The sequence below is a fragment of the Rhinichthys klamathensis genome, unplaced genomic scaffold (genome assembly GCF_029890125.1).
Source record: "Rhinichthys klamathensis goyatoka isolate OS25496 unplaced genomic scaffold, OSU_Roscu_1.1 h1tg000419l_1, whole genome shotgun sequence".
In the NCBI taxonomy this organism is placed as follows: domain Eukaryota; kingdom Metazoa; phylum Chordata; class Actinopteri; order Cypriniformes; family Leuciscidae; genus Rhinichthys; species Rhinichthys klamathensis.
The window spans coordinates 584350-644503 of NW_026606917.1; the positions used below are offsets into that span (position 1 = coordinate 584350).

A 60154-nucleotide genomic window follows, 5' to 3' on the forward strand; every position below is an offset into this window, starting at 1 on the left:
CATCATTTATGGTCACTCAAATATAATGATTAAAATATACCAAAACAAAGGGATTTAAAGTTCACTCAAAAAACTATTCTGTCAAAGAAAATTGTGTCATAATTTACTCACTTTCATGCCGTTCCAAACCTGTAAGACTTTTGTTCATCTTTGGAGCTCAAATGAAGATCTTTTGATAAAATCTGAGAGATTTCTGTTCCTCCATTGACAGCTACGCAACTACCACTTTGACAAAGTTTCATAAAGAGATCGTAAAACTAATCCATATGAATTGAGCAGTTTAGTCCAAAGAGAAACGATCACTTTATACACTAAACAGATATAATTTGGGCTTTTATTCATATATAAACATTCAACTCACACATCAGCTCAAGCATTTTCACTTGACGTGCGAGAACCAATAAGGTTCATTCTCATGTTACGCAGCACGTTTAAGCTTCAGCAAGAACCAATGAGGTTCATTCTCATGTTACGCAGCACGTTTGAGCTTCAGCAAGAACCAATGAGGTTCATTCTCGTGTTACGCAGCACGTTTGAGCTTCAGCAAGAACCAATGAGGTTCATTCTCGTGTTACGCAGCACGTTAAAGCTTCAGCAAGAACCAATGAGGTTCATTCTCGTGTTACGCAGCACGTTTGAGCTTCAGCAAGAACCAATGAGGTTCATTCTGGTGTTACGCAGCTCGTTTGAGCTTCAGCAAGAACAAATGAGGTTCATTCTCGTGTTACGCAGCACATTTGAGCTTCAGCAAGAACCAATGAGGTTCATTCTCATGTTACGCAGCACGTTTGAGCTTCAGCAAGAACCAATGAGGTTCATTCTCGTGTTACGCAGCACGTTAAAGCTTCAGCAAGAACCAATGAGGTTCATTCTCATGTTACGCAGCACGTTTGAGCTTCAGCAAGAACCAATGAGGTTCATTCTCGTGTTACGCAGCACATTTGAGCTTCAGCAAGAACCAATGAGGTTCATTCTCATGTTACGCAGCACGTTTGAGCTTCAGCAAGAACCAATGAGGTTCATTCTCGTGTTACGCAGCACGTTTGAGCTTCAGCAAGAACCAATGAGGTTCATTCTCATGTTACGCAGCACGTTTGAGCTTCAGCAAGAACCAATGAGGTTCATTCTCGTGTTACGCAGCACATTTGAGCTTCAGCAAGAACCAATGAGGTTCATTCTCATGTTACGCAGCACGTTTGAGCTTCAGCAAGAACCAATGAGGTTCATTCTCGTGTTACGCAGCACGTTTGAGCTTCAGCAAGAACCAATGAGGTTCATTCTCATGTTACGCAGCACGTTTGAGCTTCAGCAAGAACCAATGAGGTTCATTCTCGTGTTACGCAGCACGTTTGAGCTTCAGCAAGAACCAATGAGGTTCATTCTCGTGTTACGCAGCACGTTTGAGCTTCAGCAAGAACCAATGAGGTTCATTCTCATGTTACGCAGCACGTTTGAGCTTCAGCAAGAACCAATGAGGTTCATTCTCATGTTACGCAGCACGTTTGAGCTTCAGCAAGAACCAATGAGGTTCATTCTCGTGTTACGCAGCACGTTTGAGCTTCAGCAAGAACCAATTAGGTTCATTCTCGTGTTACGCAGCACATTTGAGCTTCAGCAAGAACCAATGAGGTTCATTCTCGTGTTACGCAGCACATTTGAGCTTCAGCAAGAACCAATGAGGTTCATTCTCGTGTTACGCAGCACGTTTGAGATTCAGCAAGAACCAATGAGGTTCATTCTCGTGTTACGCAGCACATTTGAGCTTCAGCAAGAACCAATGAGGTTCATTCTCGTATTACGCAGCACGTTTGAGCTTCAGCAAGAACCAATGAGGTTCATTCTCGTGTTACGCAGCACGTTTGAGCTTCAGCAAGAACCAATGAGGTTCATTCTCGTGTTACGCAGCACGTTTGAGATTCAGCAAGAACCAATGAGGTTCATTCTCGTGTTACGCAGCACGTTTGAGCTTCAGCAAGAACCAATGAGGTTCATTCTCGTGTTACGCAGCACGTTAAAGCTTCAGCAAGAACCAATGAGGTTCATTCTCATGTTACGCAGCACGTTTGAGCTTCAGCAAGAACCAATGAGGTTCATTCTCGTGTTACGCAGCACGTTTGAGCTTCAGCAAGAACCAATGAGGTTCAATCTCGTGTTACGCAACACGTTTGAGCTTCAGCAAGAACCAATGAGGTTCATTCTCATGTTACGCAGCACGTTTAAGCTTCAGCAAGAACCAATGAGGTTCAATCTCATGTTACGCAGCACGTTTAAGCTTCAGCAAGAACCAATGAGGTTCATTCTCATGTTACGCAGCACGTTTAAGCTTCAGCAAGAACCAATGAGGTTCAATCTCATGTTACGCAGCACGTTTAAGCTTCAGCAAGAACCAATGAGGTTCAATCTCATGTTACGCAGCACGTTTAAGCTTCAGCAAGAACCAATGAGGATCAATCTCGTGTTACGCAGCACGTTTGAGCTTCAGCAAGAACCAATGAGGTTCAATCTCGTTACGCAGCACGTTTGAGCTTCAGCAAGAACCAATGAGGTTCATTCTCGTGTTACGCAGCACGTTTGAGCTTCAGCAAGAACCAATGAGGTTCAATCTCATGTTACGCAGCACGTTTGAGCTTCAGCAAGAACCAATGAGGTTCATTCTGGTGTTACGCAGCACGTTTGAGCTTCAGCAAGAACCAATGAGGTTCATTCTCATGTTACGCAGCACGTTTGAGCTTCAGCAAGAACCAATGAGGTTCATTCTCGTGTTACGCAGCACGTTTGAGCTTCAGCAAGAACCAATGAGGTTCATTCTCGTGTTACGCAGCACGTTTGAGCTTCAGCAAGAACCAATGAGGTTCATTCTCGTGTTACGCAGCACGTTTGAGCTTCAGCAAGAACCAATGAGGTTCATTCTCGTGTTACGCAGCACGTTTGAGCTTCAGCAAGAACCAATGAGGTTCATTCTCGTGTTACGCAGCACGTTTGAGCTTCAGCAAGAACCAATGAGGTTCATTCTCGTGTTACGCAGCACGTTTGAGATTCAGCAAGAACCAATGAGGTTCATTCTCGTGTTACGCAGCACGTTTGAGCTTCAGCAAGAACCAATGAGGTTCATTCTCGTGTTACGCAGCACATTTGAGCTTCAGCAAGAACCAATGAGGTTCATTCTCGTGTTACGCAGCACATTTGAGCTTCAGCAAGAACCAATGAGGTTCATTCTTGTGTTACGCAGCACGTTTGAGCTTCAGCAAGAACCAATGAGGTTCATTCTCGTGTTACGCAGCACGTTTGAGCTTCAGCAAGAACCAATGAGGTTCATTCTCGTGTTACGCAGCACATTTGAGCTTCAGCAAGAACCAATGAGGTTCATTCTCGTGTTACGCAGCACGTTTGAGCTTCAGCAAGAACCAATGAGGTTCATTCTCGTGTTACGCAGCACATTTGAGCTTCAGCAAGAACCAATGAGGTTCATTCTCGTGTTACGCAGCACGTTTGAGCTTCAGCAAGAACCAATGAGGTTCATTCTCGTGTTACGAAGCACGTTTGAGCTTCAGCAAGAACCAATGAGGTTCATTCTCGTGTTACGCAGCAAGTTTGAGCTTCAGCAAGAACCAATGAGGTTCATTCTCGTGTTACGCAGCACATTTGAGCTTCAGCAAGAACCAATGAGGTTCATTCTCGTGTTACGCAGCACGTTTGAGCTTCAGCAAGAACCAATGAGGTTCATTCTCGTGTTACGCAGCACATTTGAGCTTCAGCAAGAACCAATGAGGTTCATTCTCGTGTTACGCAGCACGTTAAAGCTTCAGCAAGAACCAATGAGGTTCATTCTCGTGTTACGCAGCACGTTTGAGCTTCAGCAAGAACCAATGAGGTTCATTCTCGTTACGCAGCACGTTTGAGCTTCAGCAAGAACCAATGAGGTTCAATCTCGTTACGCAGCACGTTTGAGCTTCAGCAAGAACCAATGAGGTTCATTCTCGTGTTACGCAGCACGTTTGAGCTTCAGCTAGAGACCAATGAGGTTCAATCTCGTGTTACGCAGCACGTTTGAGCTTCTGCAAGAACCAATGAGGTTCATTCTGGTGTTACGCAGCACGTTTGAGCTTCAGCAAGAACCAATGAGGTTCATTCTCATGTTACGCAGCACGTTTGAGCTTCAGCAAGAACCAATGAGGTTCATTCTCGTGTTACGCAGCTCGTTTGAGCTTCAGCAAGAACCAATGAGGTTCAATCTCGTGTTACGCAGCACGTTTGAGCTTCAGCAAGAACCAATGAGGTTCATTCTCGTGTTACGCAGCACGTTTAAGCTTCAGCAAGAACCAATGAGGTTCAATCTCGTGTTACGCAGCACGTTTGAGCTTCAGCAAGAACCAATGAGGTTCAATCTCGTTACGCAGCACGTTTGAGCTTCAGCAAGAACCAATGAGGTTCAATCTCGTGTTACGCAGCACGTTTGAGCTTCTGAAAGAACCAATGAGGTTCATTCTGGTGTTACGCAGCACGTTTGAGCTTCAGCAAGAACCAATGAGGTTCATTCTGGTGTTACGCAGCACGTTTGAGCTTCAGCAAGAACCAATGAGGTTCATTCTCATGTTACGCAGCACGTTTGAGCTTCAGCAAGAACCAATGAGGTTCATTCTCGTGTTACGCAGCACGTTTGAGCTTCAGCAAGAACCAATGAGGTTCATTCTCATGTTACGCAGCACGTTTGAGCTTCAGCAAGAACCAATGAGGTTCATTCTCGTGTTACGCAGCACGTTTGAGCTTCAGCAAGAACCAATGAGGTTCATTCTCGTGTTACGCAGCACGTTTGAGCTTCAGCAAGAACCAATGAGGTTCATTCTCGTGTTATGCAGCACGTTTGAGCTTCAGCAAGAACCAATGAGGTTCATTCTCGTGTTACGCAGCACGTTTGAGCTTCAGCAAGAACCAATGAGGTTCATTCTCGTGTTATGCAGCACGTTTGAGCTTCAGCAAGAACCAATGAGGTTCATTCTCGTGTTACACAGCACGTTTGAGCTTCAGCAAGAACCAATGAGGTTCATTCTCGTGTTACGCAGCACGTTTGAGCTTCAGCAAGAACCAATGAGGTTCATTCTGGTGTTACGCAGCACGTTTGAGCTTCAGCAAGAACCAATGAAGTTCATTCTCGTGTTACGCAGCACGTTTGAGCTTGTGTTTATGTTCACTGATCAATGTTTATAGATAAATAAAAACCTAAATTCAATCTGTTCATCATACAAAAGCAACCATGTCTTCAGAAATCCAAACTAAACCGCTCAATTCATATGGATTCGTTTTACAATCTCTTTTTGAAGCGTCAAAGCGGTAGTTGCGTAAACTGTCAAAGGAGGAACAGAAATCTCTCAGATTTCATTACAAAGATCTTTATCTGTGTTCCGAAGATGAACGAAAGTCTTCACGGGTTTGGAACAACATGAAAGTGAATAAATGACAGAATATTCATTTTTGGGTGAACTATCCATTTAAACAAAAAACACAATACAAAGCAATCACAAAAAAACAAATAAAACAGATATTTTTTTTATTTTGAGGGGAAAAGTTTGTCTATATTCAAGAGTCTTTTCTCAACTTTCCTTTGCAGAGTTGAAAAGCTTGTCCCTTTTCTAATCCTTCGACTAAAGTAAAAAATGAAACAAACGAACGAACAAAAAGGTAAATGAAAATAAAGAGACGATCAGGAGTCGTTCAGCCCTGATCTAGACAGAGGCCCCAGTGTGAGAGTCAGTAGTACTAAAATACACTCCTGCTTGCTCACAGTACATCAGATAGTATGTTTCCTTCCCTCGCGCTGAATCTCCATTCGTGCACGCTTTTATTGCACATACTGGACGGAACAACGGGGCGTCCTGCGTTTGGTACGAACGTGACCAACTGACATGCAATGACCAAGCTACTATCACAGCAAGTTTTCAATAGGTGAAGAACACACAGCAGGAGAAAGACAGTGCTTTGGCCATCATGCAAGTCAATTCGCTGAAAGAGGTGACCGAGTTAACAAACGTTGCTGTAATGGGTTGCATCAAACAGGTGAATTGCGCGGTTCGCGTAGTAGAGCGCGTGATTTAAAGAGGCACTGTTATCATATACTGAAGTTTGTTCAATTAAGGCAAATGCACTGCAATTCGCACTGCAGGCATGCAGTGTACGGTGGTACGTCTCTATTGGTTCTATGTTAGCAATTAGCTGGCAAGCAACTGTTTAGTATAGTACATCTAAATGAATTTGAAGTGTATGTTTTAATTATGTATTTCCCCATGTGGCTTTTTCCTTAAAGAGATGGAGTGGAGGGAATATTGTTCATACGTCACTGACTGCAGTTGATCAGTTAGTACCAACTTGCTAGAACGTCTCAATTCAGGTCTTTGTTCCCTCTCCTCAGCTGGAATGGAATCATAATCAAACAGATAAGAACAACCAGAATAGGAATAAAAACGGATACAGAGGTGATACAAAATACCCAAACATTAAAACTTAAGGGAATCAAACAAACAAAAATCGTAGAGAAGATACCACAATCAGACATGCTTTTGAGCTGTTTAGTTTGGCAAGAAAGCAGCTAGTCGTATCATAGAAACCTCACAGTGAAAAGAGTTATGCCCCTTCGAGATTACAAAGCACAGTATTCAGTCATAATTTATAGATATATTTCTTTCATTTTTAAAAAAAAGTCCTTCTAGAATGAATTGGATCTCGATAAACTGTCTTGTACCGTGGTATCCAATGCCGTGGCTTTTCCCCAGATGCCTCCGAAAAACTCTTTTTTTTCCTTTTATTTCATTTTGTACCAAAAATACTTCTTTGAAAAAAGAAGAAATGGTTGACGGAACACACAAAACTAAACTGAAGTCTTCCTTGAGGACGTTAAAGGCCCAGACCTGGTCGTACTTCCCCCCCCAAAAAAACTACTGTTCCACAGCTTTCCACACACTTTTCCCATCTAGAATTTGTCATTCTTAAGGAAAAGCAAGACTTTAAATGAAATCATTCAATCCTTCATAAGATCCAGAGCACAACGCTCTGCCAGTGACAGAGGTTGCTGGTCAATCAGTGTGATTTACTTTAAATGATAAAACGCCATTAAAAACAGGGAAATCGAGGGATGAGGGCGTCAGAGCATTACATAAGATTCGAAACTTCCGCAAACTTCTTTTCTATCAAATACTTTGGTCTTTGGTCAATAGTTCTCTTTATAATTTATACAGATACTGTATTCGTGCACACACAAATATACGAGCGTACACGTTTATGTACGGTATAAATGTGCATGTGTTTTCCAACTTTTTTTCCATAAAGGACTTTTTGCACAAAACATCAAGATCAAAATAAATAAGGAATTCCGAACGAAAACATGAGTACCTGTATTTATATTCTCCTGAAATAAAAATAACAGGGGAAAAACAAAAATAAAACTGGAGAAAATGCCTTATGTACAGCGTTTTTCTTCGGCAAATAAAGGCCTTTATTAAATAAACAGACTTTGCATCTTTCAAGCAGCCTGAGGGAGAGGCTTAAAAACAATCGTCCTTCAAGGTGCACAGGCATATCCACGACTCTCCAGTGTGGAGTCTGGTTTGTTTTTTCAATGATCTTCCTTTTTTTGTTCGTCTTCTTTCTTCAAGTGATGGCGATGGCTACTTGTTTGTTATCAGCTTGCCTGGAGAAATCCTCCTCTCTGGGGAATTGTGGGAATCCAAAGAAATTCTAGTGCACTGCTAACTGTTGGGAGGTCCGTTGTTCAGGAAGTAAGTGGTCATCTCACCCTTGCCTTTCACCTTTACGACCCCTCGACACTCCAGCTGGTAACCTTTACTGGCCAACACCTGGTGCAGGTCTGTGGTCACCTGTAAAATACCAAAAAATCACTTCTACGTGACCCGCTCAGGATGACGACGACGACACTGTGAGCCTCTACAGGCTTGAAGGTTTACCTGAATCTGGTCCGGGACGCCTGTACTGTCCATTCGACTGGCCACGTTTACTGTGTTTCCCCAGATGTCATACTGGGGCTTCCTGGCTCCAATGACTCCTGCAACCACTGGCCCAATGTTCAGCCCTGCACACACACATGCATATGCCAACTTCTTAGACATGTTCTCTAAGAGGGCTTTCACACTGGGCACGTTTGCCGAGGTCCGAGTCGGAGAGAGATTGCCCCCCCTTTTCCTGCAAACCGTTCCACGTTTTAAACTAAACTGCCAGTGTGAAAGTGCCCTCAGTATTCATGCTGGTTTCAAATGGTTTTGTAAAACTTTCATTTTAAATGAATGTCACGTGACATCATGTTATTTTACTATTATTTATATAATATAGTATTTATTAATATTTTGAATTAACTTTTACTTTTATTGACATTTTTTACCATTATAATTTCAGTTTAAGGTTTAGTAACTTTATGTGCTTTGTCATTTGTATTAATTTTTATTTTAAATATTTAATTTAATTTATTATTTCAGGTTTAGTTTTAGTCCTTTTATTTGATTTCAGTTAGTTGCCAAAGCAACATTTGTAATTTCTAACGTTTTTTTTTTAAAAGTTTATATTCTTCCATCAAACATTTCTCCTTTATTTCAATTATCAAAAAAATGTTTAATAGTTTTAGTTAACAATAACAATAACATTTTTTTTTTAAAACCTTAAAAACATGCGCACAGATCTTAATCAAGAGATTTTTTTGTTTTGTAACAAATCTCATGAATCATTCATTTAAAAAAATACCATTTTATTTGTGGGGAGTCGCATTACATTTTACATCAACAATATCAAGTTATTTTTCTATTTTAAGAGACTTGGTTGCACCACATGACCTTGATTTGGCAAACCAAACATTTTCAAATGTTTCTAATAAATAATCTCCTACATGGTTTTGGCACTTACCGATCTTCATCTGGAAGTTGTTGAAGGAATGCTCATTGATGTATTTCATCTGTTCGCGGAGGTGCATGGCGTAGTCGGCCAGAGCGGTTATGTGCGAGCGGCCTTCCTTGTCATAGGTGGAGTCGTTGAGGCCAGATGCCGCCATGTAGGTGCTGCCAATGGTCTTTATTTTCTCCAGCTGCCTGTATTTCTCCTCACTGATGATCTGTAATAGGGAGAAAGGGTTTCATCGATGTACACTGCCTTCGTTTTAAAAGGAAAGAACACTTTTATTCAGCAAGGATGAATTAACCTAATCAAAAGTGACAGTAAAGGCACTTATAATGTAACAAACGATTTTTAGTTTGAATATATGCTGTTCTTTTTAACTTGATCCTGAAAATATCTATCCACAAAAATATGAAGCAGCACAACTGTTTTCAACATTGATAATAATCAGAAATGTTTCTTGAGCATCAAATCATCATATCAGAATGATTTCTGAAGGATCATGTGACACTGAAGACTGGAGTAATGATGCTGAAAATTCAGCTTTGCCAACACAGGAAAAAATTACATTTTAAAATATATTGCAATAAAATACGTAATTTTAAATTGTAATATTATTTCACAGTATTACTGTTTTTACTGTATTTCCGGCCTTGGTGAGCGTAAGAGACTTCTTTCAAAAGCATTAAAAATATATAACCAACCTCAAACTAAATGGTAGTGTATTCAAATAAAAAAAGCCAAGATGTTTTCATATTCATCACACAGATTAGTTTAATAATTTAAGATTCCCTCATTCTCTTCAAACATTAATCTCCAGCCTTCTAACCTCATCAAAATCAGCGATGATCTCGTTGAGGAGCCTCAGACACTCCACTCCCTCGTTGTTGGCCTCCAGCTCCACGTAGAACTCGGAAAAGTTGCTGATGGAGGCGAACATGACAGCCACGCACTCACACGACTGGTAGTACAGCTCGTCGTTCCTCCTCTCTCTAGCTAGAAAGTGGGCGGCCACATCTTTGGGCAAGATGTTGTGGAGAAGCCGACGGTTGTAGGCTTGAAGTTCCTCCATCTCCTCCTTCTCTTCTGTGGCCTGTGGAGGAACAGGCCAATCACAGTACATATATCAAATTCTGAAGGTATTTTATGAACAAATTATTTTTGGTCACACACGCTATTGTACATCTTAGTCAATCAAGCATGCCGCAACAAAGTGGTTCAACTAATAACGTAGATTCAAATCCTGACCTGAAGTTTCCAAAGGAAGTCTAGGCGAGCTGTTGACTCCACTTGCTGGGCATGTAGGTACAGTGCTAGTACAAATACAGTGAGGATCACTGGGGTCATGACCTTTAGGGACACTTTAGTCACCCTGAAAGTACTGGAGCAAGAGAGATCAGGTCAACCACAGGATCAATTATTTACATCACAGCATGGATGTAACAGAATCCAGCACACACAACCACACGAAAGATGTAGTGTCTACAGGTGAACATTGAAAGCAGTTCAAATCATTCAAAACTCAAAAAGTCTATTAAGACATACCACTGTTCAGTAGTTGTGTTGAGATTGGACCTGTGGGAAAACCATAAAGATTAATCATTTCTGAGCTTAAAAAAAAAAAATTATCATATATGATTAATAGGAAGGAGATGTATATAGGTCTCACCATTGCAGAGTTTCATTGAAAACTCTACAAAAAAAAAAGAACTCGTTTTAACGAACAAACATATGCAAAAGTACACATTGTATTCGCAAGAATTCTTAAACCTCACAGCATTTATTTTTAATACAAATACACAAACTGAATATTCAAATCCGAGATGGAGCCACATTTTCAGTATTGGGGGAACAAAAAGTATTTATTGTTAACTTGAAGTATTCAAATCATTAACTGAAATAAAATAAAATAAAGCTAAATATTAAGCAAAAAAAGCAGAAATTACAGTAACACTTTACAATAAGGTTCATTAGTTAACTACCTTAGTTAACATAAACTAAGAATGAACAATACTTCTACAGCATTTCTTAATCGTAGTTAATATTAATTTCAACATTTACTAATACATTATTAAAATCAAAGGTTGTGTGTTAACATTAGTTAATGCACTGTGAACAAACAATGAACAGCTTTATTTTTATTAACTAATATTAACCAAGATTAACCAATACAGTAACAAATGTATTGCTCATTGTTAGTTCATTTTAGTTAGTACATTAACTAATGTTAACTAACGAACTACACCACGGTTGCTCGACTGTATTTCCTGTATTACCATTTAGCAAGTTGTTAGCAACCGCCTTTTTCAAGACACTGGCTTTAAAAAAAATCATGAGTGGGGTATTACTGGTGTGTTTTATGTCGTAGAAACCATTTATATATCATTTATAAAACCATTTATATAACATTTATAAAACCATTTAACCAAAAAAAAAAAAAAAAACATTGACTTCTCGTTTCTGGGTTTTGGCCTACAAAAATACAACATCCCTGCAGCCCTCTATCATCATCAGAACATAAAGCCACTTCAAAGCTACTTCTCTCTGTTGAAGTAGAGCAGGACGGACGCCCTCTAGTGGCCGGCAGTGGTACTTACAGGGCATTGGCCGTAACGAAGAGGTCTGCGTTGTCAAACAGCGCCACCTCTGGCCACTCCACAAGCAGCAGGAAAGTGAGCTGGATGAGCAGCATTAAAGCCAGCTTCCCTATACTACTGATCTGCAGGAACACGGAGCAGGCCAGCAGGGTCAGCAGCACACTGTAGCTGAAATACTGAAGGTAAACACGAGGATGAGTCAGCATGAAACCTGTAACGTGTCAGTTTTCCGATCTTGGTGTGACTATACACTCTTTTTACCTCGGGGAAGGGGCAGGAGGGAGTGTCGCTGAGACAGATATCCAGGCCGTCGGCCGCGGAGCGAGACAAGTTGTGAATGACACAGGGAGTCACCATCTCTGACGACGACCAGTTAAACCGCTCTGCTACACAGTCCACCAGCTTCCGTGTGTCACAGGAAAACTGCAGGAAACACACAACACACACACTCGAGCTCCAAAATATACAATCATTATAAAGCAGTTGATGGATGAGCACGCTGCACTAATTCTAATGCTTTGCCATTTTTGGAGCTTGTCAACCCTGGTCATCATTTATTTGTATTGTCGTAGGCCAAAGAAAGTTCTACGTGTTTGGGAACAACATGAGGGTGAGTAAATGAGGACAGGATTGTTCTTTTAAAGCAGCATTTGTGATCATACGGTCTCTTTGGAAGAAATAAGATTGTTAGCTGAAGTGTTAGAAACACTATTGTTGTGTGTGAAGTGATTTGGCAGCTCTGCGTACCATGTTGACAAAGGCAGAGATGAAGACGAGGATGAGGGTGAACACTCCCACCAGTGTGCTGTTGGTGCGAGACTGAACAATCTTCTTGGACACGGTCTGCATGGCGGCGGGGAAGAGCTGCGAGACAGAGAGATACAGGCCAGTTGTACACATTTGTAAAACGCCAGAGAATGAAAAGCGCCGTAAGTAAGTACAACTGCTCACCTTCACGCAGGAGTAAATGGCACAGATGAAGAGGATGTTGGCAAGAATGATGAAGATACTGATGTAAATTCCCAGCATGACCAGAGTACTGCAGAACACAGACGAAGTTTCAGACTCATGTTTCAGACTAGTTAACCAGAATTTGGGGACAAATGTGTTGCCAGAAGTAAGCTAAACCTGTCAGTTTGGGGACGTGCTCATTTGTGAAAACAGTATAAAGTAAATAAAGTTTTTTAATTGTAAAAATCTTAGGTTAATGTGCGGTCACATTAGCGACATTTCAGTGAATCGTGAAGTAAGGAATACCATTTGTGGATCCTCCACTTGTTTCAAGTGAGACATCCATTTATGAGCACTATTTATTCATATTACTCACGGACTGGTGTGTTTACTACAGTCTCTGGGCTCACAGCGTCCCGGACACCAATGTTTTAAAGATTCATAAGAGATGAATCACTGTATGGCCACCTGGGATTTTGATATAAAGGTTAGATTATGATTTTTCAGTAGTTTTAAAGCACACTGTGAGACTGTTTTTTGTTTGTGATTTGGACCCTGAAACGGTGACGTGTGACGTCAGACTTAATGAGCAGACTGTCAATAGCGTAGTGATGTCTGAAGCACTGCTCACACAGAAGTCCCTTTCAAACCAAGCAGCTGTTGGTCAACATGACAAAACAGCGTGGCTGCTCCTGTAAGGGTGTGTGGGTTAGGGTTAGGTTATAGTCATTAACTTGACATTAACGCTTTTGCTCACCAGCCACTGTGGCATTTTCACTGGCCACAATTTCGACATTGATACCATGGGGAAAACTGCCATATAGATATTTTTATATATTTTCTAAATTTGGCTGCAGGTATATTAGGCTGCTGTCACTTTAAGACACACGGAGCCATTACACATGCGTTTTCTTTCTGTTTACATTCACTTAAAATATAACTGACTGTGTTTACGTGAATACTCACCAAGACGGCATTTTGATATTATTTTGTGTATTTGACTGTTTAAGTTAGCCTGGGTTTCCCCATAATGCCTTTGCGCAGCGCGATTTTATTCACGCTGCTAGGCAGTCTGGATACCATGGACCAAATTTTCGCCTCAGCGAGGGGACCAATCACAGAACGGGGAGGGAGCAGCAAGACGATGACGACGTCTATGCGACACACCGAAGCAGTTTGTTTATACCTATGGATCAAACATGGCAGCAGACGCGAAGTTACCTTTCGATGCAGCCTTAGATATTGTTCTAAGTAGTTTAGAACGCAAATAAATCTCTGGCCCATCGTCGTCTTCCTCGTCTAATTTCTTTCGCTCTACATACATCATCTGGTATAACTGAAACGATTGGCAATGAGCTACGTGCAGGCGCATTTGATAGACATTCGTAGCACCCAACAAACGGCTCTGGGCATTCGTAAACCACGCCTCAAATACGAGAAAATGAACATGCGGTTCCCAGACCACGTCTCAATGTCAATGAGACGTGGTCTGACGTTAGCCAGGCTATGTTTAAGTGCAATAAGCAGTGAAAAAAATAACTCAATTTAGTTCTGAGAGGCACTTTGGGTGTGAGCACAAAACCTGCGGCAATGAGTAAAATTATGCGCAATATGCGCAATCCCAAGTTGAAATGAAAGCAACAGCAACAATATTGATCCAGAGGAAAAGAAACGAGTGAGTGAGGGGAGGCGGGTTTGTGTGTCACTCGCTGTCAGAGAGACTAGAGAGAGAGAGAGAGAGAGAGAGAGTGAGAGAGCTGGTATTGTCTATCTATTCTGTGAAAAATGAGTATTGGAAGCGTTTCAGATATTTCAGTGTCGACATGTATCATAAAAACTATATTTTTGACAACACTAAATTGCACTTAGATTATTATTTCAGATGCCTTTTTAAAAGACAATTGAAAAATGTCTATATTGTATATAAAATTCAACCCGTGGAAGTGGTTAGTAGGAGTGACTGCGTTACTCGCCACTGCTGAAATACACCCGAATTTGGCAGGTGTTTATGTCAAGCCTTGGTTATGGTATTTAGAACTACTAGCTATAAAATAAAAACAATAGAAGTGTATGGAATGTCCTCATTTAGATAGCTAAGTAAACGTGTGTGTGTGTGTGTGTGTTGATCACTCACTGAGGGAATATGACGATCTGGATAAAGGAAATGAAACAGAAGACCAGCAGCGTACAGGCCACATAACCGCCGAAACGATCATCTACCTTCTTAGAATACTACAAACAAGACAAGGAAATAAAACATCATCAACACATGTTGACTTACTAATCTGTGCCAAATATGAAGGCTGTGTGTGTACACCACAAACTACAACTGTATAGAATACCACAATGATAGCTATATTAGCATCCACACCAGCGTATGATATCGTTCTGTTTATTATAAGAGCGCTACAGTTCTGTCGTCTGCCGCTTTAAATGCTCGAGCTCTTTAAAGCAGAAAGGATTCTGATTGGCTGTCAATGTTTTTATCATTCATCAGCTGGAAAAGTGATTCCAACGATATCGTTCCTCTGTGTCATGATCGTTATAGCAGGACTTTGCTATTCTCTTATAAAGATCTAAAAAACATTCTGAATATATCTTCATCATTATTGTTACAGTTATCGTCTTTGTTGTGAACGGGCCTTAAAGGAATAGTTCACTTAAAAATCTATCATTTACTCTTCCTCAAAATTTCTTTCTTCTGCTGAACACAAAGGAAGATATTTTGAAGAATGTCAGTAACCGAACAGTTGTTGGACCCCATTGACTTCCATAGTATTTTTTTCTTCCTACTATGGAAGTCAATGGGGTCCATCAACTGTCTTGGTTACTGACATTCTTCAAAATATCTTCCCTATAATATCGTGTTCAAAAGAAGAAATAAACTCATACAGGTTTGAAACAACTTGAGGGTGAGTAACCACCCAGAAGACCCTGTTAACCTCATGACATGCTAAAAACAACTATGAACCAATCCAAAGAATTCAGTCTCCTAGTTTCCCCCTTCTTAAATACCAAACAGGAAATTGGAGGACATTTGATCTCACATGATCTCATCCATCCTGTTAGTCTGCTAGACGATCTGGCACTGCTAAATTAAACTTCTGGACGGGAAGCTGGAGCTCAGCCAGTGTCTTTGAGTCTGACCTTTTTCTCCAGGCTGGAGGTTTGGAAGGTGAGCAGGAACTTCTTCACGTGGTCTTTGCGGAGCTGGTCAATACTGCGAGCATCGATGGCACGGCCCAAAAACTCATCCACCTCGTCCTCCGGGTTCAGCGCCTCCTGAGCACCACGGCTGCGTTCGTGAGCAGAAGAACAGTTAGAAAAACACATTTCCAATCGCGCCTTTTGCGCTCTTTTCCCCCCGACTGCATTTATTCTCAAAAAGACAAGAAAAAACACCTACTTGTCTTTGCTGGATGTTTCATCAATGCCCTGAGTGAAGAGAAGGAACAAATGTAAGTCAAAGAAGCTCAGAAAGATCTGTGAGTAATATAGAAGGTAGAAGACGGCTGAGAGAGCGATCAGGCGAGTGGGCGACAGGTCATGTGGGGTCTCACCATCTGTCTGAAGACTTTGGAGTCTTTAGTCCTGGAGAAGGATCTGTCAGGCACCCATCGCGGTACCAGACCCTCGTTGGAGTTCGTCCGCGTGCGCTGCATCTTAGCCATCATGGCCTTCTCATCTTTCTGAAACAGTCAAGGGCAAAGGAAAAGTACTGTGGTCAAGATTCTTGAATATAATGGTGAACGAAAATTAGGGATGCACTAAATATTAAAATGATTTTGACAGATAACCAAAACGGCAGATAACCGATAAATCTTAACCGATATTAAAATCCTGTAATTAGTTTGACCAAATTTTCGTTTTGGCTGTTCATTCACATGGCAGTGGCGTTTTGGGGTCCTGAAAATGCAAACTTGGGCAAAGAAAATGGGTTATAAAGTGCACGTTTTTAAATATGATACCGTTATCTCTGTGTGAACTACAAAAACAAGAATTTGTGAAAACGGTGACGTCACGCACATGCGCCATCTACTGGCCTGCAGCGTAATACTGCGTTTTAGTCATTCTTGCGGATCCGTGTGAACAGGGATCGTTTTCCGAAAAGGGATCGAAAAAATAATTTCATTGATCTTTTTTTAAATATATATATATATAGATATATAAAAATATATAGATTTTAGATTAAAATTAAGAAAACTAAATTTTTGCAGTGTAGAAATTTCCATTGTACACACACACATATACTGTATATATATATATATATATATATATATATATATATATATATATAGTCACATAAAAGTTAAGTATCTTTAACCCTTTCCCCGCCATTTATAGAATTTTCCAGCTTTCTACAGAATCTCCATTCTGTGGATGTTCAGATATTCATTCAACAAAATATTCTGGAAGCCATGAACCACGCTGGCGGTGACTGTCAACTTTTCTTTTTTTTAAACGCTGGCGGGGAAGGAGTTGAATTGTTGTAATATGACGTGTCTAACCCGCTTCTGACTGCAGCCCAACACTAGGAAGGTCTCAATGCTGTTCTCTTTTAAATAGGCGTTTCTCTCCCCTCCAAAACCTGGTTCCACCTCATAGTCTCCATTCAGGTACTGCAGAGTAGCTTTAGTGATGTGGATCCTCCTGAGGAACATTCATTTGGAGTTACTAAACAGTCTGTCCGGTGTTATATATAGCTGTGTACATGTTTGATGTGTGTATCTGTGTTCTGTCTTTAACTCTCACCCGGCTTTGCCTCCAGCCTCCATGTGGTTGGCCAGCGTGACGTCGTTGGACCACACGTCGAATTGCCACTTTCTCAATCCAAGAACTCCACAGTGCACGCGCCCACTGTGGATACCGACCCGCATGTTTACGTTGACCCCCGTGACCTCCCGCACCAATCTGTGACGCAAACATAAACACGTTTTCAATAAACTACACGCTGAAATTAGTGTTTAGTATTATTTATATACTGTTATAGTATATATTCATATTTTTAATTAGCATTTATTTTTATAATTTTCTAAGTTTCAGTTTTAGTAATTTTGTTTTTATTTATTTTATTTTAAATATTTCTATTTAGCGTTCATTTATTTATTATTTCAGTTTTAGTTCTAGTAAATTTAGCACTTCAACTTAATTATTTCAGTTAGTTGCTAAAACAAAGTTTTTCATCTAATATTAATATTTTATTTTATTTAAGCTTTGTTTAAATAAGCAAAAATGATCATTTAAATACTTTTAATTAACAACAATAACAGTGGCTGCAATATATAATTCCATAAATTTACATCTAATCATTTTTAATCATTAAACAATAAATATTATCAAATAATATATATTGAATAAAACGCTGGCCATTTGCCCCAACCATCAGGGCGGCATCTTACCCCGGGGGTCTCACTTTAAATTTAAGCTTTAAAGAGGTTTATATGTATGAATTTTCATCAAAAAGATGGACGGGCTCCCGAGAGCCTCTCTTCTGTTCAATGACACATGAAACTAATGCTTATACAATGTTCAGGATAATACCAAAAGAGCTATTCTGTACTGTAATGTCAATGTGTCATGCAAAGAAAAGGGATTCATTTAAACTATAGTCTCACAAAGCCAGATGTATACAGTCTATAGTCTCAAATATACTTTATAATCAATCACAACAGTGTGATTTGAATGACCTCATCTGTCGACATGATGCTGGTGAATTGGTTCAAACATATCCACATCGCTATGATCTTTCTAAACTGCTGTTTTCTCATTGCCATCATTTTTGTTGTGTCTATTTTGTTACTGAGAGAAAAGCACGTAGCGCATATATACGTATTCATATAAACAGCAACATAGTCGGTGTCAGGATGTTCATTAACAGTAAATCGCAGCAAAGGTATTTCCAACTTCTTTATACTTCACAGTGAGTATATCGGGCCATTTACTAACATTCAGTCTCTTGTACGCTACGTGTGCACGAGCAATAAGTTTCTGGCTGCAGTTCACTTAACGGCCACCGGTGTCGCTAGTTAAAAGGGTTGAATTCTACATATAGCCCCTTTAATTTATATTAATTTATAAAAATAATATAATTGTGTTATTTTGTTCACAAATCCCTCATAAAACATTTCATATTCAACATTAAATAAATGTAAAAAAATATATAAAAATTATACCTCACAACTGAAATAAATTTGAAAAAAGGTCAGATGAACGTTATTTTCTGACAGCTTAGTGAGACTTACGAAATGGCTTCGATCATGTCCACCCCCATTTCCACACAGCAGTGAGCGTGGTCCGCTCTGGGCTCGGGTAAGCCTGACACGCAGTAGTAACAATCCCCCAGGATCTTAATCCGTAAGCAATGGTTCTCCTGCACACACACACACACACACAAGACGGAACAGAAGTTAATTAGAAAGTTCAAGCTGGGAAGATGGCAGCTTCACGCTGAGGTGTAAAAAGTGGGTAGTCATTCTGCTTAGTGTGTGATACAGAGAGTGTGATTTTCGTGTGTGCTTGTGACATATTAGCTGCGTCCCAATTCATACACTGCATCCTTCAAAGGCTGCATTCGAAGGCCAAATGCGTCACGGTGGCGCGACGAAGGCTGTTCCAAAACTTTGACTATGCACATGTGTTACACAGCGAGAAACAGGTAATAAATAAGTGAAGTTCAAGCAGAGCAACACAGTAGTGTTTTTTTGCTCCGGAATGAATACGAGTTTTTGAACAAATCATTTGAGTGAACAATTCAATGACTCCCTCATAAGTAAAAAGGAGCAAGGCCAGGCCGCTCAAGGGACTCGGGTTGGAGGAACACTACATTAGAAATGCTGCTGTCATTCTAACTTTTTGTCTAGCACCCACCAGGGCTCCAACCTCAGCTCTATTGAAGGACACGGAGTCTGTTTTTATGCGCCACGCTGGGCTTTCAGAGCCCCTTGTGCGCTGTGGTGGAGCCCGTGCGGAGAATGCCCACTGGGAAGCCTCATTCCCACAGCCTTTACCAGTGGTTCACAGGGGTTCAGCCACATGTGTTCACCCCTGGCAGATCCACACAAAAAAAAACACCACTGACTGGAACAAGTTTTTCATGCATAGACATTTTTCATCTTCTTACTGACCCTTATTATTAAACAGCGTTTTAATTATTTTTGCTTTAGTCATACTATGTAGTTTTTGTCTTTCTTTTGCCTTTATAGTTAGACAAATACACACTACCGTTTAAAAATTTGGGTTGGTAATATTTTTTGTAAGAAGTCTCTTAAGCTCACCAAGGCTCCATTCATTTGATCATAAATGCAGTAAAAGCAGTAATATAGTAATATTGTGAAATATTGTTAAAATTCAAATAAATATTGTAATACATTTTAAACTATATTACAATATTTATTTGAATTTTAACAATATTTTCTGTAATGTGATCATTTTCAGCATCATTACTCCAGTCTTCAGTGTCACATGATCCTTCAGAAATCATTCTAATATGATGATTTGCTGCTCAAGAAACATTTCTGATTATTATCAATGTTGAAAACAGTTTTGCTGATTAATATTTTTGAGGAAACTGTGACACATTATCATTTCAGGATTCTTTGATGAATAGTTAGTTCCAAAAACAGAAATCTTTGAAACAGAAATGTTTTATATAAACGTCTAAAAGAAATCTTACTGACCCCACACTTTTGAACGGTAGTGTATTTTATGTTTTTTATAATTTAAACAGATTAACATTCAAATTGAAAACTGTAAATGTAATGTAGAACTAATATCGTGCAGTCTCAACATTTTATTAAATATACTGTAGACTTCATCTTGTCACCATAATAAAAATATCATTCTGCAACAATGAATGCTCCAGTTAAAAACATCTTTAGATCATGTGTTAGTAGTCGTGCTCACCGAGGCCAGCTTGTCAAAGCGGGCAAACAGCTCGTTTAAAGTCATGACCAGCTCCTGAGCCGTGCACTGCGACGCCAGACTAGTGAAACCCTCAATGTCTGCAAACAGAATACTGACAGAGAGAGAGAGAGAGAGAGAGAGAGAGAGAGAGAGAGAGAGAGAGAGAGAGAGAGAGAGAGAGAGAGAGAGAGACAGAGACAGAGAGAGAGAGAGAGAGAGAGAGAGAGAGAAAGAGAGAGAGAGAGAGAGAGAGAGAGAGAGAGAGAGAGAGAGAGAGAGAGAGAGAGAGAGATTTAAACTATGAATAGTTGCTTTTTTCATAACATAACATTAGATTAAATGCTTTGGTAATATTGATCGGCAAACAGTCATGCCAATCAAACAATGAATTAAGATAGAGATTAAAAAAGCTTTCATTTTAATGTTTAATGTTTTAAACAACTAGGTGGAAAAGTACATGTGTGTGTGAATCCCTTGAGCTGAGGGGAAATTCACTCTGTGGAGTGGCAGACGCTGTGGAGAACTTTAATTGAATTGCGGCTTCATTTCAGTATCTTCTGGGGTTAGCGCTAGCTTAGTGACTGATAATTAACTATTCTCTCTTTCACCGTAATTAGCTGACCAACTTTCAAAATAAAAGCCCCATTGCTCCATATTTCCAGCCAGGGGCGTCATGCAAGCCAAAATTCTGGGGGGGCACAATCTGAGACGTTGCAATTGTTTTCTGACAGGTGATATGGATCATGTTAGGAGGGGTCAGGGGGTTTCTCCCCCTGAAAATGTTTAAATTCTGGCTGCTAAACATACCATTTCAATGCAGTTTGGGAGGGACAGAAATACCTTAACGGAGCTAGCAGCAACACTCCTCTATCTGATTCTGAGGACTAAGTTAAAGTATCTATTTTGTAAGTTTATGTAAAAGACAGGTTGATGAAAGAACTGTAAGCTCAAATTCAAAAGCTTTTCAAGTCTACTTCATTAAAGCATGTTTACACACACACTTACTGTACACTTAGGCCTACTACACATGAGTTTAAAAACACATTGCAGTTTTTATGTTATATGATTTTAAATTGGTATGTGACCTAAGAACGATCTTACATTAAAGGTAGCCTACATAAAGGTGCTGAGGTCTGACTTTGTGGTGCTCTGAAATTAAGTTATTTTAATATTAATATGTGATGAAGGACTTTGAAAGAAGTTTGACAGATTTCAGTGCTGAATAAGGTTAACACTACCCCGTTTATTTGAAAATGGTTAATATTTGACAGAAATGTAAAAAAGTAATCAAATCAAATGCAATATGTATAGCGATCTGTATAACAACTATGCTGTAGGGATTTGGGGGGTAGTCCTACTATGATATTAGACTACATTAAAAGATAATGAATTTCAAACCTGAACCAAACATATTTTTTAATTCAAAGATCAAAGTCTGTCATTAGTCTTTAGTCTGCCAAAAAAAAAAAACCCATTAAAATCATGAACTCATATGTCATTGTGGAAAAAAAATGTGTTACTGTTGTAACAGTGTGTAGGCTAAATCAGACCTTTCAGGCTATAGCCTAACGGTAATAAGCCTTATGGCAAAATTATTATTACAACTAAATTGTCGGTCATTAAATAGGAAAACTAAATAATTTTGTAGATGATTTGCTTTGTGTAGGCCTAACCCGACATCAGACATTATAAGGCCCGGACGAAGTTTTTTTTTGCACACAGTGACGCGACCAATCAATCACTCCTTTAATGCGGCGTTCACACCAGACGCGAATAGCGCGTCAAATTCGCGCCTACCGCGTCTAGTTATAGCCTACGCGTGAACACTTTGAATCCATTTGCGCCTCAAGAGCAAATGACGCGCGTAAAAAAACTAAAGTTTAGACTGGCTGCCTGCACATTCACTGTCCTCGCGGCTGCGGCTGCTGCAATTGGAAGGGGCTGGCTGCAGGACGACTCAACTTCCACGGACAGTTTTTAATATTTTATATCAAGATTTTGCTTTAGTATAATTTTCGGGACAATTAAGGCCGGTTTCGGGACAACAGCTTAGATTTGGGGACTGTCCCGAATTTTTCGGGACTTCTGGTCACCCTAGGGAGGAAAAATCTGAGGGGGCACGTGCCCCCTCACTTTGAATGGGCATGACGCCACTGTTTCCAGCTCCCAGAGCTGAAGGAAAGGAGAAAAGAGTAAAAGAGATAGGAGAGATAAATGGACTTGAGTGACGATAAACACAGAAAGGGACAAATGGCCACAGGAGATGATAAAAAGCAGATGAACTACCTTAGCTAAAGGCTAATGCTAATAGTCAAAGGAGGTTTACAGAAAACAAAACTGACCCTATTTCTTTCTACAAAAAATAACTGTCTTTGTGGTCGTCATTCACTTAAGAGCTGAATGAATGTAAGCCTTTTCATAAATCCAAATGAAACTGTTTCTCCACCTCTGAAATAGCTTTTCTTTTGTGCTGATGTAATTAAGGTCATGAGGGCGGGAAAAATAATTTGGACAGGTTTACTAGCATGCTTTGCTTTTCTCATTCAAATCCATTGATAGTTAATGTGGCACGGTTTGACACGACAGAAATGCTCACCTGACATTGTCGTGTTTCTGGATGTAGATCTTGTGAAACATCATGTCTTCTTTTTTTGCATTGATGTCAGCCTTCATTTCCATGGCGACATGCCTTGGCAAAACAGACAGCAACAGGCGTTCCTGAAAATTGTTGAGAGGAGAGAAGAGAGGGAATGTGTGTGTGTGTGTGTGTGTGTGAAAGGGAATGAAACATTACTGTGCAGTTCAACCATCCTTTCTTTATGTAGTTGCTCTTTACATGTCAAACATCTGCATCCCAGTGTATATATACTGGTGGCTTGTCCACTGACTACAGTGTTTACACTTTTATTATTCTCCCTCTGTTAAAATTAGAATATAATGGCAAATAACAGTAATAAATGAGTATGAGTATTTCCTTTGCATTTTCCGCATCTTGACGACAACATAGTCAAAATAATAAACCCTGTTCACATGGATCCGCGAAAACGAGTACAAACGCAGTATTAATGACAGGCCAGTAGTTGGCGATGTCACTTTGTAAAGAAACACTACGCATCTAAAGACTGAACACATAATACATTCGCATGACCTCACCGTTTTCACAAATTTGCCTTTTTGCAGTTTACACAGAGACGATAACAGTAACAGCCTTCTATTATAAATGTTTCTTGATTATAAAATCATCATATTAGAATGATTTCTGAAGGATCAATGATGCTGAAACTTCAGCTTTGATCACAGGAATAAATTACATTTGAAACTACTGTATATAACAATAGAAAACAGTTCATTTAAAATATAATAATAATTCTATTACTGTTTTTACTGTATTTTTGATTAAAGGTTATATTTTTTATATATAAAGAGAGACTTACATAAAAATATCCATATTAAGACAGAATGTTGCTGTGCTTCTTAAGGTTTTATCCATGCACATTATTATTTTTGTAATAAAAATAAAACATCATCACGCAATGATGTCAGTACGCATTTCTTTTCTAACAACTCAGTGTCATTTCATAACAATGAAGCATTCAAATAAAGTCATTTGTGTCCATGCATATTGCAACATTCAAATAAAAAGTTATTTGTGTGAACGCAAATGGTTGATTATTGCCTTTAATGCACTTAAGTTAATGGTGATTGTGCGTCACAGTTTCATTCACGGATCCTTTATGTCGGATTTGACTGACACATATTGAGTAGCCTTGGATAAGAGGCCTAAATGTTTTCTACAGCACACATTACAGACATTGATGCACAAATGCAGATATGTTCTACATCTCTAAAGTATATAGAAATAATTAAACTTCTTGAAACTCAATCATTTCATTTAACAACTTAAAATGTAATCTGCCTGCACAATAAACTATAGTAAAATTTGCTCTCGACAGAAAGGTTCTTGCAGGTTTTAATAAAATGTTATTTAATAAAAGTACTCATAATAAGCATATTTCCAGTGCATGCCTCAGGCTTGCATAGTATCGTCAACTCACTCATCAGAGTCCCCTGTAATCCTCTGCAAACTTATATATTAAAAGTTGCCGCAACTTTTAAATGGTAGTGAATGCTTTTGAACTGTGCCAGCCAATGGTCATGACCTCAACACTGAAGTTGAATTGACTGTTAGGCACTAAGAGCCTGTTGTGAGAACTGACCTGCTGCTGGTTTTCTCTCTGCAGGTGCAGTCGGGCCTGGATGTAGCCTCGCGTCTCCTGGAAGGCTTGTCTCTGAGAGACCTCTGCTGGGTAGTGGGTGCAGATCCCAATGATGTTGGTGCACAGGAAGATCAGCACGTTTGCATTTAGCTGAGGGGAGAAAAAGAAGAAGAAAAAAAGAGACTCATTCAATGTCTCTCTAGTGATCAGTTGAACCTTTCAGCTTTAGCTCAGCACTCTGGAATCCTGGGACATCTGTCGTACTCGGGGGGGCTTTACTCAACTGTAGTATGGGAAAAAAGGCCAACCTCTGACCCAGAGAGGCTTCTTCCTGTAGAGAAGTTTACACTAAGGGAGCCAGAACGGAGCTAAAAATGGAGCCTGATGCAGAGCCAACACTGTTACTTCCTTTGGGTAAATGAAGGGAGGGGGTAATGGGAGAATTATGGGGGTTACTCCAGGTCACATGGTTCACACCATCACATTCTGCTGATAGCACTGCAGAATCACTATGGACCACTTGTCGGACTATCAATATATGCTAAATAATTACTTCCGTGTCACACCAGAGGACACATCATGTAGCGGTGGGAAAGTGAGTCGAAAGTCATTAAAACATTTCATTGAGAAAATACTGTATAACCAAAATGGTGGAAAAGTAACATTGATGTTGCCACAGCAGATTCCATACAGTTCCGATATTTTATTGTAGGCAATGCTGGCCAATATATATATATATAGTATATATAGGCTATTTAAATGTTATCTTGTTATTTCTTAAGCTATGTAACAATATTTTACTTTTAAAAAATTTGAATATATAAATACTACTCTGAAACTTTGTTTGTTTTTTTTGTTGGAGGAACAATTATTTTGACTTAACCACCATTGTTGGTGAGTAGATTTTATGTTTAACTGTTTAAGACAAGAATCAACAACAACAACAACAACAACAACAACAAAAGACAAATATGCATCCTTGCTGAATATAACTATTAATTTCTATTTCTACAAAAATCTTACTGGCCCTAAACTTTATTTGCACAAAAAAAAAACAGTAATAAAAAGCTATTTTTAGCACTATATATATATATTTTTAAACTAAAAAATATGAACAATTACAAAATACAAGAGATTTCATTAAAATAAAAGCAAATACAAGGACCTTAATTGAAAATTGAGTGATGACACAAATTAATAATTGAATCAGTGTTTTGAACCAATTCACTGAGATGGACATTTTATCATTGTAGTTTTCTTTATAGTTATCGCTCTTGGTGAAAACGAGCCTTTTCTCTGTATTTTTGGAGCATGAACACAGAGGTCAATCGACACTAAATTAAGCGCTGTTAATGGTGGAACAGCAATCAGTCGATAACACTTCTTCCACTGTAATCCACCAATCAATACACTGACCAAGCGTGACCGTTTGATACAAAGAGTAAGCCATAAACTGAAATCATTTCTCAGTGCCACTCTATGTGTCCAACAGGCAGGTTTATAGCAGCCATATTAATCTAATAACCTCTTATAACTGACTGGATAGTTTATGTCTGTGCTGTTTTGAAAACTACAGAGGATTTATCTGAAGGAATAGCAGAGAACATGTTGTACTATATGCTGCTCTACATAGGATAAAACAATGGATTCGACAAACAATGGTTTGCTCCAGCACACAGCATACGAAATGAGAAAACCAAAAGGACAGGCAAGAGGCAATGCTGTAGAGCAGTGTGTGTGTGTGTGTGTGTTGGCCACATTGACATTAGGCAGATGGCTGTGAGATCTGTTTACATTAGAGTTTCTGTTCAAGCAAAACCAGCCCTGTTTTGTATGTGTTCATGTGTGAGTCAGTGTGCACGTGCAAACGGACGCTTTTAGAGCTTCAACAATAGATATCAACAATAGTGTTATATCCAAATTAAAGCTGTCAGTTTTATGTGTTAAATTAGTAGAATTCATGACAGAATACATAGTTTAAACCCATACATATGACCCGTACATAGTAATTCAACCTTGAAATAACCCCTAAATGTAAAGAATATTTTTGCTGTCCAAATAAAATATATTCTTGTACTTAAATATATTGGGACACAAAGAATAAAGGGTCGGGATTTTAGCATTTTAACTACTTTTAATTTGATAAGGAATCTTAAAAAAGGTGCAGTTTGCCAAGAACAGCCAGACCTGACACATTCGCCTTGAACTCTTCATAATGTTCCTCAAGCCATTCCTGAACAATGTGTGCAGTGTGTCAGGATGCATTATCCTGCCGAAAAGAGGCCACTACCACCAGGGAACACCATTGTTATGAAGGAGTGTACCTGGTCTGCAACAACGTGTAAGTAGGTGGCGTGTGTCAAACTGACATCCACATGAATGGCTGAACCAGCAGAACATTGTCCAGAGCATCACTCTCTCCCATCCTGGTGCCATCACTTCCCCAGGTAAACGGCACACACATACATGGCCGTCCATGAGATGTAAAAGAAAACGGGACTGATCGGACCAGGTGACCTTCTTCCACTGCTCCAAGGTCCAGTTCTGACGCTTGCGTGCCCGCTAGGCTTTTCGGCGGTGGACAGGGGTCATGATTGGCCCTCTGATAGGTCAGCCTCATACGCAGCAGAGTGCGACACACTGAGTGTTGTGACACATTCCTCCCATAACCATCATTCAATTGTTGTGTGACTTGTGCCACAGTAGACCTTCTGTTGGCTCAGACCAGACGGGATAGCCTTCGTGTCCCTCGTGCATCGATGAGCCTTGGGATCCCAACACCCTGTCACCAGTTTGTGGTTTGTCTCTCCTCAGGATCACTGTTGGTTAATTCTCACCACTGCCGACCAGGAGAAACACACAAGACTTGCCGTTTCAGAGACACTCTGACACAGTCGCCTTGCCATAACAATTCGGCTCTTGTCAAAGTCGCTCAGATCTCTATTCCTGCCCATTTCTCCGGCATCCGTTGATTACGAGAACTAATTGTTTGCTTACCATCTTATCTACCCAGACCTTAATATGTGGCCGTGTTAGGAGATGATCAACGATATTCCTGTGACTCGTCATAATGATTTGGCTCATCAGTGTGTATATGTATTTCAAGACACGACACATTCACCTCAGACAGACTCAATTGTGAATTGTAGATGTGTTTATTGATATAAAAATCTAATGTATATATATATATATATATATATACACACACACATATATGTATTTAGATTCCTTTGCTTTCATCAAGCACTCACTTACTGTTGATCTTTAAAAACACTAATAATTTAACACTGCTAAATGTAATCTTTAGCAAGTCTCAAATGAACATCTATTTCTCATACTGTACATTATAATATTATGATAAATTCATGTTCATTACCAAAATTCAATTTCAGTTTTAGTGTTCGATTTTGTATTTATTCTGTAAAATAGTTAAGTATTTTAATATTGTCTATATATATATATTTATCAATCAGAACATCAAAATAATTAGATAAAGAATTATTCATTATTTTGTTATTGTTAATTATTTTTAAATATTATTATATTACTAAAAAATGTAAATACTAGTGCATCTCTATATCGACTTCTAAAGCCAATATAATAAAAAAATACTTGTCATCACAATTATTATCTGAATAATAATAAATGATAAACAATATAACAATTATAATTACTAATGATTTATCTGTATAATCAGCAGATCGTATTTAATACGCATTTTAAAAGCTATTAGCAGCTCTTATCTAATCATATGTTTGTTTGACATGCAAAAACATTCTCATTTGCTAGCACTCAAGAAATGGTTATGATCGGTGTGTGTGTGTGTGCAAACCCACTGACCTCGCCCTCTGGTGAAGAGCGAGCAATTAGGACCTGCCTGTGATACACACACACACTTGGCCGTTCTGTTTGCGCAACTTGACACCTCTCTCCTTCACGCTAAAGATTTATACGCAATAACCATCACAAGCGCTGGAACACAGAGAGAGAGACACCTTCACCCCTTTATGCTCTGTCAATCTTCTCCTTTGTCTCTATTTCTTTGCCTTTCACTCACAAATCATCAAATATATACATTTTCCTGACTCCCTCGCAGCAGTTCTCACACACTGGCTTCAAAGTGACATATTCGCTGACACTGAGAACATCTCTTTCCTTAAAAGCCAATGTCTAGAGATCCTTTCATGCGTCTGCCAAATTTTTCTAGTAAAAGTCAACAAACCTTCATAAAAATCCAAATATGATTACTTCCAGCTAAGTCCGAATGTCCACTGCAGTCTTTTTATTACTCAAGACAAAAAACATTTAAGGAATCCGGGCGTAATATGAACAGCATCTGCGGCATCATGTCGGTTACCAAGGAATGTGATATAAGAGCTTTAGAAAAAATAGTTTACAGTTGAGCTCTTACAATGGAAGTATATGGGCCAACACAACAAAAGCAGCTTATATTGTTTAGTACAAGGTTTCTTATTTGACCTGTCATGTTGTCATCACCATTTTAGATAATATGGAACATTTATAGGTGGATGAACAACTTATGAGTTACTAAAGCAATTCCTGTGAACAGTTATTATAACTGATTTATCCGTGCATATAATTTTTTGTTAAATTCACGTGCCCTCTTTCCTCAAAATAACTTCTCTTCTCTGATGACGTGTTTAGTGCCGTGAGGGCGGGGCAACCTGTCACTCACAGGAGATCCACCAATAGCAAACCACAACCATCCAATCAATTCCCCATGGACAAAATCAAGTCCCGTCCTACATTTTTTCTTGTTCGAGAAGCTGTTTCATGCGGATGCACGTCACAATAGGGAAGAAAAGATCATAACTTCCATTTCATGCTGACTTGAGGGTTGTATCAAGACACAAACCAGGCAGATCCCAGACAAATCAGGTGTATAAAAGTATGATTTTGCTTAGTGTCTTTAAAATTATTATTTTTTTTACTTCTGTTCATTTGTCAATTCACCACTTCCAGGTATTTGTGATTTTTTCGGATCATTTATGTTTGTAGGCTCATTCATCCTCTTTTGTGCTGGTCTGTGTTTATCTACCTGTGGCTGCTCCACATATTATATAAAGCCATTATGATCATTGGAGATTATGTCCAGTCTCTGTGATGCCACTAAAGGGGGGTGGGGTGGGACAATACGCCTCGCTTCTGTAATGAAACCTGTGGAAACATGAAACTACTGGACTTAGACAATGAGTATTTTCCCTCGTGCAGAAAACTGTAGCCTTGAATATCTGGATGGGACTTGTGAGAATGAAGTGAGAGGGACGGAAATAGATAGCGAGAGAATGGTGGGAAAGTGATGGAAACATGTTCCATGATGACAACCGTAAAAGACAGATGGGAGATGGCATCTAAAAAGGTACATAACTGTACCCTTCTTAAATGATTTATGACTTTGAACAAGCGATTTACATACAGCATCATCAAAAAAAGATAAATTGGTTGACATCTACACTCACCTAAAAGATTATTAGGAACACCTGTTCAATTTCTCATTAATGCAATTATCTAATCAACCAATCACATGGCAGTTGCTTCAATGCATTTAGGGGTGTGGTCCTGGTCAAGACAATCTCCTGAACTCCAAACTGAATGTCAGAATGGGAAAGAAAGGTGATTTAAGCAATTTTGAGCGTGGCATGGTTGTTGGTGCCAGACGGGCCGGTCTGAGTATTTCACAATCTGCTCAGTTACTGGGATTTTCACCCACAACCATTTCTAGGGTTTACAAAGAATGGTGTGAAAAGGGAAAAACATCCAGTATGCGGCAGTCCTGTGGGCGAAAATGCCTTGTTGATGCTAGAGGTCAGAGGAGAATGGGCCGACTGATTTAAGCTGATAGAAGAGCAACTTTGACTGAAATAACCACTCGTTACAACCGAGGTATACAGCAAAGCATTTGTGAAGCCACAACACGCACAACCTTGAGGCGGATGGGCTACAACAGCAGAAGACCCCACCGGGTACCACTCATCTCCACTACAAATAGGAAAAAGAGGCTACAATATGCAAGAGCTCACCAAAATTGGACAGTTAAAGACTGGAAAAATGTTGCCTGGTCTGACGAGTCTCGATTTCTGTTGAGACATTCAGATGGTAGAGTCAGAATTTGGCGTAAACAGAATGGGAACATGGATCCATCATGCCTTGTTACCACTGTGCAGGCTGGTGGTGGTGGTGTAATGGTGTGGGGGATGTTTTCTTGGCACACTTTAGGGCCCTTAGTGCCAATTGGGCATCGTTTAAATGCCACAGCCTACCTGAGCATTGTGTCTGACCATGTCCATCCCTTTATGGCCACCATGTACCCATCCTCTGATGGCTACTTCCAGCAGGATAATGCACCATGTCACAAAGCTCGAATCATTTCAAATTGGTTTCTTGAACATGACAATGAGTTCACTGTACTAAAATGGCCCCCACAGTCACCAGATCTCAGCCCAATAGAGCATCTTTGAGATGTGGTGGAACGGGAGCTTCGTGCCCTGGATGTGCATCCCACAAATCTCCATCAACTGCAAGATGCTATCCTATCAATATGGGCCAACATTTCTAAAGAATGCTTCCAGCACCTTGTTGAATCAATGCCACGTAGAATTAAGGCAGTTCTGAAGGCAAAAGGGGGTCAAACACAGTTTTAGTATGGTGTTCCTAATAATCCTTTAGGTGAGTGTACTTACTAATACTTGCTATAACGAGTAAAAAAAGCATCTACATTTTCCAGTTTGCGGGACCTTTGGTGCCACAACTACTAAGTAAAGTGAATTACTTGACAATACATAAAACCCCTTGAATTCCCCCAAATATTGTCCCAACAAGTCAGAAAGTTATCTGAACAAAGACTTTCAAACTGAACAACACTGCTGAAATGTAAATGGTTTGAGAGTTCCCCAATACAAATTGTTTCAAAGCCGTTTTGCAGAAAATCATGATGTTCATGTTTATAATATCTTAATATCTTCATGCCTTATAGTCACATGTAGCAGATTAGAGCTGGGCGATAATACAGTTTACATTTTGCAACGTTACAAGCAATCCAGCAGTTGAGATTGGCTGTATAGTTCAAACTTGGGTATACATTACTATCCAACTTTAGATTAAGAACAATATTACTACATTTTGCGACAAAATATAAAATCAGGAAGTAGAGATTAGCTATATATAAATGTGAATGTACTGTATGTATGCAAATAAAGTTGGATATAATAAATATACTATTGAGCTGTGCAATAAAACAGTTACAACAATATAAACAATCAGATAGCCGAGGTTTGCTATATAGTATATATTGCTTTTTTAAGATGATAGTGGTCAGTTTAGGAAAGTAACTTTTAAAAGTAATGCTTTACAATATTGTGTTAATCCCTAAAAATAAATAAATTGATTAACACATTCATTTCCATAAAAATGAACTAAGTAATGTGCTTTTCCATTACTTTTTTTCTGACCTGGGCTGGGCTTGCTTTTTTTTTTTTTTTTTTATAACAAAACAAAATTTCTATTTTTGACAAATGCAAAGGACCTTTCACACCACAAGTGCAAATGTATGTATAGTAGAGGGCGCATCTCTAACAAACCTTTCAGATGAACATTCTGGATCACAGAAGAACAAGGCGAAGAAAGTTCAACACTTACTTTAGCAATAAAAACAACAAAATGTAGCAAATGTGATGTTTATCTAGTCATTTTAGCTTATCAGTATGGATGAATTGGATCATTGAAGGTCAGCAGCAAAGACATTGGTTAATAAAGTGAGATTAAATACATAAAGTACATTTGTTGGGAGTGAAAGAGAGTTAACATAGCATGGTTGCAGGTTTGTGAACTATTCGAAGTTTGAATATTTTATTTATTTCGAGGAATACTGAATCTCTTTTGGTGCAAGTGAGAAAAAGTAACTCAGATATTTTGTTGTAAATTAAAAGTAATTTACAACAAAATATGTACAATATTCTAGAACTGTATCCCAGACATCTTTGCTTTTTGTGGTGATCGAGAATATTTAACACTGAGCTAATGCCTTCGAGACCTTCTGCTGCAGTAATTCAACCTTCAAAGCTGGCCGAGGGATACCGAGAAACCCAACTTTTCCTGAAAACTGCTAAACTGATCTTCTAATAAGGGCGTGAGGACGGCAAGCTGTCCACGAGCCGTCACGACTTTGACTTTCTTTCAGCGACTCTAGCCCAAATTCCACAACGTTCTTCCAAAGACTCACATGACCTAGGAGCCCATTGTCAAGTTGGATTTGAACTAGTAGCAGCCCACAGTCTATTCAGTGACCACCTGATGATTATTGCAAACAAAAATATCAAGCACGTGCCAAAATATCAAGCTCCGATCTGATTGGCAGGTTTGTACCTGCACTTTTAAAGGGATACTATTGTGGATTCATCCATTTCAGATTTACCTGCCACTAAATGGCACAAATTGTGCCTGGTCACTGTGCATGCTGGTCAGATGGTCTCTTCCTGTGTAAGTGGGCAGTTCTTGGACAGAGAAAAGCTGTAAAATGAAACACATGTGCATTGCTGAGAATATTTTTATGGAACAAGCATTGAATGGAAATGCAGTTTGCTAACTGGCAACAGCTCACTGTTTTCATCAGAGTATCAGTGTCGCAGATAACAACATAATAAGTTCTTCTCAATCGAGAAACGTGTTCAAACCAAGTCTACTGCTATTCAGTCATGATACAAAATACATGCTTCATGAATTCATCTGAAATGTTATTTGCTGGAGGGCATGAGGCCACGATCTGAGAACATAAGGGCCAGTGGCATGAAGCTCAATTTGTGTCTGGATCCATTGATTTATTCAAAAATGCGATTAATACATACAGAATATACCTCTATAACAAAAAATAAAATTTCTGAATGAAAATAAATGTATTTGCCAAATCTAAGTCAAGTGATGCATGCATGAAAACCATAAAACAGTTAATTATATCATAGTGAATGCATGCAAGCTAAAGTAAAAAAAGACGTATATGTATCTGCTTTACACCACATGACATTGTGACATTTATTAAAAATGGTATAAAAGTTTTTCAAAAAACTAACATGAATAAAAAAATATTTCTAAAAACGTAGCACTTTAAACAAATTTTCATTTCCTTTATTGTAGAATGTTATTTTTCATTGACCCATAAACCAACACACTAGGCCGACACTATGTTGGTGTCTGGGATGTGATCTCAAGCTTTCAGCTATGGAGGATCTTCCGCAGGACTTCCAAAATTGTTTGTTAAGCTTGCAGTGAGGGCTTTTGTGTTTTAAGGCCAAACTGATGGCCTTCTGTTATTTTATGTTTTATGTGTTAATTTGCTTGTAAGGTGTCCTTAAAAGGCACCTATAAAAAAAAATATTATCTAATTTAACTTTTTAATACAATCAATGCAGACTTGGTGAGCAAAAGATACTTCTTTCAAAACCATTAAACATTAATTTCAAAAAATCTCACTGACCCCAAAGCTTTGTACGGTAATAAAAACATTCTCAAAGAAAATGTAATTGTACCATTAAAAAAAACATGGGAAAAGTTGCAAATGAATGTGTAAGTAATTTCCTCTTAGGGCAATGACTGATAGGACACTGTGTCTGAGCTGCTTCCTGTTTCGGCCAATGACTCTGAAGAAGCATCTGGAAGTTTAATGTATGAACTTTTGTGTCTATTGTCAGACCCTGGGCCGGAGCTGTGTTGCAGTAGGAGAGTAAGGCATGTCCCTGTATTTCATCTTATCTGTCAGAGTCATACAGAACTAAGCAATGACACTCCACCACAACTAGTCTCTTATCATCTAAATGTTCAGCAAGATTAGGGAAATAACTGACACTCACATCCGAGTCAAGCCTTCATGGGGTAAAGTAAAGACATCCAGCACACACTCTTATTGTACAATACACAAAAAAAAAACAGATTGTATGATAGCCTTTAGCTAACCAAGTTAACAAAAAAAAGGCTTTTCAGGTTCTAACTTCAAAAGAAAATACACTCTCACTACTAGCCTTAAAAAGGACTAGAGGTGAACAGGGAAAAAATACGTACTTTTATGCAGAAATTCAACCTCTTACAAGTTAACACTTTTTCTTTTATAATACTCATTTTAAAAACATTTAATAAAGCTATCCAAAACTAGAAAGTGCAAATGAGATTGGAGAGCTGAAGCAGACGGGAAGATTCTCAGTTAACAATAACATTTCTGACTACCAATGACTGTGGGCCCTATTTTAACCATCTAAGCGCATGGTCTAAAGGGTTGTCCCTATTCTCTTTATGAGTAATGGGCATAACGTGCAATAAACCAATCAGAGTGTAATTTCCCATTCCCTTTAAAAGCCTCTGCGCACGAGCAGATCCGTTTCCTCGCTAGAGAAGCGTTCAGTTTTTCCACTTTTCAGACCATGGGCGGACAAGATGGGCGCAAATACATTTGCTATTTAAACAACGTGGCGCAGGACGTTAAAATGATAACTGCGTAGGGCTGAAACTAGAACACTTGCGTCGCGTCTGGCGCTGCATTACATCGAGTGTATGATAGAGCCCTGAGAGGGACGGACAAGTCCCCCAATAAATAGAAATGGCCAAACTGTCCCTCAGGTTTTTGATATTCTTGATGCTGTTTTGATGCACTATATTGAAGTTTTTAAAGTAAAATTTTTTAGGCTGGTCTGCCTGTCAAAATGATTGAGATGACCAATCAAATCAAGGAAAAGGCTTTACTGTTCACAGAAGACGATCATGAATTTCAGAGCGACACTTCTTTTTTAACAGTGAAAGAGCAGGTTAAGAAAAATATTTAATATTTGACAACTGTTTTCTGATAGAAATGTTAAATGACAATTATATCTAGCGATGCAAACTTTGCGTTTGTCAAATTTTGGCACTCTGAATTAAAAATATGAGTAGACTATAATTTATGTAATTCATAACAATGAGTGACTAGAAAAGAAACTTTAGGCATGTGATTAAGATGTCTATATATTTTTTAATTAAAACTTTATTTGCAAATAGCTCAAATTGATTACTTTACAATACATTATAGTTCCTCAATGGTACCTCTATGGTCATGTGCATTGCCGTGGCCCGTGATGCATATATTTACATACGTTTTACGTATTAGTCAAGTCAAGTCAAGTCAAATATATTTATATAGCACTTTTCACAATACGGATTGTATCAAAGCTGCTTCACAGTATCAATCAAAACAACTTAACAGTGTTTGTTTATTACTGGAAAAAGACATCCAAGTTTGGTAGAGCTGATCAGTGGTGTGATGGGTCATTTAATTTGAATATCCCCATATTACGAATGTTTATTTTTGTCTTTCATCTTACAAACTGTTCAGTGCAGAATACTGAATATTTACTAAATATTTGCTAAAAAGCTCTTCTGACATATATGTCAGCTTTGTTTTTAAATGTGTTATCAAAGTAAAAAAAATCAAGTGAAAGAAGTTTTGCTTAAAACACATGTACACGAATATGGATTCAAACTGCTTACATCGTATGGAAAAGAGCAATGTGAATGAGTTGACATTTTATTGATAGGGATTTCATTGCAACCAAAACATTGGTTTCAGTTCTCTAATATTTTTCCTTTGTCCACCTTTGGTATCTACTGTTACCTTGCCATCTTCTTCTAAGACGAACACATATAAATGATGGTCAGATGCCATCTTTAATCCCGCATGGAAAATGCAGTTTCAGTGAACCACATGCTTTGTCTTCATTCAAACAAAATTCCCCACTCACTCACCCAAACCTCCACCCCCTCAAAAACACGAGCAACAACAACAATGTGCACCATTCATATTCTTTATTCTTCTGCGAGAGCGTGTGAGAGAACGATTCCCACCGTCCCACCCTCATATTATATATTTCAGCCTAACGAGCTTGGCCGCAATCATTAAACCTTTGTTTCATCAGATACACAATTAAACAGACACAATACAGCCAGCGTTACTGTTTGAGGCTTTCTTTCACAAGGGATGAAACAAAGCATATAGTTTACATTTAAATTATAAAGGATTTATCCGTGCTCATCATTATTTAATTTTTTTATTAATAATCTTTAATCAGAATAACTTCCCCCTCCCTCTTGCAGCGGCATCTCTTCTCAAATGATGTGAGGACGGGGCAACCTGTCACTCACAGGAGATCCACCAATAGACGAATCCGGCGAAACTACCGGAAGTAAGCGGGCGCCATTACTGAGCTGTTGCTGGGTAGCGTTGCGCCAATGCCTCCTATTGTTTTATTTGCAACTTGCGTCCACCGGAATAAACAGCCCGCAATTTACAACTGTCACTAACGTTACAACTTTTTATAATGTCGAGTGGGAAAACATGTTCCGGTTTAAATCATTTCAATGGCAGCAGTAAAGGGCGCATTGGGGGCAGTAACGTTAGTAACATTACTGTTATGTCTGTTGTTAATGTTTGATTTGCTTGACTGTGACAGAATTTTTTTTTAAATAACAAATTAAAATATCAAATTAAATTAAATATAATGCAGTTTTTGTTATAATAACAATTATTTAATGACATAAGTAAAAAAATATATAATAAATATGTAATATAGTGCTCAGCAAAATCTCCTCTCTAGCTATTTTTTCTATTCAATTAACATGCTATGGTCATTAAATGGCTTTCCTGAGCTAAATGTAACGTTATGTGACATAATTTGTTCTCCTGCTGTTATATTGACCTCTTTCCATGGTTTAAAAACACTAATTGGTCGATATTATGTATACTTTCTAGCTGTACCTTACCCTTGCCTTTTGCAATGTGAAAATGAGATAAATAATGGACACAAATGAAAAACATGAATTCGTTTGTTTGATGTCATTCATTTATTGTTGCCAAATGGACAGATCTTTTTATAGTTTCCTCGTTAGCTAACTTTAGCCTAGCTAGCTTGCCAAGCTATTTTCATAAATAATCTGTAAGATCGTTTGTACCTTCATCTGTGACTGGAGGCCACTGTCTAACATCATCAACCCAACAAGTTATTCTGCCTGGCTGTAGCTGTCATCGAGGGTGCGTTATCACCATAGACAGTAAAAGAAATGGACACAGCGACCCCGTTGATTTCAACGGAGAGAGTTGAAGCCCAACATGGGCACTCACTTCCTGATAGCCAAGGGTTCTGCGCAGGCTCAAACTGAGCTTGATGACGTAGAGGTCACGTGAGCAACCGTTCTGACCTTCTAGTAGCTGTGCCGAGACAAATCTGAATTGAAATCTGAAACAAATCTGTTGTTGAAATATTTTGTCCCGTTGCTTTTATGAACTCTCTATCTATGGGCTTCTCCCTTGACTTTATGCCTCCATGTCCAACCGATTGCCTCATAGACAGTAAACGATTGCCAACGAGCTTCTACTTCTGTCTAAACGGTAATTTCTCTATTGTGCGACAGAAAGTCCCGTGGTTAAAGTTCATCTTTACCAGATACCACAGCAGTGTAATCCTAAACTTTTGCTGTGTTCCCTTTATTTTACTGACGACTTCTCAAATCTCGGAGTTCAATGCAGGATTCGCAGACCGCTTGCTCTTGAAAGATGGTGTTCAAAACACTTAGTTTTGAGTTTTATATTGTGTAGGTCTCCTGCTAACTCACATTATCACTGTGTTTACTGAAATACTTCTGCTGATCAGTTGTGGGCCACTATTACCTAAAACTGTGTCCATTAATGCAGATTATCTGTCGGTCTCACTACTTTGAGGAAAGATTAAGCATGTAAGATTTGTTTTACCAACGTATTTGTTACATCAGTCATTCAGGCTAGAGCTCGGCTAATGTATGCACTGTTATTAATACAGTTTCCACACAAATAATGAGAAAAATACTCTGTAAATAAATAAGTACAAGTAAAATAATCGTTTGTTGATGGACATGCACTTGTTAATGCTGAATGCTGAGGAATTACAGTTACAACATCTCCTAATGTGCCTCAAACTGAGTAGCGTATCACTGAGAAACGTCCTGCTCGAGTCGTCCTTGCGATGGAGGATCGGGTTGAATTAATAGTTCTTCCGATGTTTTATCATCGGACTCGCGCTCGTATTGATATGGTAAAATCGACGTCATGTCCGTTACTGTGTTTAGTTTACGGTGTAGGAAGCCTCAGGACAAGCAGAGCTGACGTTATGGCAATGAGCGTTTTTGTTTTCGACACGTACGCGGTAGACCAATCAATCACAACAGACTGCGCCGTCTGGGGCTGTATCACAAATGGGGACTTACTTCTAAATGTTTTTAATTTCACCACAAGCTGATAATTATTTTCATGTTATGAGCAATACTGCCGAAAAACCAGGCAATATATAAAAAATCGATACTATTAAAAAAATAAAACAATTGAATTTCCATGTTATAGTCTATACTGATAAATGGCTGGCAAATAAAAATCTATACCATTTTGTAAAAATAATTAAAATAATAAATTGTAAAGTATCCGCATACATATTCAATAAGCTGCTAATGATTTTAATGTTATGGCCAATAACCAACCCCCCAAAAAATATTGGTCAAAAAACAATTAAGGTCCTGATAAGCCAATAATTATTTTCATGTTATGGCCAATGTCTGATAATTGGCTTATATTAAAATATATACTGCTTATAAGATAATAATTAAGATAAAACACGACAGATGTTCAAATATTATGATATTAGAAATAAACTAATGTATGTTATGTTTATTCTAAAGTTATGTAGAGCCAACTAAGTGCTGTGATGTAGTTACAAAAATAGTAGTTAAAAAGTATTTTTAACTTTACTTGATGAAAGAGCACACGGACAGCTATGGTCTGCCCAGCAGGATCTCTGGAATCTCTTATTCTGCATATGGCACACAATAAAACATCTTCTATGATAGCAAAGTGCACAGTCAGAGAAACCCCGGCCTGCTGGTCAACAGATAAGCCTGTGTGGTGAAAATGTTGATCAAAACAACTGAAAGAGGACAGAGTGAGGGCTTCACCTTGACACCATCACAGTCATTTTACTCAGAAGTTGAGTGGATTTCCTCATGATCTGCCATTGGTATAGTAATGCTTTTAAAACACACAATAGACAATTCATAAGTGATTTCTTATCATTTAAGTTTGTTTGTTCACATCTAAAGTATTTCCTTACGGTCTCAAAATTAGGTGTGTCAAAATGTGTACAGTTGCCATGGCACCACACCCATCCCATAATCCCCCTCTGACTCGGTCTATACAAAGGGAAAAAGAGTGTCTAAAAAACAACTTTTGGATGAAACTAGATGTAAATCATCTAGAATCAACAGCTGAAACATTCCTCATATCCGCAGTGGTGCTGGAGACAGGCGTTATTCAATACAGAAACACTGAAGAGAGTATCACGTTCACCTCAGACTTAAAGGGATAGTTCACTTTTAAATTCATTTTTGATATGTTTTAGCTTACCTCAAGGGCATCCAAGATGTAGGTGTCTTTGTTTCCGCAGTAGTTTCAATTTTGATATTTTTAGGTCAAAACGTTCTTGTCTGTCAGTCATATAATGCAGGTCTATGGTCACCACCTCAAAGAGCATGCACAGAGAAGTCCAAATCAAACATGATTTAATGACTCATAAATGTAAGTACACATTGATGGCCTAAGACACGAAAGGTTTGTGTGAGAAAACGAACAGTATTTATAAAGTTTTTACCTCTTGTAAACACAGCCACCCACGTCCAAGTGATCTGATGGCGCCGGCGCTTCTGTCTTTTCCGGAAAGCACCGGAAGTGATCTCTCGCGCGTGTACGTCACTCATACAATTGTTTTATTTTTTATTTTTTTTGGAATTGTTTTCTTTTACGACGGTTTAAACATCCCGAATAAGCGCAAATTAGTACCCTTTTAATTAGCCGTCTTACCTACAACCTCTGTTCTGTGTAAACAATGAGTGACGTACACGCGCAAGGTTTCACTTCCGGCGCTTTCCCGAAAAGACCGAACCGCCGGCCCATGAGGTAAGCTAAAACATATCAAAAATTATTTTCAAAGGGTGATTCTCAATATCCCTCCTCGTCTCCTCGCTCCTCCGTCCTCCATCCTATGACCCGGAAACCGATCGAGCTCAGCCATCTTGAAGGACATCTCAATTCTCTAATTGCACCGCGAGGAGTCGAGGACCGAGGAGTGAGGAGGCTTCCAGAGGAGCTATGAGCGAGGATACACAGGTGTACCCTTTGCGGAAGAGTTTTATCGACTAAACATGACGCACGTATCAATTCTCCTCCCCCTTCACATTTGTCACAAACATTTGAATTTATACTTTACTTTTGTAATTTACATAAACCACACAACTCACATATTTCAACAAGATATCTTGCTTTATTATTATTTATTATGAATTTCTTAAATAAACAAACTTTAACAACATAAGGGCAGATCCTTTGAGCGCTGCTGATGACGCAGTGAAGTGACGTTCGAGTGATCAAGTATTCCAATGTATAAAAAAGCTTTCATTCAATGGGTGCTTCTCAATTCTTATTTGTGCATCCTCGTTTCCTTTCCTCGCGTCTCAGCTCCACCCCCTGTAGGACACGAGGGAAGGCTGCAAGGAAAAAAAATGAGGACGGAGGAATTGAATGAAAGCTTTTTTTATACATTGGAATACTTGACCACTCGAGCGTCACTTCACTGCGTCATCAGCAGTGCTCAAAGGATCTGCCCTTATGTTGTTATGTTTCCCAAACTTATTTCAGTTATTTCTAATTTAAAGGTGCCCTAGAATGTTTTTTTATTTTTTTTTATAATGTTACCTGGGTTACCCTTATAATGTTAGTATGTTTTTTAGATAAAAAATAATCATAATTTAGAAATAAATGGCATTTTTCCTAGCCTGCTTTTAGCCTCTGATTTGAACACTCTGTTTGAAGGGGCGTGTCTGCTGTGGGATTCAGTGTAACCGCGGCCACTGCTGTGATTGGCTGACATGCTTGCATATGAAATAGCAACGCATTACATGTGAAACTCTCTCCCGAATACTTTTACTACTGCTATTATACGTTTTTACTATAACAGCTATCGAGATTAACGAATCGTTAGATGTTTTTAAAGTATTTAGATCTATTCCCATCACATAAAATGTTGCCGTGATGAGCATTGAGCAGATGACAGTGTGTTGATCGCGAGAATGAAGATCTTATCATTGCAAAGCAGTTTCTGCACTCTCTCTGCTTTCACCAATGCAAACACGATGATGTAAATACAGTAAGAGCTTCGTTGTGCAGTAACGTGCGTCATTGATTTCATAACGAGTTTGGCAAGTGTCCAGATAAACTCGCGCTGTGTGGAAAGATTGTTCTTTGATCGCTTTCTGTATATAATTTGTTCACAAATTAAATACGATTATTTTCATCCTACTAAAAGAAACGATGTGAAGCTGATATTTTAGTCACTGGCTTGACTTACTGATGCATAAACAGTATTGAACGATTTTGAGAGAAAGATTACCTGTCTGAACTTGAACAATTACACATCAGAAAGTGTTGCTTGGTAGCTCGATCCGAGGCCAGCTCTGTATTGGCCCAAGTTGAGGAAACAGTCGGTGAAATGTTTGGAAATTTCCAGAGAAAATAAAATTAACCCATTGTTTCTTCAGAGGCTCAGATGAAGAAAACTAAAAAATACTTTTGTGTTCATGTGTACATCCACACTGAGCAACTGTCATGCTTCGGCTGCGCAGTTCCGCCTGGCATTGAGGGCTGGCATTATGCAAATATTTGGAGGCGTACATATTAATGATCCCGACTATTGCGTCACAGTCGGTATTGTGTGGAGAACCGACCGTTTTTCAGGGGTGTTTTTCATAAACGTGAATTAAATGAGAACGCGAAAACAGTCCAGTTTGAGATTCACTCTATGTCATGTCCATGCACTGAACTCTTGTTATTTGACTATACCAAGCTAAATTCAATTTTGAATTATAGGTCACCTTTAAAAACATTTATAAATGTTATAAAGTTTTTAAAGTTTATTTTATACATTTATTTTTTTATTAAACATTTTTATCTTCATTTCAATTAACAAATTAGTTTTTTTAATAGTTTTAGTTAATAATAACAACATTTTGACTTTTTATATATAATCCACACCAACATGACACCATCTAGCAAATATGAACTCAAAAAAAGCAAATTAAAAACAGAAAGACTGAGAAAAAGCAACAAACTAGCAATTGTTCCCCAGAGAATACAAGAAGGCATTTTTGAGGCTGTGGTCAGTGCATTGTGGAAAACATTTCCACATAATTCATTTAAACTTCTAACATGATTGTAATTAATAAAAGGTCTGAACTGAGAAATGTAATTCAGTTTTGCCAGCTCGCTCACTCACTCACACGCTCGCTCGCACACACACACACACGCACACACAAGCTCACACGCAACAGCTAATGTCTGTTGTGTTTCGAAGCGCAGAGCCCTCAGGGAGGGTGTTGGCCGGAGGAAAACAGGAGATTCTATTGTGTACGTGTGAGCATGTTTGTTTGGGCCTTGTGTATTTTGTGTGCTAATTGCTTTCAGAGAGAAGACACCAGCTCATAGGTTCAGAAGATGGATGGAAAGAGTACAAATAATCAAAGACAATGAAATTGAGAGCAAGAAAGAGAAGTATGACTGTATTCCTACAGGAAGTAAAATAGTAGCAGGTGATCTAACACTCTTCAGTTTGGTCTTTCTTTGTTTATCATAAAAGGAGGAGCGACTACAGTGAAGAATGAGAGAGGCCAGGCCTGGATTCATGTTGTGTTTTGTTATGTGACAGCAGTCGTCCGTGAGGGGCTGCTGTCTTTACTTTCATTTTGTATTTGTTTATTTTACGTTTATTAAAGTCTTTGAATGTTTCTTCCTATAACATCTAACTTTGCTACAAGGAGGTTGATTAAACTACCTCTTAACAGGAGTTCTGGAAGCGACATACCCCGAGTAAGCAAGGTTTGGGTTAATCAACAGAGAGTTCAGGGTGTATGTGACGGTAAGTTAAACCTAGATTTCTGGAATACACCCCAGATAACAAACCGAATAAAGAAACAACTAAAATAAGCAAATACAGTAAGCACAATCTCTAAAAAATTTATTTGAAATAAAATAAAATTCAGATCTAACAGGATCATGACCATATTTTCAACGGTGTCCACTGTGGCACTGCAGTAATGCCACTGTTCTTTACAATAACACATTTGACAAAAGTCAACCGCTCAACTTCAATCGGAAATAGAAGATTGTTCTTAACATTTTCTAAAGAAAGATGAGATTTATGAGAGATGAGATTTATTCTGGTCTTTAGAATTGGCTTGCATCACGCTTTCAATGTAAGTATGGGACATTTTCACCCATTTTATTGCTGAAAATGTGCCCTATATATCATAATGTCCCACTGATCATATTTAGATTTAAGATCCATCTCACTAGTCTCCAGCCAGAGTGTATTCATGACATAGTCGTAAAGGAAACTCTGTCACAATGAAATACTAGACAGGAAGAGAAAGGAAGTTCCCCAAGTAAACCAACTCAAATCAAATGGGATTTCTTCTGGCTGAAGTTGATGGAACCAGGACAAATGGTAGAATTTGTATTATATTTCAATGAGGTCTAGGCCTGGCACGATAACTACGTTTTGTTGTACAACATTGTCCCAGAAATAATTGCGATGAACAATATTAATGTCATTTTAAGACCATTTTATGCCACTGAATATAACAGCATAATAATGCAAGTAGGCTTACACACTTTCATTCTTTAGATCATGGAAATAAATAAATATTAAATAAACAAAGGCACAGATGCCTCAACAGGCCATATCTACAGCTAAAACTTTTTTTTACTTTTTTAATTGCACCAGAACAGTGGATTGCGTCTTAAAAATCGAGTGCAGTTAATACAGTTTTGATACAGTTACTTTCACCTCCTGTTGCTTGACTGCTTCTTTTCTAATGAATGCTACAAAACGCATTGTATATATAGTGCAAGCTGGCTTAGGCCACGCCTCACTACCGAAACTGTTTACCAACTTGAACAAACAAGATTTTACCAACACGATTCTAGCATGTGATCACAGAAAACAAACAATGTTTTCTAGTGATTACAACTGCGTTAAAATCAAATGTGAAAAATACACAAAAACACTTACAGTTACTGTCACCTCCTATTGCTTGACTGCTTCTTTCTAATTAAATGCTACAAAACACACTGTATATATAGCGCAAGCGGGCTTAGGGTATGTTTTTATTACACAGTGAGTCGCTGCTCGTTGTATGAACTATAACAGGTATGTGACAAATAAAGAGCAAGACAGCGCTCGTGTTGTTTGAAGACGTGAGAGTGCGCGCGCGCGGCCAGGGCTCTCTCTCTCTCTGCTCTGCCCTGTCATGCGCAGCAGTCATTCTATTCTACATCACTCACCGATCAAAATAGGCTTTGGCGGGACAAAAATTTGCTTTGGCCGCCGCCAAAAGACGGACGATCTGACGGGTTTTAGAAGATTTAATACAACCTGAATCTAAAAAACAGACCCGACCTCTATTTGAGACCGGACTTATATTTACCCAGACCTGCAGCCACACCAGGCGTGTAAAAGAGACAATCGTCTATTTGGGACTCGGCTATTATTTGAATTACGGTACATTTTTATAATTTCTTTTAAAACAATGCCGGATTTTCTCTCTTTTTAGATTTTTGACATTATTTTACATAAAGAAAAATGCATGCTGCACATGTTCTTGTGAAATAAAGTATATTTTATATAAAATGACCATAAGTTTCAAGCATTATTTTTCACCATCATGATCAGGAAGTAACTCTCATAATACAATGAAACGGATAACTATATAGAATTACATTACACAAAATCAATGTTTTAAAATGCTTATTGTACTATACCTTAATGTATCATTATAGTATAAAGTATGACGTTTCGTGTGTAATAATGCCGTTTCGTGTCTAAGCAAATTACGCTCCAAAACGTTAGGTGGCGTTACTCGGTTTAGAACGTAAGCTCCGCCCCTCACTTCCGGTCCTGGCGCTGGTGTTAGAACGTTAGCTCCGCCCATTACTTCCGGTTCTGGTGCTGGGGTTCTGAAACTGGTGGTGCTGCGGGTCTGCAGCTGGATACTATTGATGCTTAACAATATTAAAAACTGGGTGGTTCAGAACAAAAATATGTTCTAATAACGTTTTGCTAACATTCCCATTAAGTAATGAAAACGGGTAAAAATAATTGTTTTTACTTAAAGAAAGTGTTTGTCCTACCTTAAATTTTAAGTCAACAAATGTGAAGTTGTACATACTGACAACTTAGATATTTGAGTTGACTAAACCTAAAAATTAAGGTACCACGAACACCTACTTTTTTAAGTTGAAACAATTATTTTTTATTTTTTTTATGTTAGTTCCTAACTTAGAGAGAACCTTGCCAGAACATTAGCCAAAGTTCCCTGTCAGTTGGGTAGATGATATCTCAGGATAAAACAGGCAAATAATAAAATCAGCACTGTACAACTAATATTTAGAAAGTCATGACACACCCATGAGACTGACCTACTTGTTTAAGAGTTTCCTCATTTGGAGAAAAAAGAAAAAAAATGTACTAAACTGAAAAAAGAAAAAGAAAAGAAAAAGTTCTCCCAAAATGGGAATTCTGCCACTATTTACTCACTCTCGTGTCATTCATGTTGCAGAACTGAAGAACTGGATCAGTCCAATTCATCAATGAATCATGCAAATTGAAATGTGAACCAGATCAAACGATTAATTAAAAAGAATGATTTGTTCATGAATCATGTGACATTTATACTTTTCTCATGAACTTTTACTTATGAATGCATAAATAATGACAGGATTTTTATTTTGGGGTGAACTATCCCTTTAAACAACAAGGCTAATACACTCAAGCTCACACACACCCTCCAAAGCATTGTGTTGCTGGCATCAACACGCATGCATGCAAATACACATACGTATAGACAAAACAAAAGAAAAAACTAGGCATGAAAATTATACACGCTAATATAAGACTTGAAACTAGATTTCTGAGTCATCAGCCTAGAGTCCAAACACCCCTTCCACATCAATGTACTACAATTAATCTGTAAGAGAGAGAAAGAGTGCATGCACGTGCACAGCTTAAAAATAGATTTACGACTGTATGAATTGTTCTATAAATAGGAGCTATCTATGGTGCGGTATTAACAACACACGGTTGTAATTCTTGTGGTCAGTTTTAACCACTGGGACGGCTGCAAACAGACGGTATGTCTCAGATCACAGATTATTGAAGGCAGAAACACACAAATGCTCCAGCAGCAGAACCAGCAGGGATGGTGTGCTGGTTTAATGAGTCACAGAGGAAAGGGGAAATGCCTGGATGCAGTGTCCACACTGCAGGATAAATTGGCCTGTATAACACTGCAGCTTTCTGAGAAATCTACACTCAGATCCGCTTCAGCCTATTAGAGATAAGTGCACGTGTCATCGGTGCTTGCTCTTCCTAAAGAAATTGACTGACAACAAAGGTCACGTTGAAAAGATTTATGAAAAAACAAGGTGGTAGTTTCAGATGTACATGACAGATTTTTTTATTGGGAAGTTATCATTGTCTATTTTAAAACTTCCTTGTAGCCATCCTGGTAAAAAAAAAAAAAAACCTTTACAGGTTTTTAAATAGAATATTTTGCGATCTAAGTGGGTAATTTTCTTTCCTAATTTAGCATTAGGATTTATCACACACAAGTCATTTTGATTGATTTTCACTGTATTGTTATAGTTGGAAATATTGCTGTATTTTCTATTTTACAAATACAAATTTCATGTAAAAAAATTTTTTATTGATATTTATTAACCCTATAAAGCCTACTGTATAGGGCTCTAAATTATCAACATGATCAAACCTTTGCTATAAAAAGAACTGTTGCACAGAATCTACTTTTCTGCTACTGATTAATAGTTCATATTTTTTAGCAAGTAAAGGGGATTTTAGTATAAATGTAAAAACATCCCACTTCAGGTCGTGATGCATGTGTCCTTTTGATGGTAAATTTTTACTGGTTTTTATAAAGTAAATGTAAGAATATCTTTTATATTTTTATTATTTCAAGATGAACACTTACTGGACTGAAGCATGAAATCATGAAAATCATGTTAAAATGTGAGTATTAAATATGATCCATCAGCATTTTGAGGAATGTTTATTGTTCATCTCTCAACCCCAATAAAAACTACAGAGCTTTGATAATAAAACTAAGCATTTAAATATCATCTTACGAAGACATATTATTGGGAGATTTTGAGTAACAACTGATATTTGTATGGATTTTATGAAAGTGTTATAAAAGCTTACTTTTTGAGCCTATAAATAACAACTGCACCAAATTGCAAATTTTTCTCAGTTTGGGCCTCTGAATAAAATGTAGGCATTTTTCTTCATTGAGTGTGAGCTTCATGTTCTCTCTAAATTATTCAATATGAGCCATAAAAGCCTGATGTATCAAATATGATACAAAACATAAAACACGTTTCTTTTATTTTTTGTGTCTAAATGTTCCATAAACTCAAACCATTATCTGACTATTATTTTATAGGCCAGGTTTAACAAGAACCTCTTTATTCATCATAATATCCAAACATAAATATAAATCAGCTAAACATCCAACCCGATCTTACAAGAAAACGCAAGTATTTCACAAAGTTGCAATTTTGTATGAATTTGTATGATGGTGTGTAGGAAATAGATTTGCAATAATAATAAAACATCTAAGAATTTACATGCACCACTAAGCATAATCCTCATAATAACAGCTTTGGCTTGTTCGTCGCACAAAACTATTGTATAGCTTTGGAAGGCTTGGAAGATTAACTACAATTTTATGGACCTATATTTGTGCTTTTTTTTAAAGCTTGACAGCCATATTTTTGTTAAGTGAAAAAGAGCATCCTGGACTTTCAGTAAAATATCTCAATTTGTCTTCCACAGAACGTCACTTTGAAACAAACAATATCAAGGTGAATAAATGATGACAGAATTTTCATTGGGCGAACTATGTCTTTGAAAATGATATGAGAGAGATACTCCTCATCTAATCTCCCTACCAAAGTTCATCTTGTATTTTCACATGTTTGTCCTCTGTGAAAAACAAAAACAAAAACGTTGGGGACTAGCGCAAATAACCCAGCTAGGTATATACAGTCTTCCACTAGTCTAAACATTGCACGGACAACTTATCAAAATCTTGATGGGTTAGAAAAAAGAACATAACCAACAGCGACTTCGATAAGGGCAATGCATATCAAAACCTTGAAGGAATATAGTAGGTCAAAAAAAAGTTAAGCTCTATCGACTAGCATAGAAAATAATTCCGACTCAGAAAGACAAACAAAAGAGCTTGTGTACAGAAATGACTCACTCCGTTGTTATCATTACCCCATAGACTTCTATTGTAATTTCTTGACTGTCACCACAGTTTGTTTGTTTTTAGAAATGCAGGGAAGAGTTTACTTTTTTTTTCTGTGTAAATCAATTGAGCTGAACCAAGAATATTATTTTAACATTCAATGATTCTCTCTTAACAATGGCCTCTGCTCAATGTCTCAATACTAATATCCTAAGGCCAACTCGGCCACATAGTTTTATCTCAGGAAAAGGAAGGAGAGTCATTTTAATATGTTGACTTAATCAAATGTTAAGGCTTACGATAAAAGGCACAGGCGTACTGCAAACATTGGGGACTAGCGCAAATAACCCAGCTAGATATATACAGTCTTCCACTATGCAAAGGAATCCTTCTCACAGAGATCTGCTAAACAGTCCTTTAATTAAAGGATGGAAATGTGTTTCTAAGCAAGCGTTCCTTCCTGCATTAATGGGGCCAAGCATTCTGCTTTGTCTTCCTGATTGTTTATAATGAAATGACCTCCTGTTCCCATTTTCTCCCACTACTTTGTACAGTAGAAGTAAACAGTTTCACAGTGCACTATGGTTGTACAGTGACCCTAAGGTCAAGACCTCACCCTCCCTCCTTTTATACACACCCACAACCTCCTCATGTCCACACACACACACACACACACACACACCCGGGAGAAAAGTACAAAGCGTCCCTTGTGTAGGAGCACAGAGGCCTGGGTGATAGTGCTTAACATGATGCTGATATTTTCAAGGGAGGAGCGCGAGGAGAGAAAAGGATCAGCTCCGGCGGGGCGGCTCATTCAACCACACTCCCTGACCTTCATCCTACCCCCGAGGTCCTTGGCTTGACTCACAACAACACACTGCGGCCACAGATAGCACAGCCAAAGCCTGGCACAGCGCTTTCAAACATGCTACCAATACACACGCGATACAGATGATGCTAACATGCTAACATTTACAAATACATCACACACAAAAGCACCAAATGCCTATTCAGATCAAATTTATTATAAGTTAGTTTAGCTGTGAACTGGTTTGTAAATTCCACCATTTTGCTTATTTCAACAACACGCCCTCTCTCTTAAAGCCCACCCCCAAAGACATCTCAGCCAACCAAATGCCAGCAATTCAAAAAATGTGATTCATGCTTCATAAGCTTTTCTGACAGGTTAATATAGTTGGAGACCCTAAAAAGGAACTTCAAGGGGTAAAATGCTAACATTTCCACCATGCTGCTTTTCCATTATGTAAACTATTGAAACCCACGAGCTTGGTGTTTGTAGTGCACAATTTCTGAGCTATAGGAACATTTGCCACAGAGTGAGAATGTGGGAAAAAAAATTGTAAATACTTTAATTTGTTTTAACCAAATGGCAGGCTAATATAATGGCCAAGATGATCAATTTTGAGACCAGCATCTGTTGATAAGCTTATGTTTTTGCCAGAAATTCATATTTTAGTGCATCATGAGTACAAATTGTAGGGGAAATACTGTTTAAATTGTACATACATCTCATGTGCTATCATCCAAGTTATATGGGACATCAGCCATCCTGGGCTACGTTTCCCAAAAGCATCAAAAGCCAAATAGATTGTGGGAACCATTGGCACCAAAAGTCTCTATGATCTACTTAGGCTTACAATGATTTTGGGAAACATCACTGGTATGTACATGCAACAATCATACACAGATTGTCAACTAAGTTGGGTCAATACCGCGAAAGCAGAAATACATTTACTAGGAAAGTGTGTTAACATGACGTTTGACAGAATCGATTCTCTAAAAGAAGGGCTACCTCACCAACAGGTTACCCATTAACAGAATTATCACAACACACTGACAAGAAATCATTATTAGCAGACAAAAACAATAGGGAATTCAAAACAGCACTGTCTGCAACTTTTATGTTCTGTTGTAGATTGTTTTAAAATGCATGCATGAAAAGCCAAATAGTAACTGTGACTAACAGATTCTGGGATTCAGTGCCACCAACTTTAAAGGAAGAGAAATGTCCATACTAGAAGTGCCTGCAATCGTGCTAATGTCAGCGCTGGGGGTGGAAGTGCACATATGATCAGGTGACTGATGATTACCATGGTGGAATTCAATTCGGAGTACTTGCATTATTGACACTGTACAATATAGCATGGCTTTAATGTTAAACACTTCCAGGACAAGGGCAGTAAATACAGATACAGTATGAGTAGTCAAACCTCATTAAACATAGATCAAATGGAAGTGATGTGTATGTGTAAATATAGTTTATAATGAAATATGTACTATGTATATATATATATATATATATAATGTACTGTATATTTTTTCTGCATCAAAATCTTTCAAGTTAACAACACACTGCCGCAAAACTATTTTCCTCTGGGGATTAGTACAGGACGGGTATCATTAGGGATGGGAATTATTTAATATGTGTTGGTTGACAAAGGCTGCATCCGAAATCACATAGTTCCCTACTATATAGTAGGCGAAAAACAGTATGTGACAAAAGAAGTACGTCTGAATTCACAGTACTCATAAAAGAGCAGGCAGAAAGTACCTGGATGACCTAATGCTTCCAGCGAGATTCTGAAGTGAGCATATGATGGGCACTTTACTATCCCATGAGGCCACGGGAGAGGGTTTGTGAATGGAGGTGAAGCGACGCAACCCAGACAGCAACATAACACATCCCAGATGTGGGCCGGATCTGGGCCGACATTATGTTGCTGTCTGGGAACTGACGCTGGTAGTTCACATGATAATGTCAACAATGAAAATGTAGTACGTCAATATTACATTTATACTACATATTCATACTTTATAGAATGTAATTTTTTAGTGGTCATGTAGTAATTACTAGTACCTACTCAAGAGTGATTTCAGACGCAGACTAAATGTAATAGTTCTGATTCTGATTAAGGATATGCATATCTCTAAATATTGCATAACTACCTATTTTCAAAAGCTACTAGCTGCCTGAACTAGTTGTCAACTAATAAGTCTTAAGATCAATGACAAGTAAAAATTATTTTAAAAAAGGGAAAGAAATCTAGATTAAAACACACATGCCAAGTCCAAGTTCTTTGTTTTAATATACTATTATTATTTATTTTATATATTAAATACATTTACTTTAAATATTATTCTAGTTCAAAATGTTTTTTTCTTCTTCACAACTATCAAGAATTAACCATTCATAAATATAACTAGGTTTTTGGGGATGTGCACTGCACTGTGTGCAATGCATTGGATTTCGAAACCTGAGCCTTGTCATTTAAAGATCATCCTCCATTTATCTGATTTTAGACTTACTGAACTTGACACACAGGGTCACGAGGGTCTACAGGGCTTCTCTCTATGATATCATTTCCTGTTTTGTTTTTTTTGTCTGCAAGATTCTGCATGTTGCACATGACTTTGATTTGAAAAGTAGTAATAATAAAAGATTATGCTAAAGTACTTGAAAAGAAAACCTTTTGAAAAGAAACATTTCAGAAAGTCACTCCATCTATGAATTGCATTTTCATCCGTTTTAAAATAAATCACTAAAAAGATTATGTCATTGACCCCTTAACTGCAAGCCCTAAACAATTAACATTTCTTATTATGGGGCTTTTTCATAATATGTTTTCTTGAAAGCAAAAATAATGCAACCGAATGCAGCAGGTCTCACATCTTTAACATATTCTTCACTTGAAAAGACACATTGATGGGGAGCTCAAAAAACAGTGCAAGATGCAACATCCAAAGCATCTGCATTTTTATAGCTCTAGCATTGGTTTTAAATGGGATTAATTTTAAAGTAGTCAAATACACTCAAATATAATGAAGGAATAGATCCAAATCAAATCTGAAGCTTGGTTGGAATTGAAATGGATGACTACAGAGCAGGACCCACCTGTTTCCAGAGGAACTCATCCTCCTGATTGATCCTCCACGTGGTGAGGAGGTGTATGGAGGACAGCACTCCTCCGCTGAGCACTGCCGCCCTCATCCGCACGGGCAGCAGTGTGTAGATGATGTAGATGAAGAAGACGGACCACCAGATCCCCTCCGAGGCGCTCCGGGGGGCGACCATCAGCACCCCGAACACCTGCACCACAATCAACACTCCAATCACAAGGTAGCTGACCATCCACATGTAGTCCTGGTGGAACCCGTTTCGGTTGCACACCACCATCAGCGCCAAGAAGAGGGCCATCGCCACGGAGAGCACGGAGGCGTAGACCACGTCGGGCGGCCCGTGGATGCAGTGGAAGGTGAGCATGACCCCACAGACGATCACCAGGACGCCCATCAGCATTGTGAGGGAGCTCTGATTGAGCCTAAAAAAGTAGCGCTGGTAGAGACGCTCCAGTTTGCGTGACTGGAACTTCTTGGATTGGAACACGCGCACCACCCGCTGCCAGCAGTCGGCCGCCGTCACTGAGCCCGTCCCGCTGGCTGTGTCGTCGCTGGAGCCGTCGCAACCCGGGCCGCCACCTTTCCGCCCCTTGACCTCGCCGTCCTCGAAACCCAGGTCCACAGACTTCAGCCCCATCCCCTCCCCCCCACCCCCAACTTTCCCGTAGTGGTCTTCCTGCCATCCGCAGCGCATGCCGAAGTTGCCCCCGCCCGTCCCTCCTCCTCCTCCTCCCCCTCCTCCAGAGCGGGTGGCCTGAGAGTGGGGCGGCTGGGGAGGAGGCTCCATGGCTTCCACGTCCCGCAGGCAGCTCATGTAGCGTGGGTTGCAGAGAGAGGAGCCAACCTTGCGCTTGGACTTCTTGCCATTGCGCTCGCCCCACACGGTCTTACGATCATCCACTCTGGGCACTAGGAAGCCGTTGATCCAGGACATTCTGTAGGGAGGCATGAGGAAAATCGAAGTCAGAGACAGAGTATGATGGCATTGTACCATGCTTACGTGGGTCAGACAACAACAACAAAACGTTTAAAAGACTGTGCCAGGTCTCATGTAGGTTTAATGTGGTTTTGAAAAACGTTTTTACAATTTACGAGAAAGTGGCGTAGCCAATAAGTAAAAAGAAATAATATACTTTCCATCCTTTACAATTAATCTTGCTCATTATTTTCAAAAAAAATGTATACCTGATTATATGACAGATTTATTTTTAAATAAGCAGTGAAGCCATTTTTTGGTAAAAAATAATAAAGTAACACTTTACAATAAGGTTTCATTTGTTAACATTAGCTTAACACAAACTAACAATGTGCAATACTTCTACAGCATATTATTAATCTTAGATAATGTTAATATCATAATTTACTAATACATTTTTAAGATCAAAAGTCGTATCTGTTAACATTAGTTGATAGACTGTAAAATAACATGAATTTGAAAATGTTTAAGTAACATTAAAGGAATAGTTCACTTAAAAACGAACATTTCTTTCTTCTGCTGAACACAAAGGAAGATATTTTGAAGAATGTCGTTAACTAGACAGTTGATGGACCCCATTGACTTCCATAGTAGGAAAAAAATATTACGGAAGTCTGGGGTCCATCAACTGTTTGGTTACCCACATTCTTCAAAATATTTTTTGTGTTCAGCCGAAGAAAGAAAATCATTCAGGTTTGAAACAACTTGAGGGTGAGTACATGATGACAGAATTTTCATTTTTAAGTTAACTTTTTTTTACTCATTGTTAGTTCATGTTAGTTAATGCATTAATTAATGTTAACAAATGAGACCTTATTGTAAAGTGTTACCATTAAAATATTATGTCAAACTACCAAATAACTACTATAATTAATTATGATATCAGGAAAAAATGTCAAAATTAATTTTAATCGAGTTATTAAAAACATGCTCATCAGAGAAGATTCAGAATTTGTGTGTTTTTATTGAGGTTTTGTGGATCTCTTTACCTGTGTGGGTTCTGGTGTGCGACCCAGCCCTGATCTTGCTGTCCGGGACACTCATTTAGAGCAGTGGATGAGTGAAAGCAAAAATGTGGAGTTCAGACAAGTGGGTGATGGCTATCAGGGAATCCAGTGGCGTTTAGTTACTGTAGACTGGCCTGATGGATCTGGAGATCTTTTACTGATACTCTGTTCAACTGTATCTTCATAACATCTAGATCTGTTGACGATAAACCATCGATAGAAACAATGTGAGATCAATCAAATACATTTACAGAATCTGGACATTTTCAGTGTTGAATTAAGACATCCAAATGCATTTTCCTACTTAAGGATGCAAATGTTTAATTAGAAGTAGATGGTTATCACAACAACACATGCTTTCACATTGTCTAAAATTCCCTTTCTCTGACAGGAACACTATTTAACAGGTTGAAATTACACTGCACCTAAACTAAGCAATAAAACAATCGCAACAAATATGGAAAGCACCAGGTTCATTTCCCTAAACTGTTTTTCTAATCAATGACTGGCAGCTCTTAAAACTATATACACTTCACTTCCTTATCACCAATGATTAATAACAATATGCCTAAGTAAACCAGTTAAGAAGGCTCGGAAACTGTAACATTAGATGAAAGTTTCACATTTAAGATATTTTGAGCTTTAAATGTTCTTCTAGCATGGCTGTGGGTCCCAAGGCTGGAAGGATGTGGCATTATGCTAAAGGAACATATTTTTTTAACCTGACATGGATTTTTATTTTTATTGTAATATGTTCCTTTAGGTTTGCTTACAATGTTAATAAAGTTTTTTTGCACACAAACAAACAAATATATGCGGGAAAATTATTATTTTCAACCTTCATTCTGACCCTCTGTCTGAAATGATCAGTTTTTAAGGGGCGGCTCCTTTAAGGCTTGTCAGTAAACGCCCACTGTTATGATTGGCTAACGTCTTTGCATTGAAAACGGTATCAACGCACACTTGTTATTGGACGCGTGTTTGTGTAAGTGTTTGAAAACATGTGATGCAGCTGCTGTCAGATCCAATACCGCTGACTGCTTCAACATTCAACAAAAGTTTCTTTGCGAACTCTTCATTACACTGTACCTCGTCGTTTACAAAACAATCTGCAGTCAAATGCTCCAAAAAAACATAAAATCCATCGACACCATCCATATGGCCATTAAAATAAACCACCCACTTGTTTCTGACACTGGGATCCTTCTGAAGTCTGTACAGAGACACAAACAAGCTGTTTAAACTGGACGAGTCAAAGCGAACGTTCTTTCACACGTCCATTTGTCCTGTTGTCGACAGACTCAAGCACGTGAAGTATGCCAGAAATTGAAAATGCATCTGTATACTGTATCCAGTGTAGACAGCGTCAGTGATTATAATGGGCTCTAATATGCTTTTGTCACGACATGACGTCCGCATCCAGTGTAGGCAAATTTAGCCGTTAAGCGACTGAACGCCAGTGGGCGGAGCCTATGGTGCGATAATGTAAAACTATTCATTAATGTCTTGCTCTGGATGCGGTCATATGCAAATATATGTTGCCTGTATGACGTCACAGATCCTTTAATATCAAAACGAGCTGTTTTTGGAGCTTGATTAAATAAATGCTTTGTTTATGAGGAAGACACTTTAAGCTCTGAAACTTACAGGATGTTTTAATGGCACAAAGACCTCTTACATGTCAAAAGATCAAGGCAAATTTGATTTCTCATGTCATGAACCCTTTAATCTTACATCACCATAATACATTATACAGCACTGTACATTTTCATAACACAGGTTCTTTGAAGATTCTAGAGTCAATTCTTTATATTTGTGTGTACTATGCATATTTTATACAGTTTGGCAATTTTGTATATGTTAACAATCATGCAAATAAAGCTTTGGTGACTGCAACACTGCATATGAAACGTATCACTGGATAAGGTGAAGATATATTACACTGTTCTCTAGGATCCTTGATTTGCATTGGCCAGTTGTGGCATCCAGTCAAATATATCTGAATAATGACAGTTGCCCTGGGCAACGGTGTATAAACTGACTGCTCATCATTAATTTATAACTTCGCATTAATTCTCATTGCCTAACTATTCTGTCTTACATTTCTATAGTATAGTGTATTATATTTAGAAGACAATCGTATACTGTAGCAGCACATGGCACTTCCTAACAATGATAATTGTTTCTTTAATCTGAATGTAACAGATCTGGTATATCCTGCCTAATCAGAAAATGACAGATAATCAGAGGTAAGACGTGATCAACTTAAACGGATCCTCTGGCTGTCAATCACTCAGTCCTGGCAGGCTTAAATCAGCAGAACGAACGTATAAATCAACAATATTCTTATACAAATGAACACATAGCACATATTTGTCTCACATATCTGGATCTGGACCGCTGGTGATGTTTAAAGGTATTTATGGACAAACAGGAATTTGTTACTGTCTGTCTTCAACATTTTACTGGCACATATTCACTTGCATAGGGCATTTTGATTAGTGATAGGAACTTGGGAAGTCGGACTGAGTGAATCGGTTCTTCCAAACGGTTCATTTCAAACATTTAAAAGTTCATTTCAAAAAAGGATTCAGTGGTTCTTTACGTAATGATGTGGTCCCTGATATCCCAATGTGCCAAATTATATAGTCGAAAACGTTCCAGTAAAGATATATAGGCTCATATTGAGGTTTATTGTGGTTTTTATTTTACGTTTCATTAATAACTGTCATGTGTGCTAGTTTAGCCGCTCAGTGCTCTCGTGTCTCTGGAACGGAGCTGAGGTGGTTCATGTGACACTTAACATGAAACCAGACTACATTCACCCCAATGGAAAGCATATGAATCGTTCCCTATCCCCTATATAGTGCACGATGTGCCATTTACCATGAAGAAAATGGTAAATGTGTGAACATGTGAGACCAGCTTCAGCTTGTAGGGGGCGGGGCACTTCAGATTCTATAGAGCATTTGATTGGACAGTAAATCTGATGAGAAGCAGAAATGCAGAGTGATGTCATCAAAAGCATTGACCAATATCTGCTGAAGTGAGACACTAAGTTTTGAACACTTATCTTCTAAATGTGAATTTTGTCATTGTTTTGGAGCACAGCTTAGAGATAACAGTAAAGCTAACATATTTATATTATAGCCAATAAACTTCCATTTAGATTTCATGGGGACTTCATGGGGAGCATTTTTGCGTATTAAAGTATGGCTATTAACGTAACTTACTTTTGGTCATATCAGTTGTGGACTAGATAAGAATATGTTATAAAAAGAGAGAGTAGCCTAGTGCTAGTGTTCAGCATGTTAAGTACACTCGAGAACCGCTTTGGAACGATTCAGTTCGATTTACGAACGAGTCAGTTATAGTTCTGTGAACAAGATCCAACTCAAAGGATTCGTTCACGAACCGAACATCGCTCATTAGAACGCACTAATGACACAGTACAGTAGGTATTTAACACCCACAACCAATCTATTCGAAGTCATTATTTATTTTAGTAGAAGCCATACAAACGAGGAGTAGCCTACTGCACAAACGTGCTTGTGTCTAACGTGCACCCTCGTATCGTGCTGTATTCCTCCGGGACATTTGCACGACATTTCAACAGCCGCGCGCTGATGTTACATAATGCAAATGTAGAGATCGCTATGTCGCATCAGTCACAACACTAACTGCTATTAATCTAAATCTCCGTTTCCTCTTAAGGAAATGAGCTCAATATATCAAATATGATGTCCTTAAAAAAAGAAGAAGAAAAAAACATAATTACGCGAGCATCGACGTGTGTAGCTACATAAACATCAACGACTGTTCGCCATCGCCATAACATATGCATGCTGCATAATGTCAGCGCTTCATCGATGGCTCATGTTGCCAGAAGAACTATGCAGCATTTCTCCCATAGGCCGTTTGGAGATGTTTCGTTACATAACACCGAGTGTGTGTTCAGTGTGTATGTGTGTGTGTGTGTGTGTGCTGTACCATAATCGCAGCAGCGACCGAAGAGGCTGTTACAGTAACAGTGTGCGGATACTTGTGCAACACAGCATGTCACACCCGACCGCCAAGTGTGGTCTACTCTATACAGACCCGTCCTTCACCTAAACGAGCTGAATTATAGCGCGCTACAGGCCGTGAACGCGCGTCCGCTCGCTCCATATCTGCGGTGGATCATAGCGTGCGAAACATTCCAACGCATCAGTCATCATCGCCTTGTTTCATAGAGACAAACACCCACAACTCAACCATCAATTGGACATCAAGCCTTATGCCTTAACCCTCGCGCATGACATCTATTTAGACCGGCAGTTGTTTTGCAGTTATTTCACTTTTTTTTTCTTTCTTTTTTCTTTTTTTTTGCGGGACCGTTCGACCTTTAGGGCAACATCAGCAGTGCGATCTAAGACGGCATTATATCGGGACGTTTAATCCTGAATGTATCGCTGGTGTGAATGAAGAGGGGTGTTGCATTTGGCTATTGCATATTCGCCATGTCAAAACTCAGGGCTAATGCTGCATTAAAGCCTTCTACACGCGCGCATCTGACTCTTCCAAATGTCCTCTATAAAAGGCAAACGCTTGTGTAACGCGTGTCCATCCGAAACCACGCTAGAAAGCAGCCCTGCATAAAACATGACTGATCACCCTGGAAAAAAGCTCTGACTCACCGTGCACATCTCTCGGTCTCGGGCGCAGCAGCGGCGGTGGCGTCTCGAGCGCGCGCGGGCGGTCGGCCGCTCAGTGTCCGTGTTGTCGGCAGGGCGATGTGTTTTTTGCAGGCATCGAGGACGAGAGGATAGAGGGCCACAGACTGTGGAGCTCTGCCTCGCTTGTGCTCCCGTCGTTTCCCAGCCTCTCCCCCTTCACACAGACGCGGTGCCAGTCTCAGTCTCCACGCGTCTCAACACTCCCCCTAAAGGCCTGCGAACAAGCAGCTCCTCACTGCCAGCTGATATCACCTGTCCTCCTCCTCCTCTGCTCTCATATGAGGAAACCCCATCAGACTCATCCATCCATCCATCCATCCATCCATCCATCCATCCATCCATCCATCCATCCATCCATCCATCCATCCATCCATCCATCTATCTATCTATCTATCTATCTATCTATCTATCTATCTATCTATCTATCTATCTATCTATCTATCTATCTATCTATCTATCTATCTATCATATTTGTACACTTAACCCACTGCCCTTATATTGCATAACAAAATGTCAAACCGTTGACATTTGAAAGCCACATGCCACAAGCTCTCATTTCAAG

The 60154-nt window shown here is 38.8% G+C and overlaps 1 protein-coding gene across 1 annotated transcript; it reads right to left on the minus strand.

Annotated features, from left to right (window-relative positions):
* Nucleotides 1-7628: 7628 nt before the first annotated feature.
* Nucleotides 7629-59805, minus strand: adcy6a (adenylate cyclase 6a). Its single transcript, XM_056235308.1, has 24 exons — nt 59554-59805; nt 54860-55073; nt 52890-53829; nt 24554-24703; nt 22933-23054; nt 20337-20448; nt 18677-18804; nt 17187-17345; nt 16943-17084; nt 15995-16123; nt 15841-15869; nt 15582-15729; nt 14569-14666; nt 12435-12522; nt 12231-12347; nt 11745-11906; nt 11484-11659; nt 10556-10579; nt 10432-10461; nt 10135-10267; nt 9716-9979; nt 8899-9103; nt 7953-8077; nt 7629-7865 (listed from the first exon to the last, which is right to left on the minus strand). Exons 3-24 carry the CDS (start codon nt 53826-53828, stop codon nt 7737-7739), a joined length of 3609 nt encoding a protein of 1202 aa, XP_056091283.1. The 5' UTR covers nt 53829; nt 54860-55073; nt 59554-59805; the 3' UTR covers nt 7629-7736.
* Nucleotides 59806-60154: the final 349 nt, after the last annotated feature.

Excerpts from the sequence above, each read along its gene's own strand:
- adcy6a (XM_056235308.1), bottom strand. The coding sequence starts at position 53,828 with ATGTCCTGGATCAACGGCTTCCTAGTGCCCAGAGTGGATGATCGTAAG. Across the intron at positions 18,805-20,336 it reads GCTTTGACAAGCTGGCCTCG|GAGAACCATTGCTTACGGAT; the intron begins GTGAGCACGACT and ends GTGTGTGTGCAG. Across the intron at positions 10,580-11,483 it reads TTCGTTACGGCCAATGCCCT|AGTTTTCAATGAAACTCTGC; the intron begins GTAAGTACCACT and ends TTTTTTTTGTAG.